The sequence below is a fragment of the Trematomus bernacchii genome, unplaced genomic scaffold (assembly GCF_902827165.1).
Source record: "Trematomus bernacchii unplaced genomic scaffold, fTreBer1.1, whole genome shotgun sequence".
Lineage (NCBI taxonomy): Eukaryota > Metazoa > Chordata > Actinopteri > Perciformes > Nototheniidae > Trematomus > Trematomus bernacchii.
The window spans coordinates 17,881,067-17,942,014 of NW_022987714.1; the positions used below are offsets into that span (position 1 = coordinate 17,881,067).

General features: G+C 39.6%; 1 protein-coding gene across 1 annotated transcript; it reads right to left on the reverse strand.

Moving 5' to 3' along the window:
- Positions 1 to 6,578: 6,578 nt before the first annotated feature.
- Positions 6,579 to 52,242, reverse strand: tead1a (TEA domain family member 1a). The gene is made up of 12 exons (XM_034141119.1): positions 52,118 to 52,242; positions 38,653 to 39,126; positions 32,032 to 32,096; positions 29,696 to 29,758; positions 16,720 to 16,851; positions 16,472 to 16,521; positions 15,941 to 16,002; positions 13,983 to 14,110; positions 11,684 to 11,857; positions 8,477 to 8,617; positions 7,850 to 8,002; positions 6,579 to 7,398 (listed from the first exon to the last, which is right to left on the reverse strand). Exons 2-12 carry the CDS (start codon positions 38,855 to 38,857, stop codon positions 7,285 to 7,287), a joined length of 1,287 nt encoding a protein of 428 aa, XP_033997010.1. The 5' UTR covers positions 38,858 to 39,126; positions 52,118 to 52,242; the 3' UTR covers positions 6,579 to 7,284.
- Positions 52,243 to 60,948: the final 8,706 nt, after the last annotated feature.

Below are 60,948 nucleotides of genomic sequence, written 5' to 3' on the forward strand. Positions count from 1 at the left end.
GGAGTTAGTCGGTTCCGTAAGAGCCAGCATGCGGGACCGGGATTCTGGGATTTGTAGTCTTTCTAGTTGCGTATTTTTCATAGTCTTGTATTTCAACAGTTTTACGACAAACTGTGACTTTTTTGACATGGAAATTATTATTTAAGATTGACAAACATCATATGTGTAATTCGTGGCACAATTCAAACGGGATCGAAAGATAATCTTTCTCTCTCCATTGACTTCAATACAAACTTTTTCCGAAATAAGGTCCCATGAGTCCCACCGGAAGGGGAGGGACTTCGCCTCTATCGGAACCATGGATAGCCTACAGCTATTTGTTTACATGTTTAAAAAAGCACCAGAAGCTTATATACACATCTAAGTTGTTCGTGCCCCACCACTTTTGTACATATAAAAATGCCACTGGTTGTTATACTGAGTGATATATATTATACCTGCTCTGCTTTCTGCACGGACCTCACAGCTGTTCTCACTGTAAACATGGCGTCGCGAATCACGATGAAAGCAGTTAATAAAATAATATCCAGGGGATGCATGCAGAGCTGTCATCGGCTGAGATAAGTCCGGCCGTGCGTCACGTTTCTTTTAAACATCACTGTTGCCGGAAATACATCCGCGGAAGATCCGCGGAGGACCCATCAGTGTATCCTCGATTATAGCTCCTCCAGAGAGCCTCCTCGATGCTCGATCCTCGGTCCTCGGTCCTCGAAGTGCATTTAGAGAAATTAGATGCCCTTCAACATGGCGCGCTGAAATCCATTTCCGGGTCACTACCAGAGGACCGAGGATTCGAGGAGGGGAAATTAGTGAAATGAGAAAAGCCCAGGGTATAGTAGCCTGTCGAACATTATGTCAAAAACAACATAGTCGAAAATATGAAAAAAATGACATATGAGGAAATATGGGACATATGTCCAACATGATTAAAAACGTCACAACTGTTGTGCCGAAATATGCACCCCCGCCGTGAAATGCACCCCCCTAAAAAATATGCTTTTATTAAGCACCCTCAAGCATTTTTGAGGGTATAGTTGTAGGACTAGTACCAATGAATGGAGCAAGTGTCATGTATGTGACCTAGGGCTGTCAAGTTAACGCGTTAATAACGCGTTTAAATAAAAAAAAAAATTAACGCCACTAATTATTTTAACGCGATTAACGCATGTGTATTTTTTGTCCTCGCCGCCCCGTAGTTTCAGAGCGCATCGAGTTTTAAAACACCATCTACAAGCTGATGCTGACAGCCCCGCTCCTGCTGCCCGCTTGTGGCAGACCACACTTCCACGCTCACCGGCAGCCCCGGACTGGCCATCGGGAGGACCGGGAGGGAGTGTGTATGTGTGGCGCGACTCGCGCGAGCGAGGCACACCTTACGTGTTGTTGTTGTTAGCATCTGGTGCTAGCTAGCTGCGCTAATGGATATAAGGAGCTGTTTCAAGGACATTTCGCCGACAACTGCGCCGAGCACTTGACTTTATGCAGGTAGCCAGACAGTGTGACATTGTACGAAAAGTCAGCTCACTCAGCACGGATAGTACGCGCTACATGATTGCAGCGTCCAGGCAGCACACGTTCGAGCATATATGCCTTGAGCGGCACATAGCTCCAAAACACACACACACACACACACACACACACACACACACACACACACACACACACACACACACACACACACACACACACACACACACACACACACACACACACACACACACACACACACACACACACACACACACACACACACACACACACACACACACACACACACACACAGTATTATTGTATGAGAGAGGTTCCAGGTTGAATTGAGGCGAATATTTGTAATGTTCAGGTTGTTGTGTTTAATATTCATGAGAATATTTGTCATTGTTCAAATGATAATAAACAAACATATAAAGCATATTTGTCCACTCATATGTTGATAAGAGTATTAAAAACTTGAAAAATATCCCTCTAAGGTACATTTAGAACAGATAAAAAATGTGCGATTAATTTGCGATTAATCGCGATTAACTATGGACAATCATGCGATTAATCGCGATTAAATATTTTAATCGACTGACAGCCCTAATGTGACCCTTTTATTTTGTAAGATAGCAAGGGGGTGCATATTGTGACAACCAGGCCTGCCGTAAAAAGCACCCCCCCCCAAAAGATGCTTCTATTAATCCCACCCTCAAGCATTTTTGAGGGTATAGTTGTAGGACTAGTACAAATAAATGGAGCAAGTTTCATGAATGTGACACTTTTATTATGTAAGATAGCAAGGGGTGCATAACGTGGCAAAAATATGCTGACAAAGACTATGTAACATTTGTAAACACATATTTTGATTATTATATGACAAATATGTAAAATTAAACAATACATTTTAAAGCATGTGTATACAGACAGGACGTCACAATTAAAAAAAAAACATATATTAAATTAAAAAATAACTGAGAAATATGTGACGAATGAATGCAACATCCAGGATTCGACAACACTACCATCAAGTACGTAGCGAAAAGTTTAACCACAAGAATCAAGACTATATGAGCTACCACTAAACGACGAATGAAAATTACCATTAACAAAACCCTGGACGTTTACTTTTCGTTTTAAGCATCGTTTTAAGGTCTAAACATTTCATTCGCGTTCCCGTGACACGGGGTGCATTTCACGGTGGGGGTGCATAATTTGACACAACACCGGAAACCCAGAGTTTTCCCTCGAGTTAGCTCGCTAAGCGAAAATCCGGCTTCATAGTACAGGCCTCAGGCATTGGTACTTTTGGCATTGTTGGCAGGTGCCAAGTCCTGCTGAAAAATGAAATCAGCATCTCCATGAAGATATATTTAAACTATACTATGTCTTTTTTTCATGTTTTCAACATTAGATAATATTTCGTTTAAAAAAAAGATATGACATAAAATATCAAAAGTCTCGAAATCGACTGTTTCTTTAACGTGTTTTTGGTGCCTGAAATAAGGTCTGTGGTTAACACAAACTAATACGACATAAAACAAATCAGTGAATGTCCAAATCTTCTGTGTGACTAAAGAGAATACTTAACGTCATCAAGTTGAATGTTAGCCGCCTTTAGCTGCAGCTGTCATGCAGTTCTAATAGCCCAAGCTAGCTTTTTACTTCTGGGAATTGAATTTACGCCTAAAAAATCATAAAAGTGGTTGATATGAGGAGATTACCATCCTGGAAAAAAGATGCAAGTAGAATCTTATGGAATAATCCCATTTATTTTGGTCAAAGGAGCTCTTGCAATGCTTATTTGCAAACAAAAATGCGTCATCAATTCTCTACTCTTTTGATTGATTGGACTTTGCTCTGTTGTCATGGAGACTAATCAGTTGTAATCATGTGACTTGTAAAACATTGGTCATATTTCATTTATAAAATAATAAATTATTTGAGTGGATTCAGTGTCTGGGCATTACTGTTGTTGTGGAATAATGATTCAAGACAAGACTCCAGGTCACAGTTTGGAACTGACCATTTATTAAACTGAATAGCATATGCGTACAAAGTCTCTACAAAGCTAGAAAATATCTAACATACTTTTAGCCATGACGGCGAAAAAAAAGTTACAAAGCAAAGATCAGACCCTGTGCAGTACCAATAGAAATACATTACTAGCTTTTGGATGTTCCTATATGTACTCTCTTCTTCGCAAAACGGGATAAACATTAGAATATCAAAGATATACACAACATCTGTAATAAACGTTATTGTCACCTTTATATAAAGCACCTTATCAAAAACCCTCAGTGCAAATACATGTGCTGCACATGCACCGGAGCGAAAAAGATTCAAGGCCATTTTGGAATTAATTACAGACAGGATTTCTGTGCCACATTGAAAAGAAGATAAATATCCAACTTGCACATACGAGACGACATTACCAACACATATGACTATGACTCAGAAACTCAGAAATACACTGCTTTTTTATGACGTAATTAGTGCTTTCACATCCTGTAGATGCTTAATATGATTGGACATTGAACAGAAAAGCCATACAATTGGGTTAACAGAGATTGGGGGCACTATTATTTTTAATAAATCAGTTTCCTGTGACCTTACTTATTCCGTCTGCTAACCAAGATGAAAAGAGGTGTCCATATTTAATCAAATTTAAAGTGTCTCTAAATACAAAAATGCCCTTTTCTGAACTAGGCTCAAAACACAAAAGGTTAATTAATCCTATTTTTTTTTTTCATTTCTTTGTTGTTTTACTAACATCTGTTTTACAGTGTAGCCCATGAGCTAAGGATGTTAAGTGTCCTTTTCTTTGAAACTATTTTTGGCAGAAGCTAGTGGTAAGTTACTTGAGAGTGTCATAAGTCCCTTATTCCTCTGTACTTTCTGTCACATGATGACTGTCTTTGGTAAGCAGGTGGTAGACAATGACCAAACAGAGGGTCATTATTGCAAAATCAGCCCCTCTGAGCATGTACGTGTTACGTGTTAGTACTCTGCTGTGAAGGTCTATAGTCTGCCTGCAAACAACAAACCACTGTAGTGAGGCAAAGCTCTGGGAAAGTTAAAGGCGGTGGTTTTTGAAAGGAGTTTTCCTGACAGAATGATTCACCAGTGAGTTGAAAGGGTTGCATTTAGTTGGACAGGTGTTTGTAACCCTAAAAGACACCCACAGCAATCTTGAGACAAGATAAAGCTGTTTTGGACGATGACAGACCCTAACATTCTTCAGCACAAATGTAGAAGACTGGTTCCAGACCAGTAAGATCTGACTCAGGTATGAGTCATTTTAAGACTGCCAACAGTTAGCCAATGTTGACCAAAGATGGCTCTTTTCAGGTCTAGTAAACTGGTAAAACTTAAGTGTTTTTTCTTCAAATATTCTAGACACCACTAAGCATCCCAGCGAGTACAGGAAACAGAACCATGTGATTCTTGACATAGTTTTAATCAGCATACTGTATTCTCCATGGTTGAACACAGCATGCATGGTTCTTCGGTATGTCGTAACCCCAACCCTAACCCTTCAGGACTTTTTAAATAACTTTACAGCAGCGATATAAAGACAAAAATAGAATTGGCATTCTCTCGTAGTAACAAGTCCAATTTGTATTTTATAAATGAGGCACCAGACAATGTGCAAGCTGTTTCAACATGAACCACCATGTAATACACAAATGCAAATACATGTAAATAGTGCCGTTAAAAGAAGCAAACAAGAACGTGTCTCATTAACATTTGGGAACAATTAAGATACTTTAGAAAGGCTCACTGTGAACAAATTACAACAAGAAACAGCCATTAAATATGGAATTTGGATATTTAGCCCTCAGACGCTGAAAGCTGGAGCATGATAAACGTAATTATGCATTTATATGAGCTCAAATGCCTTTCTATACACACATTTACGACACCAAATTATTTTCATGAAACAGATAAGAAATGTCTACTGCTGTTCCCAACCAAAGGCACTTCATGCTGCTGGGCATGACACAAACAAACCACTTCTCACCACCTGCTACAGTACACTTAATCAACAGTTTTTGGTTTTTGATTTATAAATGACTTTAATTCTGACATACTATCATAAAACTGGAAGAAACAAGTCCTGGACTGATTAAAGGGAAATGTGTCTTCAACCACTTTCTCTCAAAATGAAAAACCATGCCATGGCTTATAGTTTGCTATGCGCTCATTGGACGTGACAATGTTTGCTGTTAGCTAGCTAGCTAGCTAGCTGGCAAAGCTATCTTTTATGGTAGAAAATCCTTACACACTGGTCAATTGACCCTAAAATTAACAGAGGCTACTCTTGGACACTAGTAAAGTCGTATATTCATTAAATACCTGAAAAAACTAAGTTTAACTTTTATTTAGGGAACTGTGTCTTCAACCACTTTCCTAAAATGAAGCACGGCTTCTAGTCAGGGCAATTCAAATATGTAAGACGTAAGAACATTTCAGGTTTAAACACATCTGTCAGCTCAAGTTAGCTGGTGCAAGAATACTGAACTAAGCTTATTAAACTAAGATAAATTAACTAAGTGAAACCTGATTATAAAAAAAAGCATAGGTTATTTTTAACAGTTTGGAATGTTTCTTCCCTTGAACATTATGAAGGACGTTGTATAGTTTTAAAGAGTCACAGTGCTTCCCAATTGATTGACCACAACCTATTTAAAATGTAAAGTTATAATCCTTAAGATTGTACAGAAATCTGAGCCAGTTTGGTCTGCATTTGTTTTAACAATAACCATTCAATATATTCAAATGATCTTATTATTTGTAGCTGCCAAAAGAGCCAGGACTGAAAGCTTAAGGATTGTATCTTTAACATGTTTTTCTTCAATCTTAATGAAGAGTCGCTTGTTGCACAAACAGGTACCTGAATGATTAAATTTCATTTATACTTTCTTATTAACATACATTTTAGATAGTGTTCCTGGAATTAAAATATAGTCTATATGCTACTATCAATAAACAATTTCCCAAAGTTCAGAAGCTATTCTTTTTTTGTGTTTTTTTTTTAAGAAAACATACAAAAAGTTAAAAATGTTATTTTCTTTGGGAACAAACCTCTTTTATGTGCAAGAATCTAGCTCACACAATTTGCAGTGGATATATGTACAAAACCAACTCTATAGTGTACTATATGATGCATAATGCAATAGTTATTTTCTTTTCTTGTTATTGATGATACACAGGGTCTGACCTTCAGTGTCCGTCAGTATCTTGGCAGATAACACACACTCTTTTGTCACAGGGAGGAGGGAATTTAATTTATTTTCCCAGGGTGGAATTTCCCAAAAGCACTTGACAGAAATAACACTTTCATTTCCATCTACAGAACAGCAAAATACAAATTTATTGGGAGAAAAAAGGGAAGAAACCAATTAGAAGGAGACGTCTCTCGGTGATATCAGATTCAGAATGTTTTTGGGGAAACCACCCAGTTAGATTCTGATGTGATTCATTGTGCTTTTTTAATAATCAATGTATTTTTTTTACAGCTAATTACCATCTGATATAGAGGTTGGAGTGAATATTGTTGTGTTGAAATGGAGGATCCTGAAGCAAACTGCTTTATAGCTGATTTTAATAATACAAAAAATACCCAATTATTATTGTGATGTTTTGCAGTAAAAATGAAGCCATTTCCTTTCTCACTATGTCGAGTAGTTTGGCTGAAAGACACTTTTGTAGAATTCTGTTTTTTGACATTTTACCTCCAATGTCACCATTAATCACCAAGCAAAAGGCCTTATGTGTGTGTGTTTGATAAGTGTGTGTGTGTGTGTGTTAGTCCTTGACGAGTCGATAGATGTGGTGCTGAGCTCCGTGCTCACTGTTAGACACCTCAAACACACACGCCATACACAGCAAGGTCTCCTGAGTGTCTCTGTTGCTCACAACCTGGACACACAGACAAACAGAGAGGGGAAAGAATATTAAAAGTTTGGTTTTAAAATATGCATTTATAGGTTGCATACAGTAAAACAGCAACAACAACATACAAATATCGCTCAATATACTCAATATACGCCATATAACGTTCATAGACAGACATATGCTGTGTCCCTATTTTAAAGACTTCCCTTAATACATTGCATGTCTTACAGTGGTGTGTTTATTAAATAGGCTATGATAAGACCCACATGTATAACTTTGATTTTTATAATGCTGGTCGCGCAACTTCCGTTGTTAAGCTAATATGTAATCGTTGAGTATCATGAACTAAGGATACAGTGTTCCACGCGTACACTTCTAACAACAATATCCAGTTGCTCAGAGTGCATTGCATTTTGCCATACTTTGCATTAGGATGCACTTCAAATAGCAAATTGAGACTGACAGAAGTCCTCACCAGCAGAATAGTAAAGTTCTCCAGCACGCTGTTCATCATGTATTTCTCAGGAAGGTGTTTGAGCTTGTGGATGAAGTTGATCATGTATTCACACATCGGAGAGCGGCTGATTCTGTAAATGAAGCGGCCATTTTCAAACCGTGCGTACTCCGTCTAAGAGAGAAAGAAAGAAATTAGTTAGTTAAGAAGAAGTCCACCATTTTGTTTAAGTACACAAATGAATAGGTTTACTAGTTATTAGCCAATCCTGTAAGAAAATCAATTATAATGTCTCATGTGGCTGTGGAATACTGTGTCACCTCACAAAGTAATACTAATGATGTCATAAAGGTTTATTTAATGTCATTAGGATTTATCATTACAAATTTGAACTGAAAGCCTGTGGTACAAAGTTGTTAAATATTTTTAATTTACCAGGGAGAAAGTATCAAGTTGCTATTCGGGATCTTATAACGTTTTTGGAGTGCGTCATGCCATGATTTATCACAACTCTGTGCACCTGTTTCCTGAAATATCTCAATACCAAAAGGCATGTTGTTTATGCATCTGTAAGTCTGAAACAATCTCATACAGTATTTCTAAATACTTTTCACCCCTCTGACCACAATCATTTGAATTCCTCCTCACCTCAACCTTCTCGACCACCTGCTTGCCGAAGGAGCAGACCTTGGTGGAGCAGGTGATGGTCATGTTCTCCGAGCTCTCGTATTGGCTGGTGACTCCATAGAACGCTGCCGGGTCGTCCTGCACATTAGAACTTAGGTCCGCCTGACAACAACACAGAAATAAATGTTAAAAAGTACACCATTAACGACAGTGTAACATTTCAACGTTTATTACCAAACAGTCTAATCAATCCACAGAAACATGAGAGCAAAGTAGAACCAAAGTGCCCTCTGCTGGTCTGTTCTAAAACCTGGGCCCACACTCATATTTCTCATGATATACATATATTGTCATTGTCAATTTAAAATCAGATATAATATGCATTTGCTTTTTTTTAAAAACTATTTTCACCTGAAATATTTGAGATCAGATATGCATATATGATTTAATTTGTCCAGGTTCTGAGGGAGCTGATGTGATTTCTGCTTCCACCCCAGACTGCTTTTAAAAGGGTTTGAACAAAACTCGATTCCTATCTTTGTCACAAATCAAATCACAATTTAGAGCTGCTTTTAATGTGTAATTAATCATTTATTTATGAATTTGAAAAGGTATCTGTAATGCGTGTTTGAGTACCTTTAATGCGTTTTTGAGTACCTTTGAGGGAACTTTAGGATTTTTGCCATTTAAATGCAAAAACAACTATATTAATGACTGTTTGTAAATGCCATTTTATAATGTGTTTCTGCTGCACTATTTCTTAATGCCGTTAATGTTTTTCGTTTTTGTAAAGCACTTTGAATTGCCTTGTGTTGAAAGGTGCTGTATAAATAAACTTGCCTTGCTTATAAAACACTACAGGAAAGGGAAAACCACAAAATACAAAATAAGGCCCCCAATGGAACCTTTGCAATTATTCACAAATAGGGAGATACTGGAAGATACAACAGGGTAGAAATGGTTCCTGTTTAACTATGTGTCATTTAAAATGTTTAATCATTGAGAACATGTTGCACCTGGATTACAGGCTGAGAGACATGGAGAAGGGTTTGTACCGTTTGTAATGAGTTCTATAAGGAGCAACATGTGTCTCAGGGCTGAGAATAAACACACACTCCATATGCTAAGTCCATCCATTCACTCATACTCACACACACCAACATATATGCTCAATAAAGCAGCTGCAGATTATCAGAAAACATGCTCCATTGTGGTAGATCAGAGAGCTTTTTAATTAAATTCAGAGAGAAGGCTCTCTACATGAAACACACACACACACACACACACACACACACACACACACACACACACACACACACACACACACACACACACACACACACACTCTTTGTTTGTTGTCATGCTACAAGCACGTCTCATCTCTTCTTCATTGTATAGTGAACCCACTTCACTGGCCTGCAGGCTTCTGTCCTCCCCTGCATGGTTTTACTGCTGACAACCTCACAGCGTCATTCACACTGTCCAGCGCTCTGATAATTAACCCTTTGTTAAACCCCGCCCCCAAAAGGGATCGTCCAATAATAGGTTAGCAACCGTAACTAGCCACAGCAAGCCTGTCGAGCTTTGGATTTCTGCACGGTATGCATGGGGCTTTAGCAAAAGGTGATATCCTTCAAAGACTCGGTGGTGTCGTGTTATCTAAGCAAAAACACACGTGTAAAGGTGAAAGGAATTTGTTCAAACCATGCATTTGTCTGCTGTAACGTGAGCTACAAAAAGTGGTGCTGGGATGAGTCCTTGACCCTGAAAATGAGTCAGCATTTGATTAGTTCTGAGCTTTTTTTTCAACCCTTTTTTTATTAGTTTTTGGTTTGATGCCTGAAATAAGATCTGTGGTTAATAGAAGCTAAATAGATTTTCACATTTTGTTATACAAGAAAGGGATATGTCAGTAAAAAGCTAAATAAATACTATTACGAAGCGTCTATGTGTCTTTAAAAAGGCGGTTGCTAACAAGTGATTGAAGGAGACTACAGTATTGTCCCCAGTTAGCCCAATATTACGGAAATCTGTTTTCATGTAACGTAGAAGAAAGGGTAATAATTTCCGTTACATAAATGTATTTCATAATTAAATAAAGTCTTGTAATATGAGTGTTTTCAGTTCTCTTCTTTTTTCAAACAAATATACATTTAAAAAAAGTCATTTTTGGTAGTAGTAGTAGGCCTAGCTAAAGTACACTTAAATTAAATCTAAATATCCATTACTCTCTCTATGACCATATTTATGTCCTGCGCAAAAAAAGAATAATATCGCAGTTTCAAAAGATCTGGTAATAATTGGCATTAATAAAAAACCCTTGTCTCCAGCAGGATGAGTCCTCTGAAAAATATATTTTTGTCTGATACCAGGAAGCAGTTATTTAAAAATAACTGAATTTTATTTGTAAATCTACCACTACTTTCACTGTATAATCCAAAAGATCGCAAACATGGACGAAATGTGAGACATACAAAATAGTTCCTTGAGGTAGGAAGTCTCAGACCTACCAGACAGGCAGATCAGAATAAATTCTCTATTTTCACGTCAACCGTGAAAAAAGTTTACTCTGAAGTTTATGAATTGACAAACATGGAAGGAATTCTGTTGCAGGGATCTTTTCTAAAGTCCTTGACTCTTAAGTGAGAGACAGACACGCACGCACGCACGCACGCACGCACGCACGCACGCACGCACGCACGCACGCACGCACGCACGCACACACATACACACACACACACACACACACACACACACACACAGGTGGAGACAGAGAGCAACCTGTGAGTCAGGAGGTGAGCAGGTGTTCAAACAAAGCGACTGTGCTTTCATCAACCCACCACCTCCATATCCCAGGTGGAAAGACAGAACAAACACACACACACGGCACCCACAAATACAAACTACACACACACACACACACACACACACACACACACACACACACACACACACACACACACACACACACACACACACACACACACACACACACACACACACACACACACACACACACACACACACACACACACACACACACACACACACACACACACTGACAAAGACATGGCACTGGGTGAAAAACTCAAGGTATAAGGTGGAGCCAATAACAAAATAAAAAAGTCTCTGCCAATGTCTCAATTATGTCAAATGAATATAAAATGGGTTTGAAATGAAAGAAAATTCTTGCATAAACAGGAAGTAGGTAAGTGTTTGTCTGCTCACCCAGAACTTGATCAGGTAGAAAGCGTTTTGCGGGCCCTTGGCGAACAGCTCTTTCAGGCCCCCTTTCTTCTCGGGGAACTTGTCGTAGATCTGTCTGATGTCCACACACTCCAGCATGGGGTCGCTGTAACTCGGGTTGTTCTGGCTGATGTTCACAAACAGGTGCTTGTTATACTGGGGGGAGGAAAACTTTGAATTAGCCAAGGATTGAGGCGGAAAATGGGTTGATAAAAAACAGCTGATCTCAATATGGGACAGAAAACCGCAAAAGAAAGACAGAAACAACACAGTATTTTGTGTAGAATGGGCTTCATTTGGATAAATGGGTCAACCAATTTTATTTGAACAAAAAACCCTTAATTCATGAGATTTGACAGTCTTAAACAGATATTTCCCATGCATAATGGGGAAGATACACCTCTAAATCCATATCATCTTAATTTTGGGATTAGACTCTAATTATGTATGCAGACACGCTATTCAAATTGCATTGTATACTGTGCGCCTCACGATATTACAGAAAAAAAAAAATATGTATATATATTTTTAAAAGATTATTGAGAAACTGATGTCCATTTTGTCATAGGAGAGATGATCTACTCCTGCTAGATTTGTTTGTGTGTGGGTGTCTGTTTTATTTCTGTTTTTTTAATAGGTTTTGTCTTAAATGTAGGACTGTGTTGTATCGTCTTATGATTGTTGAGAAAAAAAAAGTTAAACATAACAACCCAACAGGGAAAGAAACATGAGTCAACGGGAGACAGGTCGTGAGCTGTCCCCACATCTCACAAATGAAAGGTGTCCCATGGAGCTTTGACAATCACAAGCATACATGGCGAAACTGAAACAGATTCCTGCATACAAAAAGTAGTAATGCACCAAGATAGCAAGGAAGAAGACAGCTAATTTGCAAACATTGATGTAAGCAATGTAAATCAAAAATATGATATATAATATAATAATGTGAGAAACAGTGAATGTTTCCATAACTGTAGGTTTACAAGAAACCTCTACAAAGAAACTTAAACTAGGGAGCAAAATGTAGACTATAGATCCAGGTTTAAAGCACACCTATGTATTACTTTCATGATAGAAATACAATTTAAAATAGTTCCATTTTAAACAGCAAGAGGCCACTGTTCAAACTTGGATGACTAGACGTTTAAAGTCAAATAAAATCGTAATCGTTATGTTCTTACAAGCAACAAGTTACTTCTTTATACCACTGCCAAAGAGGCTGTTTGGCACAGTTTGTTTGTGAGTCAGCAGGAATAGTGAAAAACTATTGGCTGTTTTAATATTAAATGTTGAAGGGTCTAGCACATACCAAGGAAGGACCTATTCAATTTAGAAGCGGATCCTAAAAATGTTGTGAATACACAAGTTATGTTTCACTGACAATAATATTAGGAGATTCATGGGGACCAAGTGACTGTCACTGTATCCTAGCGCCGCCATATTTGTGTCAGTCGCAGCTTGTAATAACATCAGCAAAGACGGAGGAAGATCCAAGAAAAGTTCAATACAATCGGTAAATGTTCATTAAAATAATCACAGGATATTAGGGAGTTATCGCTGAACGAATGGTTGGACATTTGTGCTGCATTCATGTGGTGTAGGATTAATAACTGAATGGTCGTTCCTGACCAAGAAAATGCACGTAAACTCAATAAACAATAAATTCAGAAAACAGCAAGTTAACGCCTTAACACTCTAGTGTGGTTTTGAACTAGAATGTTATGTGTTTCGTCCATGTACGACATTATGATTTAAAGCTCTTAAACACTTAAGAAGAACAACTTCCCAACTCTGGAAATTGGGCCATCCGAGGACCATTTGAAGGCATCATTGGCCTTTGTGGAGGTCTGTGCTCTCTGTGCTCATCTTTGTCTTTGTGTATCATAAATGCTATGATACATTTTATTGCCAAATGCCTCTTTATTTACAATGTAAAATATCCATGAAACATGACCCCTATTGGCAACAGAGTCTATTTTTAAAGTCAACATAGAACCGTTTGAGGTTTGTAACTGTCCAAACAGTTGTAACAAGATGAATGCCAGCTGTCTGTGAGCCCAAGGTAGAATAATGACAGCGAGTCCACAGTGTGACAGGATGACGGATAGAGTGAGCAGACACAGAGATAGAGCTTTACAAAGGTTATTCATACTAGGATACACACAAAGGGCTTTAACGCGGTTCTCTGCTGTGGGGTTATCTGTCATCTCTGTTTATGGGACAATAGGGAGAGCTTATTGCAGACCGTGGGTGTGTGTGCATGTGTGTGTGTTGTACTCACTGCCTCCTGGTCCCTCTGTGTCTCCAGGAAAGATGAAAACTCTACCAGTCGTAGTTTGGTGGTGCCGATGGAGCGACCATGCCATGCTGGCTCTCTGTGTGTTTGGGCTGCAGCAGGAGGCTCGTAGCCTAGACAACACACACACACACACACACACACACACACACACACACACACACACACACACACACACACACACACACACACACACACACACACACACACACACACACACACACACACACACACACACACACACACACACACACACACACACACACACACACACACACACACACACAACACACAGTCTGGTTAAAAGCACTTCATCACCACCATCATGTATAATCATGCTATTTAACAGGGTTATTCAAGCATTATTATTTGGTCCAATCGTGTAAAATGTAAGCCTGACTGAGGTGAAGGACTGAAAGGCAGTTACCAAAAGTAGATGTAAAAGGTAAGGTGACCAGATTTTAAAAAGCCTCTCGCTTTTGACGGCTGCCATCATTTTGAGTAAAATGTACTCTGTGACCTCAATGAGTTGTTAAAAATGTTTGGGGAAATATCAGCAATTAAGGGGAGTCAAGTAAAATGTTGCTCTAATATGTAGATTTTGCTGAACCACAGTGTAGTTTGTCACATGGCTGGATTAGCCTTAGGGGGAAAAAGGGGCAGTTTGCGCAATATGAGCCAATCTAAACTCCCTGAAAAAGCCCTAAACTAAACAAAATCAAACTTAAAATGTAATTCTCCTCACTTTTGTTTGAGATTTTTTAACTGCTTCGATACTAAAGCTGTTTTTTTGTTTTTTTTTAAAACACTAACCCAAAAGCTAGGGGGATACAGTTTGTAGGGAGTGGTTAACTTGCTTTCAGACACAATCTGACCCTCTCTGGTGTTATACTGGCTGTAAAACTGTTCAGCCTTTGAATTTCTTTTATATAAGACATTTTTGTACTTCCCAGAGAGCACCGGCTATTAACTTAAAACTGTAAGCAGTTTGTCTATGAAAAACATTCATCATCACTGTTATTAGTTGAGGCTACAAAGGTATGCTAACAATATTCATTGCGTAGTGTAAAAGCTAGTTAGCCTAGCCTGTTATTTTCCCACTAGAATAGCTAGCTAGTTTAGCCTGCAAACATGTTCCCACTACAATTAGCTTACTATTTCAGACTAGTCTGCACACATCTTCTTGCTAGAATCAGCCAACTGATTTAGACTAGCCTGCTAAAGTTTTCTTCTAGAAATAGCTAACTTTTTCCTACTAGGTGTTAAATGTTTTTTTATCTTATATCAACACACACTGAGTCATCAGCAGCTCCTGCACAATGGTCCTCCTAAATAACAGAAGTAAGGGGGATATTCTCCCTAAAGGGTCAAGTTGTAGTCAATTCTAGCACTCCGTATATCACTAGGTAATTTATGGAGTCATGGTACGAAGTTCTTAATTATATATGGGAAAAAATCAATACCTATCCCAGTGCTTGTTGCCTGTGTTGCATTGTAGTGAAATTATAGGCATATAATCAAATGACAGCATATTAAAGTACCACCATTTCAAACTAAACCAACATTTCACAATAATGTCGGGGTGCTTTAACAAAAACAGAAACACATTTTTCTTCTTTAAACAATTGTAAAAGTAAAACCAAGGATATACAGTATATGTTTATTCCTTAGGAAAAAGGAATGTTAATTTTAAGTCACAATCTCTGTAACATACAGTACATTTTGACAACACCTATAACTATAATCAGCAATTGCAGGAAGGTTTCTGGATCTCAATTCCCCGAAAAGTAAGATTGACACCTTTTTTTCGTTTGACCTCTTTACAAGACAAAACCAAAAAGAGACAAAAACACCCTGTAGAGAGCCAGGGCCCTAAATGGAGGGACGCAGGACCACCTGTTTGCTTTACAGAAAGGATATAATTGCACAGTGGTTTCTCTCACCTGAGATTGTGGTGATCCCCGCTGTCTGCACAGAGTAGGCTTGCTGAGAGAATGGTTTAATACTGAGAGAGTCACAGACAGACATGAGAAAGAAGAAGAGACAGCATATAGGTCATTCACATTGTATCTAGATTATACAGCAAGGAATTCTGTAGCAGGAGCACAGAAGTCAAGAGTGTCTCTTGGTTCAGTAAAAGCTATACAAGCCCCATTTACTACCATTATCATCATCATCATCACCACCACATGGTTATTTAATGGCAGCTGGCAATGAAAGGAAAAGGGTTTGAACTTCTATCACAATGGTCCCCACTAGTCACTAGCCGTGTGAACATACACTAATGTAAGAAATATGAAAAGCAGTATGGATGCAAAGAGACAGCCTAGTGGTGTACATTGTATAATATGTATGAATGAGTAACTAAAGGAGGAGAATGATAAAGGAGATATTTTTCAGAAAAATACATCCATATCAAAGCTTAAAATGTATAACTACGTTAGATATGAGTGTACCAGTTGAGTTTGACTTACTCTTCAGTGGCGGCGCTAGATTGTCCTCCAGGAATCATCCCCTGCCACAGCTAAGAAAAACAACACACATGAATACACACGACCAAGGCAGCAAACCTGGACAATGTTTGTTTGTTTGTTGTTAGATTTGCACCGGGACTTCAAACAGAGCATATGTGGCTATGCACAAAAAAATGGCTTTACAGTTATTGATGTCCTTGTGTTTTCTGTATCTATTGAAGAGAATAAATACAGTGTGTGTGTGTTACCTGTGCATTGCTGGGGAAGCTGGCCCGTACGATCCCAGGCAGGAGCTTGCTGTGTATGGCGGTGGCTGAGACGATCTGAGCCGAAGACATGGAGGAGATGCTCTGCAGCGCCTTCTCCTTGGCATTCTGGTCCTGCGTGGTGATTGACATAATCCGCATCAATATTATCATCATTATCATCATCATGAACATAGTTTACATTCGGCCCCACACACTCCACACCCAACCACAACAACTTCTGTCAACCAGTGCAACAGTATGTCTCATTTATATATTTGTAATACCTTTTGGACAACAGTGGAATATCTTTGGTTTCGGAAATATGTGTTGGACAAAATCAGCAACTTTAAAATCTAAGCTATAGCCCTGGGAATTATTGCATATATAATATATATATATATATATATATATATATATATATTTCACATGTTTCTTTTTGTATTAATTTATGGTCCAATATTAAAGTGTTAAAGGGGCCCTATAATTATGCTCATTTTCAGGTTCATATTTGTATGTAGTGTCTCTTCTGTGACATGTCTCCATGCTTAAATGTTTAAAAAGGTCTTTATTTTTCTCATACTGCTGCAGCACCTCTTTTCACGCTCTGTCTGAAACCAGAGCCCAGTCTGCTCTGATTGGTTAGCTGGCCGGCTCTGTTGTGATATGGCGTTCCACTAAACTTGAAGAATCTCGTTTAATTTGGCATATTACTCTCAATGATTATAAAAAAGCACTGCGTAAAGCGAGAGCAGCTTACTACTCTTCATTAATAGATGAGAATAAGAATAATGCAAGATTTCTTTTCAGCACTGTAGCCAGGCTGACAGAGAGCCACAGCTCTATTGAGCCTTCTATTCCCATAGCACTCAGTAGTAATGATTTTATGTGCTTTTTTAATGATAAAATTGTTACTCTTAGAAACAAAATTAATGACCTCTTGCCTTTGACCAGTATAGTGTTATCAACAGCTCCCGGAACAACACACTCTCACTCCAGGAGCGACGCTTGGTCAGGGTCCCGTGGCGTGCAGTTGGGACGCGCCGAGGCTCCTTCAGCTTCATAAATGGGCGCAAAGAGCTTTCAACTGATTGCAATGTATTCCCATCGGCGGCGGTATTTGACGCTCATGGAAGCACCGCATCCGTTTATGTCGGCGGCTGTTTAAAGGCAATGTGAGCGTCCATTCCCATTGGATAACGGAGGATTTTACACCCGGAAGTAACTATTCTCCTTACTGTCGATTGATTTTACAGTGATATCTGCACTACTCATCAACTCAAAAACACCAGATTATCCTTGTTAATTACACAACATTGATTGGTTTAAATTGTGTGCAATGCTTTTGTATTTTTCCCCTTCGATTCGGAGAAACAAATATTTTTTCGGAGTTTAGGATGGCAGAAGACACTACACTACCCAGAATCCTCAGCTATCATTTAGGACTACACCATGTGCTTTGTTTGGCAAACCCTGTGATTAGTTCTCAAGCTCTGTGATTGGTTGACCTCCAACTGCATTCCATATGAAAAAAAACGTTTCGTAAAAGATCAAATCATACTTTATTCAGCAGTGCTTGCTTTACTCTTTGAAAGTCATCACATGAATGCATTGTAATGAATGGTTTGGCTGCATTAAACATTACACATCTGTCGTAGTTCTTTATTTATCTACAGAGATCGGGCCTCAGAATAGACCGGAAACTATTCTTTTACCGTTCTGTTTTAATTTCACAATAAAGTTAGTAGGAATATTTTGTTTTGATATTATTGTTTTTTATTAACTACTAGACCGCTGGGTCATGTTAAGACCATCTTTTCTGTGTTGCTGTGGGTTTTTTACATCGCTTTTGTGTTACAAATATCAAAACAATAACAAAATATATCCGTCGTAAACTAAACCAGAAACAGCAGTATATTTTATTTTGTTAACACTGTAAACTTGACAGCTTTTTAACCCAAACCACCTACTGGTTAAAGCACGTTATTACACATTTAGAGTAATTGCAATGCAGGTAGATTGTGTTGCTTTTTAATGACTGTTTAAAATGCCTTTTTCTTAATGTCTTTCATTTTTGTAAAGCACTTTTGAATGTGTTATATTTTATGAAAACATTTCAATATTAAGAGTATATACAAAATAGGAGGAAAGTAGAAGGTCAATGATAGAAATATAGAATAGAAAATATCAAGAAGATACTGTAAATGGTATCTAGAATAAAACAGTTTAGTGCCGGATGTACAAAGATATTAATAGGAGGATGTGCAAAACAGACAAACTAATTAGGCTTTATTTAAACATTAAATAATACTTTAGGTTAAGGTCTTCTTTTAAATACATGTAAGCAAAAAGCTTTGGGGGTATCTATATTAAGCCTGACAAAGTACTTAACGTTTAATATATTGCATGGTTTGTTTTGGGACTTGACAATCAACTTTTCTGCAATGTTAACTATGTTGAAGCACTTATTTTAACCGATATTATACATATTTATTATACTCTTATAAGATGTATGTAGATAGAATAAGAAATGTGCAGAATATGACAGTTTAATGGTGGAGGTACACACATATTGATAGATCTCTTGTTGAGGAACCTATGACCCAAGTTTGTCATCATTGCATAACTACACCGTAGTTGTGTATATGATATTTCAATAAACCTTTGAAAATCTTGAAATCTCGAAAGGGATGTGCAAAATAGCCATTATATATAGTTTTTGATGAACAATTAGAGAATAACGAGTAATGAATATGCTTTATAGGGATCTGCAGATACATTTTGTGTCTTCTCAAGCACCAACTATCAAATATCTCGACTGATTGTTTGCACTTGACAATCACCTTCACTGAATTTTACTCAGGTGTAACTAAAGTCTGATTTAAGGGTTATATTTCACATCATTAATCCAAATCTGTAAAGTAACTCAAATAAATGTAGTAAACATACCAGGTTAACCTTAAAGAAAGCCCTCAGGATTATAAAAGAACCCCATCACCCCAGCCACAAACTGTTCTGTCTGCTGCCGTCTGGCAGGCGGTACTGCAGCATCCGGACTAAAACCACCAGACTCAGGGACAGCTTCATCCCACAGGCCAGAAGACTATTAACCTGTTAAGCCCTGAGCCTGTTTTTCAGGTCTCAGGCTCGAAAATGACATTCCCAGAACAAATGACCATATCTTCCCTTCTAAAAGGGTTAAATTAATAATCTTTTTTCTCAAAGTAATGATAAACCTGTGAGTTGGATGTAGAAAAGGCAGAATCAATATAGATGTTTTTTATTTTAAAGAAAATTCAGATTTTACATAGTAAAAAACTGTAAATTATAGTGTCCGTCCAAAAATCTTTTTTTACTTATAGTGGAAGCTACCCTTGGATGATGGGTTAGTAGACTAAAAGCTTTAGGAATCCAAAGTACAACATATAATAAGTACCCTGTATCAAGATTGATGCAAAACAAGTGACATTTGACCTTTTTAGAGAGATTTAGCAAAAAGAAACCACTTCTGGGGTCATTTGGGTGGATTTTCCATATCTCTGGCCCCCTTTGCTCGATTTTGATGGTTGACACCTCTTTCTGACCGTTAGAGCCAATAGAATCGAAGGGGGAGTCCCCCACACACACTCATTGTGAAAAGAAAAGGTGGGGGCTTCGCACATGCAGTTTTGCATCAGAGCGAACCTATCTTTAGCTTTGACATCTGGAAACGGAAAAGCAGTTTCATTGCTTATGGATTATCAGAAATCATTTCAAAGACCACTTTGGAGAGACTACAGAGCCAAGGTAAAAATGTTAGCATTTTTAGCAACCTAGCGTCACCTGTTTTTGATGTCCGTTTTTCAAAGTGCTGTTTGACGCGGTGTAAACTTTGCGCACTGCCACTCCAACATCCAATCACAGAGCTTGAGAACTAATCACGGGGTTTGTCAAACAAAGCACATGGTGTAGTCCCAAACGATAGCTGAGGATTCTGGGTAGTGTAGTGTCTTCTGCCATCCTAAACTCCGAAAAAATATTTGTTTCTCCGAATCGAAGGGGAAAAATACAAAAGCATTGCACACAATTTAAACCAATCAATGTTGTGTAATTAACAAGGATAATCTGGTGTTTTTGAGTTGATGAGTAGTGCAGATATCACTGTAAAATCAATCGACAGTAAGGAGAATAGTTACTTCCGGGTGTAAAATCCTCCGTTATCCAATGGGAATGGACGCTCACATTGCCTTTAAACAGCCGCCGACATAAACGGATGCGGTGCTTCCATGAGCGTCAAATACCGCCGCCGATGGGAATACATTGCAATCAGTTGAAAGCTATTTGCGTCCGTTTATGAAGCTGAAGGAGCCTCGGCGCGTCCCAACTGCACGCCACGGGACCCTGACCAAGCGTCGCTCCTGGACGTTTAGGGAGTGAGAGTGTGTTGCCCGGAAACGTAAGTTCTAATATTACACTAGATAGTAAATTAGAATGCTTTTCACCCATAAACCTTGAACAATTGAATTCAATGATTCTTTCTTCTAAACCATCAACGTGTATCTTAGACCCGATTCCAACTAAACTGTTAAAGGAAGTTTTTCCATTAATTAACACTTCGTTATTAAAGGTGGGGTAGGTAATTTTGGAGAAACCAACTCGAGTGCGCTAAAATTTGAAAATACACAGTCGGAAAAAATCTGCCACTTCCTTACAGAGCCCCTCCTCCAACACACACGAACGCGCACATGACCAATGAGGGCACGAGATAAGTATGTGCACAGATGGAAGGCTGACAGGCAGATAGGCCATCCAGTTATTTTAGCCGGCCCGGCTAAAATGATTGGTCGTGCTTTTTACAGTACTACGGCTTCCACAGATGACATTTTTTTATGGATTTTTTGTCAAAGCACTTAAGATATTCATTGCTATCGGGATGTTAAGAGCATTCCATGGAATATAACAAAAAGTGTATCTCGAGCCGGTTTCTCAAACTTACCTACCCCACCTTTAAATATTATGAATATGTCTTTATTATCAGGCTATGTTCCACAATCATTCAAAGTAGCAGTGATAAAACCGCTTCTTAAAAAGCACAACCTCGATCCAGAGGTTTTAGCCAACTATAGACTTATTTCTAATCTTCCGTTCCTCTCAAAAATGATTGAGAAAGCAGTCGCAAAATATTACATTATGCATTTAGCTGACGCTTTTATCCAAAGCGACTTACAATAAGTGCATTCGACCAAGAAGATACAAACTTGAAGAAACACCTCCTGCCCTGCCGTGGTGCCCTTGAGCAAGGCACCGGACATCCCCCTTCCCCCCCTCACTCCCATTGCTCCCCGGGCGCTGTACAATAGCTGCCCACTGCTCCTAGTACTAGACTCCTGGTACTAGGATGGGTTAAAAGCAGAGAACAAATTTCACTGTGTGTGTGCTGTGTGCTCTGCATGTGTGACCATTAAAGAGGGTTTCATCCCTCCCAATTCTAATTCTAAAACAGAATCATATAAGTACATCAGGTTTCATAGAGCCAAAACATTTCAAGTGCTACTCAACTGGCTTTAGATAAGCCAGTCCTTTATTAGTATATAAGTGCTTTGTTATTAATTATATTGCTCGAAGTGGAGTCGAAAGAGATGAGTTTTCAGTCTGCGCCAGAAGATGTGTAGGCTTTCTGCTGTCCTGATGTCAATGGGGAGCTCATTCCACCATTTTGGAGCCAGGATAGCAAACCGACGTGTTTTTGCTGATGGGAACTTGGGTCCCCCTCGCAGTGCGGGTGCAGCGAGCCGTTTGGCTGATGCAGAGCGGAGTGCACGTGCTGGGGTGTATGGTTTAACCATGTCCTGGATGTAGGAAGGGCCAGATCCATTCACAGCATGGTACGCAAGTACCAATGTCTTGAAGTGGATTCTAGCAGTTACTGGAAGCCAGTGAAGGGAGCAGAGGAGCGGTGTGGTGTGGGAACATTTTGGAAGGTTGAAGACCAGACGAGCCGCTGCATTCTGGATGAGCTGCAGAGGTCGGATGGCACATGCAGGTAGACCAGCCAAGAGGGAGTTGCAGTAGTCAAGGCGTGAGATGACGAGAGCCTGGACCAGAAGTTGCGCCGCTTTCTGGGTCAGGAGGGGACGTATCCTCCTGATGTTGTAAAGAGTGTACCTGCAGAAGCGGGTTGTAGCAGCGATGTTGTGTGATCACAGTTGTGCGATTACTTAAAAAACAATGATTTATTTGAAGATTTTCAGTCTGGCTTTAGAACATTTCATAGCACAGAGACAGCTCTTGTTAAAGTCACAAATGACCTTCTAATAGCCTCAGACAAAGGACTTGTCTCTATTCTTGTCTTGCTCGATCTGAGTGCTGCATTTGATACTATCGACCATGATATTGCAAAGACTAGAGCACTTAGTTGGCATAAAGGGAACTGCATTAGGCTGGTTTAGGTCCTATCTATCTGAACGCTCTCAGTTTGTGTGTGTCAACGATGAATCTTCCATTCAAACCAAAGTGAGCCATGGAGTGCCACAGGGCTCAGTGCTTGGACCTATTTTGTTCACATTATATATGCTTCCAAATTTCCATTGTTATGCGGATGATACTCAACTATATTTATCAATCAAGCCTGATGAATCCAATCACCTAAATAAAATTCAAGACTGCCTCAAGGACTTAAAAACGTGGATGACCTTACATTTCTTTATGTTAAACACGGCCAAAACTGAAGTTATTGTACTCGGCCCAAATAATCTACGAAACAAACTATCTAAAGATATATTAACTATGGATGGCATTCATTTGGCCTCCAGTGAGACTGTAGAGAATCTTGGTGTTATATTTGATCAGGATTTATCCTTTAACGCCCACATAAAATCAATCTCAAGGACCGCCTTCTTTCATCTACGTAACATTGCAAAAATCAGGCATATCTTGCCTCAAAACAATGTAGAGAAACTAGTCCATGCATTTGTTACTTCAAGGCTGGATTATTGTAACTCTTATCAGGGTGTACCAAGAAGTCAGTTAAGTTGCTTCAGCTGATTCAAAATGCTGCAGCACGTGTACTAACCAGAGTTAGGAAAAGGGACCACATTACTCCTGTTCTGGCTGCCTTACACTGGCTCCCTATAGAACACAGGACAGAATTTAAAATTCTTCTTCTCGCCTACAAAGCCCTTAATGGGCAAGCGCCATCTTACCTTAAAGAACTCATTATACCCTACTGTCCTACTAGGGCATTGCGTTCCAAGAATGCAGGGTTGTTGGTTGTTCCTAGAGTCTCTAATGCCGCATTTCCACTACACGGTCGGCCTCGGCCACACTCGGTACGGCTCGGTACGGCTTGGCCGCGTTGGGCCTTAACAGGGCCGACTCACTTCATGCTGCGCTTCCATTACAGTTTAGGAACTGGGGTAGTTACTATAGTAACGCAGTGTAGGCGGAGCCGTGACGTCATCTTCAATGAGAAATCCAGAAACACAACACAGCCGTTAGCTGTTAGCACTCAGAGCTCACAGCTCCTTATATATGTTCAGAAACTCGACAAAAGTTAAACAAGTACACACCACAGACTGCCTGTGTCATGGTGAATACAGTCGCTGCTTTATTTATGTCTGTATAGGCCGTTGTTGTGAGTGTGGACGGTCGGGGCATATACTGCGTTAGCTTAGCCAATCTCCATCTAGAAAAACACGAATTTTAAAAGGTTTTTCGCCTGCCGTCTGTCTGCAGACTTGACAAAGCATTAATTCATGGTTTTTACTAACCGGTATCAGTATGTTGTTACTTCGGCATCATTTTGAAACGTGTATTACAATTAAATCACGGTCAAATATGTCCATCTTGTTGTAGTTCTAGCCCTCTTGCCAGCGCTCCTCTCTCTAGTTTAGCATACTCAGCCCGACTCAGCCCTGTTTGTTGGCCCCGATAGAACCACAATTTTCTAGGGCCAGAAAAGAGGTGAAAAAGTGGCCCCGCGCCGTGCCGCGCCGCAACTAGGCCTAGTGGAAGCACAACCAAAAAAGGGGACGGCACGACACGGCACGCTTAAAGCGAGCTCCGCGCTGCAGTGGAACTGCGCCATAAAAGTACAATGGGAGCCAGAGCCTTTTCTTATCAAGCTCCACTTTTGTGGAATCAGCTTCCAGTTTGTGTTCGGGCGGCCGACACCCTATCCGTTTTTAAGAGTGCGCTTAAGACCTTCTTTTTTGATAAAGCGTATAGTTAGGGCTGATTAGATTCAGCCCCTAGTTTTGCTGCTATAGGCTTAGACTGTCGGGGGGGACCTTACTTCTTCCTTCTCTCTGTCTGTACCTGTGTACTCTCATGTTCCGAATAACCCAATTTCCCCCAAATGTCTTTTTGGTGTCTATCTACGCCGGGATCCTGAGTCGTGGCTGATCCTGAGTCCTGGATCCTGAGTCCTGCATCCTGAGTCCTGGATTTCGAGTCGTGGCTGAACCTGTCTCTGCGGTCCTGCCTGACTCTCATCATACTACTTCCCTGATGGCTCCCACAGGATTGTTGACATCCTCGTGGATTCATCTTCTTATTATAGACACATGCATTCCAAACATTTGGTCTACCTATGTTGTAAATGTATTATCTTTTCAATTTACACACGGCATCTATTGCACGTCTGTCCGTCCTGGGAGAGGGATCCCTCCTCTGTTGCTCTCCCAGAGGTTTCTCCCATTTTTCCCCATTAAAACTGTGGGGTTTCTTTGGAAATGTTTCCTTGTACAATGAGAGGGTCCAAGGACAGAGGGTGTCGTATTGTCATACTGATATTCTGTGAAGTCCACTGAGACAAATGTAACATTTGTAATATTGGGCTATATAAATAAACATTGATTGATTGATTGATTGATTGATTGATTGATTGATTGATTGATTGGTCAAACGCTTAGAGCTGTCCCGCCCCTTAGCTAACAAGTACAATGTGTTGGAGTGCTACCCAATTTAGGATTTTAGCCTTCACTGACCATTGAATTGCACAAAAACCTATATAACACATTACAGTAAAGGGGAAACCCCAAAAAGCTAAATGGGGCCTCTTCAATGTAATTCAAACACAATAAGGTTGTAATCCCTATTTTATCTTTTGTCCTGCATTACAACTGTGTTATAACCTTCATCACCGTCATCATGAACACACTTACAAGTGAATCGTAAATTATTACATTTAAAAGCTAGAGAAACAAAGGCCTGGGGGGTAAAATAATGATTGTCATATTCCTCCTAGTTGACATTATCTGAATGGTTGGTATCAGATTGGCGCCTCCTGCATCTTTTGATTATGCAAATTGTCTAACTGAAATGTGAGTAAACTGGCTGCCAAAAATGGAGCGGTACCATAGCACAACACTGGGAAAAGTAGCATGGGCACCTAGAGATTTGTCACTTTGGACATTTAAATGGAACTCAAGATCTAAAAACTGCTTTTCAGACAATAAACAACTGCTAAAAAAAGAGGAAATCTCAATAAATACTATTACTATTTACAAGGTCCTATAACCTGTTTGTCATTATGTATAATTTAAGCCTTTCAGACACCAAGAGGCTCTACTGGAAGTGGCTCACACAGGGTTAAAGAGTTTGACCTTGTTTTGCTTTTCTAACAACCGCAAAATCCAACACTAATAAGTGTCCAACCATGTGTATCCATGTCTAAAGCCCATGTTTTGCTTTAAACAGTCTCCCAGTGATGAAGCAGGGGATTGATGTCGTATACCTTCCTCTATGCGTGTGTGTTTGGGTGTGGTGGTCTGGCTTGTGGCCAGGGAAGGAAGTCATAGCAACAACAGTGTAGAGCGGTGAGAAAAAGAAGAATGGGGGGGGGGCTGCTGCCTTAGGGCAAAAAGCTCCACACCGAACATTTACACTAAGTCCTCATGTGTGTGATCCACCAGCGCGCAACAAAATGCTATCATTGTGCCACCGGAACGCACCGAAATGACGACCCAGGACTTTATATTCTGCAGAAAAATAATATGTTTAGGTTGCATAAAAAATGAAAAATAATTGTTGATGTCGATGTATACTTGATGTCGTTGTACACTTGCCTATCGTTCAGGAAGCGTTGCAGCTGTTCCCAGCGTATAAAGAACTTTTACATTTGCAGCAGAGCAGAACAATCTCCACAAAGAGATGAAGATTTAACACCCAGAAGTGACTGTAATATCGATACAAATGAAAATAATTACATTATTTGCTGAAAAAGTTTGAATATATATCTCCATGGCAATATTTTTTGTCTAAAATTGTATGTTTTCTTCAATAGGTTCACATAGTTTAGGTTTACAACAGCGGTTGAACTGCACACTTTGGTAAGTTGCTACAATAGGCCCTGGTTACCGGCCTAGTGACCGGACATCTCCTTCACCAAAGCAAAGGAATATGAAGTAAAAACATTTGATGTGTGTACTGTGTTGTTATAATGAAGCACCCTGCTGTCATTTTTAGCAGATTTATGAAACTAAGGCTAAGCATTGCCTGAACAGCACTGCGCTCTGAACGCTGGCTCTGCACATCTTAGAGTGGAGGAGCTTTTTGTAGTAAAAAGCAGCTGTGGGCAGCAGATACTGTAAGAATCACCCACCCTCATTAATAGATCACTGCAGACCTGTTAACAGACTTTCCTATTCTGGCTGGAGACCCTGCAAAACGAGCCGCAAATGTGCGTGTGTATGCATAGGTGCACTCCGGTACATACAGCACACCACCCACTGTGGTAATGTATGATTTAAATAAAAACTAGGTCACATGCATTAATGATGTTTTTCTTTATAAAACATTTTTTATCAATTATTTACAAGCTTAATAATGAACAAAGATAATATTGAACATTTGTCCACTAAATTGAAATCGTCCAGGTCAGGTTGACTGGCACGTAACACTGGTGTCCTCTTTGCAACATCTGAACTCTTTGCAACATGGAGCTCTTTGCAACATGGAGCTCTTTGCAACATGGAGCTCTTTGCAACATGGAGCTCTGAGCAGAAAACAGCTGAATGAAATGGAATTAGAGGCGCCGCAATAGCTGAAGAATCACTAATTGGCAGCTTCACTCAAGTTAATTGGCACTGAGAGAAATCTCTCTTGCTAGGGGAGGTAATAACATTATAGGAGGTACTGAGATGGGAATCATGCTGGATTTTCATATTAAATACAGCAACCATATGGGTTTGATAACATCTTTGACCTGGACTCGTTTCTTTTAAACCACCAACCCATGTGTTTTGGCTTTAATGGGAAATCTAACAGCGGGGAAGGCTCTTCCATCAGGTTCAAACCATCATACAGCATCTTTCATTATACAGTACACTGTATAGTGCATTCCATTTCTATCAATCTCGTAAGTTATATACCAAAATAATTGATTGGTGTTAGTCTATATTCTCCCTATTGCCAAAAAAGACCAAAAGCAAAAATGTGTTAGCAATTCTCTCAGTTTTTCTCTCAGCTCTCAACCAAAACGTTTGTATTTTGAGACGTGGATGAATACACTTTGATGCTCTATTTAGTATTTGGGGCAGTATTTGTGTGAATCAGTCAAAATAAACTACAATGTGTGGCTCATTTATATATTTCTAATCATTTTTGGATTAAATTGGAGCTCTAAGACCGAGAAATACGACATTTCAGACTGTGATATATTCACAATACCTGTTGCTAGGATCAATTAATCGTTGGTTTTGGTCGTGTCATTGGATTGGCTGACAACATGAAATGTCATCTTTTAACAAAAATGCCAAATGTTTCCTGACGATGCCTCTTTAATGGTAAGAATTACATTTCTCTCCATTTTATATCGTCAAAAATGGAATTTGGACAATGTGTTGGACAAAACTAGCGATTTTAAATCCAAGCCCTTGCTCTGGGAAATGATTATATAAAAAAATCCACTGATGATTGGTAGTGGAAATATTAATTAGCAGCAAGTATAATGATATATCTATAATTAAAAAATATGTGATTAGCATTGAGTGCCTAGAAGCATATCCCTCACATCAGCCAACATACTTCAAACCCATTTAACAATGTGATCCCTATTTGATCAAATGTTGTATTTTGAATACAACAACAAGCTAGCTCATACATTTGTTATATACTGTAAATAAACAGTAGTGTATAAAGACACATTTTTATTCTGCTAGATTGCACTTTTTAGCTGCCAATTCAAATGTTCTATACCATAACGTATTTATGTAAACACTTCAGTAAGTTAGAATTATATTGATTTTAATAACCCATTTTAATTCAGCATCTCTTGTTTATTTTGTGACCGCAAACATCAATTCAGCTCTCATTTTGATTCCATTTGGAGTTCTTACCGCTTTTCTACGGAAAACAAGCGCTTCTTTGTTGCTTTACACAAAGTTAATTACAACCATCAGCGAGCAAGAAAAATAAAGAAGGGAGAGAGGGAAGAGGAGACACAAGGGGTGAGGGATTAATAGACTGAAAGGAAGGAGGAGGAAGGGGGAGGGAAGAGGAGAGGAACAGATGAATGAATGTATGGATATAGGAGAATGACAGGAAGAAGAGGAGGAGGAGACAACATTAAGGGCCTAATGAGATACCTAGGATACCAGAGTCACTGTGAGAGCAAGCATCCAGCCACAGCAAATATGTTAACAAGCAGGGGACACACACTGAATCCAGATTCATAATGAGTCCTATTTGCTCTATACGCTCCAGGAAAGCTTACATGTTTTAATTTCTCTGTAATTCTATAATTTAAACACTAATGCAGCGTTTTTGAACTGCATTTCCCAGCAACCACTTGTTCAAAACTGGTCAAACTTCGGTTTCTGATACAGCAGTTTCATTTCTGTAGGTGCTGCTTGGTAATCCGTAATGGTCATTAGTGCTATTACTCACTAATCAGGTACATATATTAAAGGGTGAAACAAATACACATCACTTCCTGTGCACCAGAGGATTCTTCACAACCAAACTGAGTGTAGACGTGATGCATTTCTTCCCCACTTACCTTTAGTTTGGATTGAAACTCCCTGGATTTTCTTCTGGCTAAAACCTGGATGTGACTGGATACCTGAAGAGGAGAGGAGAGGACAGAGGACAGAGGAGAGGAGAGGAGAGGAGAGGAGAGGAGAGGAGAGGAGAGGAGAGGAGAGGAGAGGAAAGGAGAGGAGAGGAGAGGAGAGGAAAGGAAAGGAAAGGAAAGGAAAGGAGAGGAGAGGAGAGGTTAAAAGGAAAGGGGGGTTGGAGGGTAGAAAAGAGAGGAGGAAGGACCAAACAGTGAGTTGCCATGGTTATGAAAGGACTATTGCCACACTAGAAAGGTACATACACACATGCACACACACACACACACACACACACACACACACACACACACACACACACACACACACACACACACACACACACACACACACACACACACACACACACACACACACACACACACACACACACACACACACACACACACACACACACACACACACCCTACTCCCCTGACAACAGTGAATAGACCAATCTATGCACATCTTTTGAGAGCAAAAAGACACCTGGGAACACAACACTAAGATATTACACTACATGCAGATGTTCCCCTTTATGGTCGGTCAAGAAACTGTAAACAAATGTTTATCAGAGTCTAAAATGTACTCTTTTAATGAAATATACTATTGAAAAGCACAGAGGCCCTCCAAATGACATCTGTTGTTATAGTTACACATGACCATAGGAATGAACTAGTCCAAAGAAAGAAAGAAAAACATAATGTCAACATATACATGGTGGCTGTTGGCTAAGGCTCCAACACCAGATCCACTCAGTGAAAGTGCCTCTTCTTAGACTTCTTATGTAATAATATGTAATTTGCTGTGCTTATATTGCTGCTTACGTTGCATTACTATATCTATAAAATGAAACATTCACACGCATTACTGTTGATATGTATATATTAACTGTTTATTTTCTATTTTATTTTACATTTAACTGCATGTAAACAGGGCATTGCACATGAAAACAACATTGTCCAAATTGGGATCTATGTAGTAAATCTAATCCAATGTCATGGTTGACAATGATATATTTTGTTCACTGTTTTTACCATGCTTATAAAACTCAATGGGAACTGTAGTTTTTTTGTACACTAAGTCATCATTGTTCAAGTCGTCATGTTTCTTAAAATCAGAAACACTTTTGGTTTGTAATGAAATGTAAGAATATCTTAGAATGTAGAAGTATGTAGTAAATTGTAGAAAGTGAGACAATTCCTTTGCCTAACTATCCGGTCTCAGTTTGTGTCTCTGTCCATGTTTACTCTCCATGCCTTTATAAATATGTAAAATAAAAGCAGGTTCTGTAAATTAATTATTTAAAATATTTGAAAGAATAATTGGCAATGAAATGCTATTATTGTTTATATTATTCAAGTCTTATTACAAGTAAAGATGGATTATGGAGGGACATTTAACCCTTAGATGCATAAGTGGGTATTTTTTGACCCGGTGAGGTGGTTTGTCTTTGTAATTACATTTTTTTATCATTTCATATTCCAGCTATTCCTCAAAAAACATGTTTTGGATATCATGCCATTCAAATGTTAAATTTACATTTTAAGAAATTGTAGTTTTTGTATTACTACCCCAAGCTTCCATAAGTGGGTCAAAAATGACCCGCATGCATTTTCTATGGAATTTTTTTTTTTTTTCAAAATGTAAAAGAAATGTCTAAAATTATAAATAGTGAAATATTAAATATAAAATATTTCTAGTGTGAACCAAAATATAATGCTAAATATTATACAAGTGATTTTTCTTAACCAAAATGACAAAAATGGCATAAAAACACATATTATTCTAATACGGGTCCTTTTTGACCCACTTAGGGAAGAGTGTAGGGTCCAGTCACTCGTGCATCTAAGGGTTAACAACAATATCCATCAAAATGACAAAAAATTAGAAGTCTAATGCTACCACTGAATGTTGAAAATCTTCTTATTTGCAAGAGTTATTTTTCACAAAAGAATGATTTGTCTTTTGAAAGAATGTGTTATTAAAGACAGTTTCATAAATGTGTTTGAGTGAATTAGCTAGAGTGTAAGGGCTGAATGAAAGAAAGAAATACATTTGATCTTATTATATTAATTTGTTTATCTGGCGCAAAAGGGGAATAAATAAATGACGAAAATAAAGGGTAAAATATCGTCAACTCCTCAATAGAAAGACACTGTTTCACTTTTTATCCATGCCTGTTTTATTTTGGCAATTCAGCACCATGTCACTGGTTATAATGTGATACACTGATACATACAGTAGACAGCATGAATTTAGTGTTGACTCCCATCTTTACCTGTTTCCTCGTCCGCGTCTTGCCCGTTCGGAGCTTGATGTATCTGGCTATCAGCTCATTTCGACCTGGAGGGAAAGAACATACTGGTGAAACATTGACAAAAAAACAAACACACACACACACACACATTTAACCCTGTTTGAACTTTCTTTCACACAAACAACCACAAGCAGATATCATATGACCCTGAAAGACAACTTTGTGCCTGATTTAGCAATGTTGACCCGGCGACCCCTTGACGTGCAGTTTCCCATAGTAGCTCTATAATCACCGACACCCCTGTTGAGCTCTCCACACACACACACACACACACACACACACACACACACACACACACACACACACACACACACACACACACACACACACACACACACACACACACACACACACACACACACACACACACACACACACACACACACACACACACACACACACACACACACAAAATCCCACACGCCAAAGCCCTGAATACACATGACCCAACAATACAGGTATTCATGCAGACCGGCCGTCCCCTGATTAAAGGAAACAGCAGGCCAGCTGTACCCAAGCAGATGTGTACGCGCACACACGCAGACACTCACACACACACACACGCTTACAATGCTGAATAATTCAACCTTTTCAATAGGGAGCACAGCAGACTCAGCATGACCTGGCTAGTATAGATTAGTGAGGGAAAAGGAGACAGAGAGAGAGAAGGAGCAGAAAACCACATAGAGAAAAGAACCTGTGGCAGACAGGTGTGTGTGTGTGTGTGTGTGTGTGTGTGTGTGTGTGTGTGTGTGTGTGTGTGTGTGTGTGTGTGTGTGTGTGTGTGTGTGTGTGTGTGTGTGTGTGTGTGTGTGTGTGTGTGTGTGTGTGTGTGTGTTGGTTCATAACACTTATTAGTTAATATTGTTGTACATAAGAGGCATCCAAAGTGTGACCAGGCTGCGACTTTAAAATGCTCAATATTCTAACACGAAAAGAAATAAAAGAGAAAAGAAATATCAACAAGATGTTTTTTACTTAAATGTATTATGTAAGACAACAGAACAATGTGACCTTATAAAAGAAGAAACCAAGTCCATGCATTGAACGACCAACCGTTTCCTATCATTGCCCGTTTTGAACAGCACTATACTCTGGCATAAGCTGTTTTTCTGTTTTCTTCTTTTTATACCGATTAGTTCAACTTCTGTACAAACTGCAAATCAAACTAGCCCCAGCACAGAGCTGGACCGGAACTCATTTCAGTGGAAAAAGGGGTATCTGTCTCTCCAATAAAAGCACAAGTGGCCCAAAAAGAAATCTTAAAAACATACATTTTTTTATGAAAGTATCTAACTTGACTGTTATTTTATTTGTTAACATGCTTGTTTGGAGCTCCGAGGCTCAGTTTGGTTTGCCTCCCGTTGTGTTTTCTGTTCCGACCAAGTGGAAAACCAAAGTCAGGCCAGCTGGCCAACTGATGGTCAAGATCAGCACAAAGCCAAACCTCTCTACACACTAACCAAATGGCTCGCAACAATAGCCCTAACTAACTAGCAGATGGTGTGTGTGCATGTGTATTTGTGCGTGTGTGCATCTGATTTGTGGTGTGTGTGTGCGTGTGTATGTGTGTTCTGACCAATCCTATTCTCACTGAGATAGGGAGCTTAGACTGATAACATCTACAGCTCCCCATGCAGGTGTTTTCCTTCTAGCGGTCAATAGCTGCGTCTGACGACAGCACACACGCAAAACACACACATACATGTATATACATGCATGCGTGCCAACACACACACACACACACACACACACACACACACACACACACACACACACACACACACACACACACACACACACACACACACACACACACACACACACACACACACACACACACACACACACACACACACACCAACAGCCCTGGCTGCTAAGGCTGACATCTGACTCCAGAGGGGCCAGCTGGTCTTTCTAGGAGGCTTAACGGTGAATTATCATCCTTCACTAACCCTGCGGCGCACATCCCTCGCCCTCCCTCTTTTCTCAAAAACTCTCCAGCACACACACACACACACACACACACACCACACACACACACACACACACACACACACACACACACACACACACACACACACACACACACACACACACACACACACACACACACACACACACACACACACACACACACACACACACACACACACACACACACACACACACACACACACACACACACACACACACACTGTCCATCTAGCCGTCCTCGGTTCTGGCTGCTCCCTTTCTCCCCTCCTCTGTCCCTCTCGTAGTGAATGGGCTTCCCTTCTGCTCCCTCCCTCTTCCTCTCTCCCTCTCTCCCTCTCTCTTTCTCTCTCTACATGCCCAGTGAAAGACTTCAAGGCCAAAGTCAGATGGTCATTAACCGTGACGAACTGAAGCAACCCCCGTCTCTGTCTCCGGGCTGAAGCCACTCTGTGCAAGCAGATATTGAGGGAGAAGCGCAAATTGTAAAACACAGTTTGCGCTGTTTGTTATCTCATTTTAGATCATTAGGTTGAGGTTTTTAATCAAAATGAAAATAAAAAAACTAGACGCAGACTTGTGATAATATGATACAATCAAAAATACCTAATCTACTAAATGTAAAGTCTAATGAGGTTATGAGAGGAAGTGATGGTAATGTTATACTCCAACAACCATGTAAACACCCCACTAGAAAAACAATATCAACTGGTTTTTCACTTAGAAATGCACAACTTAGAAATCAATGCTATCTGTGAGAATCTGAAAATCTCTGCATTATCATACATCTTTTTGGACTTTGAATTTGTTCTCTTTACAAGTCAACCCAAAAAAAGCTTTACTTAAGTAGTTTACAATGTTAAGACCTTTTCAACTAGGCAGTTTGAGGGCTGGTACGATGCCACTGAGTTATTACAGTTCTTCCTGTTTTGACAGCCAAAGAAACAAATGAAAAGCTTGTTTCAGATTGGCACCAGCAATTTGCTGGTCTAAAACACGGCTATGGTCCTTGACAGAAAATCAAAAGGAGCTTGAAGAACGAAACTACTAGTAATCGAAAAAACAATACAGCATGAAACAGAAATGTTGAATAACTAGACACAACACTCATGGATGATACGGTGTTGCAAAGTATCACTGATCCTGGTAAGTTTTACTTTATAAATGTGGTGTTTGATACCGCAATTTGTTGGACTTGGTGTGTTTCTTTTCCAAAAAAAGGCCATATTTGAGAGGTGTTTTGATTAGCAGTGACCTGGGTTTGCATCGTAACATATTATTCAGGACCAAAGGAGGCACAGTTCCGACTTTGAGATTGAGAATAAGTACTTTGGGAGAAAAATTCATTGTCATACTAGGCCTATTTCGAACTGCCAGGTTTTGCACAGGCACTGCACTTGTTGGACTTAATACGACTAACTAAATCTATCAAATGAAAGCTATTTGTGCTGGATCTGTAGTCTATATAGGCAACAGTTTTAGCCCTAATAAAGCTATTCTTAGTGCATTACTGCATTTTAATGCGAAACATAGCAAAATGCACAATAAGTTCAAAACTTTGTCAAAAAGTTTGAGTCCGTAACGCAGGACAATTCTCACACTCAACAATCTCAAACTTGGCTAAGTAACGGAAGTTATGCGCCATTGTGGCTGCTGCAGTGAACACAGCACAATAAAAAACAAAAGTTAAAAATGTTTTTTTCTGTATTTAATAAACGTACCACTGTACTGGTATCAAAAAGAAGCCACCGTTAGCAAGTTAGCTAGTTGGCAATTGTCACTTCCTGTGAGTTGTTAGCTAGCTAGTTAAAAAAGCTAGCTAGCTAACTAACAGCGGTAATGTTTTTTTCAGTATTTGATAAGTGTACCACTATACTGGTGTTGAAAAGAATCCACCATTAGCTAGCTAGCTGATAGGTGATTGTCACTTCCGGTGAGGGCAGACCACAACACTACCTGTTCTAAATTCACACACTGCGCAAGTCTTACCAGTGTACGAGAGGCAGTGTACTAAGGGAAGTGTCTGGATTGGGACAACATACAATTTGGTTTTAAATGAAAAAGAATATAGTCACGTTTTTGTATATTGTATACAACACTGTATACAATATTTAAAGTTGTTTGTGAGATATATATATCATGTTTCACTGCTGCAGACTACACTTCCCACATTGCCATTTATAGTAGCCTCTTAAATACATGTGTTTTGAACATTTCCCTGATCAATGGCTAAAGAGAGAGAGAAGATTCGATACGAATTAATTATATTCACTTCCATCCAGTAGATCCATATGATGTGTCTGTAGGGTACAAAGCCACTGCCCGTTTACTGTACCTTTGCCAAAGATAAAAGCACCATTATTCACCTTTGTATTCACTCTCCCATTTATACACATCCATTCATGATTTCCCAACCCTTCTCTTATTTTCTCTCACTGCCTTCTTCTTTTCTATTTCAGCCCATTTCCCTGCAGGGTATTCTAAGACCCAAATAGGCCCCCTACCAGATATTAAGTCTTTCCTTTCAGAAGAAATACTCACCTGCCACTCATTTTACTCTTAATATAATGTTCTAAAAACCACAGAACAATGATGAACACCACTAGGTTTTTCTCGACAGGTCAAGACATTGTTACTATGTTTTAAAGTGACCCCAAGGTTAGGCAAATTTAGTATGATGCAGAATTTAACTTTTTTTGTAGCTAAGGAAACTCATTAAGGCCTCCATGTTTCTCCAAAGTCAAATAAAACAACATGCATGAACACAAATGTGAGCCTGAATTATTCTGTGTGCATCATGAGCCAAAAGAAGAACAAGCTAGACACTGTCTCATAATTCTGGTTGGCACAGATGTTCTAATAACAGTTTAACCCCCTGGTCTCTGTGCCAAACGCTGCTCATCATCTCCTTTCCCTCTGCCTCTGAAAACAGAAACTGTCTAACTCACTTAGGCTACAATGATAACCGTGTCAACAATTTAGACACAAAGTCAACAAGGTGAACAAATAACGCTGAACATGCCAGTGAGGCAGAGAGAAGAGTTAGATGGATTGATTGGTGGCCAATCAATAACATGAAAAATAAATGATTTGCTATTATTTTGACTAAAATTACGATATGATAAACGATATAAATGAAAAATTAAATACATTATCATTGAAAAAACATGCTTAAATTATCATGGTGGGATTTTTTTAACAGGACTGTTCTACTAGTTGAAGATCATTTAATTTAATTTTAGTCAATCGCATAACATAATTAGATCAAAAATCACAATACATCGCAGTAACGCTTCGTAAACCTTGAATCAATTTAATGTCTCCAGATTTTTACATACAAGGCCCTAATTAGTAAATGTTTTACTTTATCTCTCAGCTGTTTATTTCTTGAATTGTGGTCTACAGTGGATTCTTTTTTGTTCTTTTTCGGCAACCAAAGCTTTGAAGAAAATGATGAGTGTGGCGAGTAAACCAAAACAGTGAAGTTACAGGCTGTAAAATCCAAACAGTGCGCTTAAAGTTAAGTTGGTTGATATTTTTGGGTGGATTTATTCCTTTCACATAGTCATTTTTGCTATCGTTAATATGAAAAGTTATAAATGTTCAAATGAATGCAGTTTGTGTGCAATTATAAAGGAAGTGTTTTCCAAATGTAATAATGCAACTTGGGCTGAATGGGAAATGCTCTACAAGTGTCCACATTGGGGGAAAAGTATAAAATATCTCAGATTACTTAGTAGTCTAAAGTTCAAGTAGAATCATAAAGAAATCACTAAAGTGCACTCTGCATACAGATGGAGGGAGAGAGGGAGAAACGGCAGTGAAAGAGAGAGGGAGGGAGGCGCAGCTGGTGGCAGCCAGAGGACCATCTGTTCATCACTCTATTAGTCCACACACACTCACAAGCGCGCACACACACATCTTTTCCTATGCTCACACTTATTCTTAGACGCGCACACATACAGACGATGCACCTATAGCACGCCTCTTTTTCCGCTCCTTTACAGTTTTTCTTTCTATCCTGTGTTTCTGACACCAGAGACCCTCTGAGACAGCGCTCACACACAGCTTACACACCCCCACCAACAGCTCGCCCAATCTCTTCATGTGTTCATAACACTGTTCATAGATGTCACATTCTACGACAAAACTGTGAAGTCTTTTTGAAAATATCCACACATTCTTAAAATATTCTCTTTATTCCATAACTTTTGTTGTTCTGTATGGAAGATTAGCAACCAGCGATGTATAAACACATAAGCACATCACATTTTGCTGAAACAGCCAGTCCTTTAGTTGATTTATGGATCTATAGAAATTAATCAACATCAATTTTGCTATTAATTGTTGAAGTTTTTCGAAAGGAAACAAACTAAATATGTCCTTCTTTTAGATTAATAGTTCCAAGAATTTGCTTAAAAAAAAAGAAGTAAGAAGAAATATATCAAATATCGAGCATGGGCATTTTGCATTTAGTTGTACAACATTTGAAAAATGAAGTTGCCATCATGGCCTTTCCCTCTATTTTCTGGTAGCACAAAAAAATAATTATATTTCAGTTATCCACAGCAGTTTACACCCAAAGTCTTCCCATTTCCCATTACATACCGTACATCTTTCCTTCATCCGACAGTATAATCTTCCTCCGTCCACAGGGCGGGTAGATTGCCAGGGCCTCCTGAAAGCTCTGCTCGATATCGGGGCTCCAGACCCCCTCAGGGTCCCCATCCATTGTTTTATCCCCTCCAGAGTCACTTAGTCTTTCCATGTCGTCCCCCGGACTCTCACTGCCGCTCCAGCTACTGCGATCCATATTGGCAGCTAATGCTAACCAGCTGACGTGTACTCAGCTAATGCTATTGGTAAGGTGATAGTTATCGCTGACGTTATTGCTAATGGCAATAATTACCTCCAAGCGGAGACAGCCAGCTACGAACAACTAGGGACAGAATGCTAATGCTAGCTGCTGATTCGAGAACGGTAATCCCAATTTTTGACTACCAATAATAGTATCAAAAGTGGCTGGTACAGGGGAGACAACTCAGCAAGCTGGTCCAAATCCCTCTTCAGAAAGCAGGAACCCTAAATGAAAAAAAACAGAAACAAAAAGTATCGGGTGAGCTACAAGAAGTATGTCAGTAGCAGAGAGGTTAGCACATTCCACATTACCGCAACGTCCTGCGTTTACTTTATGCATGTGATACTCCTCTCTTCCCCTTAAAAATGTAAATATTGTAAATTTCTAAAAGGCAACTTTACATTTGTCGCTCCTATATTAGCTAGATGTTAAATAGTTCCAGCAACTAAATTATGTGTGTTTTTGGGTAGCCATGATTCTTTAGCCGTAAAATATGTCAAAGCGACATTTCTCCCATGGCTAAGCTACATGCTAACGCCTTGTTTTGAATTTCAAATGGGTTGAGTTTTCAGCCACAAATATAGCATATATTTTAACCAAATCTATATTTTCATCAGGTCTACCTAACAGCAAGAGTCTGCAGTTTGAAGGTAATGTCCTTCAATACCCTAAGGCAGCAGTTACCAACCTTTTTCAACTCAGGGCCCACTTAAGAATATAAAAGATGTTCGCGGCCCACATTCAACCATAAACAATACGGAGGATAAATAAGTTCTGATTGGTCAATTCAGAACATGTGACACGTTGTTAATCCAGTAATACAGACCACTGTCAAGGACTGTAATGATCGTTGTTTAGGAGGATCAAGAAAGAGAAAGGAAAAGAGTTTAAATAAAAAAATAATCTTAATAATGAAATGTTTCCACACATATCATAATGTTTTGCAAATTATTTGGCGGCCCACTTGCAATGCGTTCACGGACCACTAGGGGGCCGCGGCCCACAGGTTGGGAACCACTGCCCTAAGGAACAGATCTAATGTTGAATGATTTCTCTGTATGGAGTGCTGCTCATTGCTGTTCAGGATTCCACTTTTAAATTGTGATTTTCCCCTACCCATTCAAACGCATGATCGCTAAAACCCAACATTTCAGAAAAAAGGGCAAATCGAAAGAATATAGGTTGGTCTATGGAGCTCTGGAACCCAGATTCACGCTGATATTAAGTCTGTGTTTTTAACAGGAGCAGTGCAGCTTGAAGTTCTGAACATATTGTAGTCCTGCATCCAAGCTGCTAGGGGAACATTATTGCTTCTTTTCATGTAGGAAATTGCCTATTTTGTTAAACCGCTGTGGTAGCCCAACATTAAATCCACATGCACATAAGTGGAGCAAGTGGACAGACAAATAGACCAGTACGATACACAGCTACTAGCAGATTAAGGGAGGGAAACAAAAAAAAACTGAAGGGGCTTGCCAGCGGCCTACAATTCTTCTAAAATCCCCATCAGTAAACAGCAGGCTTGGCGAAGTACACAACACAATCACACACCAACATATGCACACACACACACAATTTTGGTGCCAGCTCCTTGGGCGAACACATGTCATTTTGTCTGGTCTTTTACTGTTCACACTTCCCATACACTGTCACTTGCCACAGCCTGCAGAAGCCCGAAGTGTGTTTCAGTCCATGTGTGTGTGCCTGGCTTATTTTAGCACAATTACATTTGACAGCACACACACATGCAACTTAAGCCTGTAAATCAGCGGGCAACCTTTTGGACACATTTTAATAAGAGCCCAGTTCAATGTTTTATCACACCTGGGGCAAAATGTTGCTATGCCGCAAGAAAACTTCCTTTGGCTTAGACTCGCAGCCATGTGTAATCTGCTGGATTTGCTTGAGTTTGTCCTCTGGTTCTCTCTTCATGCTTATTCTATTCACCCTCATTTCCGTTTCCTCTCCAACTTCCTACCCTTGCTTTCTTCCCCTCTTCCCTCCTGCCCTCCCCCAACAGTTTTCCATTCAAAGGACTCATTCATACAACCTATGGTTGAGCACCAGCAGAAACAAGATTTGTTTCCTCTTCACAGAGTGTGACACTGTGTGCGCAAAAGTTAAGTATCCCTTTTCAAAAGTAACAGAGGCTGTGATCATCATAACTCACCATAACTCCACTGATGACACGTTTTAATGGCGGATATAAAGGATCGAAACCTCAGTAGAAGTAGACTGCAGAACTGCACTTCTGCAGTGTAATCCTATTAGAATTCTTAGCATGTTCTCGTCAATCAACATTTCACCAAAGTCTAAACTAATAAACTACTTCGATTTGTCTAGCAAATGGAAACTGTTTCAGCAAGAACGCTCTGATAAACACACATTAAACTACCTGGCCAGCACCTGTTAGACAAAGTTTGAGACAAGCTGATAATGTAGTCCAGAATTAAGCAGAGGCAGAATTTCCTCAGATATGGAGAAGACCAAAACAGAGCTAAAAGAAGCAATTATTGAAGTTATGTTAATTCGCTAGACAAAAACATGCCTCCACGTCAGTGCTAATTATGCCCCATGTCGGCTTGACATGTAAATAAGCAATGTCATGTTAAGGAGTCGGCAACAAAAGCTTAAGGGAAGTCGGTGGTATGTTTTCAGATTCAACTGCCAAAAAGTGCTCCAAATATTATTTAATGAATCATAACATCAATTTGGTAACATTGTCCTTGCAAATAAAATACAACTGAGACTTCATGTGCGTAAGGGTCATAATGGTTTGTTGTGCCAGTTATTGTCCATGAATCACTAAAAAGTCATCTTCACAACAACAACAAAATATTACTTTAAGCACAAAAGTAGAACTGAACAATCACACTACTTTTGATGAATTCCTAAAAAAAAAAACTCACAACTTTGACAAGACATGTCAGTTGAGAGGGCAGTCCTTGCGGTCAAGGGTCCACATGCGTACACAAAGTGACCACCTGACGTTTGGTCTGAATAATCGTGTCTCAATGTCACTTGTGTGCATTCACATCTGTACCTAGAGCTGTCTATTTGTGATTAGGTCACAAAAGAAGCATCTTTTTACCAGGTCTGAACAAGACCATATCGACAGTCAATTTCACACCTAACAGCAATTAAGATTGACCAATTAACCTTATTAACCTAGCATGCATGTTTTAGGACTTTGGAGGAACCCCAGAGAAAAACCATGAAAAAGGACTGCTGAATATTTTGTCTGTGAGGCAACAGTGCTAACCACCAGCAAGGCACAAAGCAAATGTTATTATAAATCCCATTGTAGTTTAAGGCTGCTTTTATGTGAGGTTTACAAATTATTTAGTTAGGTCAATTCTCAACAATGCAGAGAGCTGAGATCATATTACAAAATAAACTGGAGCCTCTTGCACTGATCCATGTCGGTTCAAAGCTTTATCTTTTAGCTCAGGTTTTGGTCTCTATCAACTATGGACAAAATGTAAGAGCAGTGAGAGTGAGGCAAAAACTGAAAAGAAATCAGGGATCAGAAGGTATTAGAATAAAACAGAAAACAGGAGAAGGCTTCATGGAGGAGAGACACATCTAAGAAATACTAATTAATAATGTATGTATCTGTAATGACTTTGAAGATGCTTATGATTGTGAAAATCAGGGATCAGTAGGTATTAGACAAGAGACAAGAAGACACGTAACGTTACGATACAAGAGAAAGGGAGGGCAGAAAGGGAAGAGAAGGGAAGGCTTTATGGTTAACAGGCAAATCCAACAAATACTGTTTATTAATGAATGTATCTGTAATGATATTAAAGATGCTTTTAATGAGAACAATCAGAAATCAGTAGGTTTTAGAGAAAAGCCGAGATAAGAAGAGGAGAAGGGTTCATGGGTAACAGTAGAATCCCTACTGAGGCTCAGGAGATGTGAGCATGAGAGGGGCCCAGCAGCAGATGGAGGCTGGAGAGAGACATTAGTCACACAACAATCAACTGTGACTGGGCGACTCCTGTGCCCCCTTGCTGCCCCTCCTCTGTGTCCCTGTCACCAGGCAGGCCCAGGCCACTGCAGCCAGGACAGCAGGCTCCATGGTGTCAGTGCCAGCCCTCAGGAGAACACACACAGGGCGCACAGCCACAGCCCTGCAGCTGCCTTGGACTCTCATGCTCTCCCTCTGTGTCGCCTTTCTTCCTCTTTTCACTTACTGGCTTCCACCACATGCCAACTCGATGTATGTGTGCAATGTGCATGGCTCTCAGCCTCCGTATTACGAGCGAGGTTGTAATGATATGTAATGCAAGCGATGTGCCTGCATTACAAGAGGGTCTTAGGTGTGTGTTTGTGTGTGTGTGTGTCAGCAGGGGGTCCTGTTGGTAGACAACTTGAATGTGTTATCACAGGCTAGTCAGTTCCTTTCACTCATTCTTCTATTGGAACACTGAACGGCATCTGTTTTAACTGCTTCCAATGTGCGCGCGCACGCGCACACACACACACACACACACACACACACACACACACACACACACACACACACACACACACACGCTTTATACAACAGGATTTTCTCATAATCCTCAAAGCAAACATTGTTCCACTTTATAATGTTCTGCCATGTTTTAATGGTCCCTTACACCCTAAATATAATTATTCAGAGGTGATATTTTATGCTTTTGCTTTTATGAGCCAGTTTTAAGTTGTTGTTTTTTCATCAAGGACTATCCAGGCCCATCACTCGCCTCCACAGTGGACACATCATTTGCACCTCATGTTATTCAAAGAGTCAGAATGTATTTAAGTTTATGATTTCAGATTCAGAAAATGTCTGTCCTTGAGCTCCACAATGGTAACTTCGCTTGGAATAATTCAAAAGGGTTCCTGCTGCGTAAGAGCTTTAAAGCATTACTGTACAGTTATGAATGGGGTTATTCAGATTGTAAAAGAGGTTAGTTGGGCAACTTAAGTGCAGTTTTTAAACTATTTTCATCTTAAAAATGCAATGAATAATAGTAGTATTGTCTAAATTGCATAATTCTATTTTTATACTCAAAATGGTCCTGTTTAATGTATATTGTGGTGTCAATTCTTTAAATAGACAACCTAAATGTAACTTATCTGGGTCAAGATTGTTGTTTGTGTTATGGGTTATGACATAAATGTTATTGTTGGCCGATAAAACTCACAATTATTAAGATAAGTATAGTCTTTTAAAAATGTTGCTTAACTTTGGAGGGTTCAAATAAAGTCAACACCGCTTTAATGATATTTGAGGCAGAACTACAATTGCAGAAGTAAAAAGCTACCGCTGGATCCTCAACGAAGTACATCATGGTTGCATGGCTGCGCATTAACACTGCTAAGCTTAAGGCGGCTTATGTTCGGTGTGATGATGTTTAGTCGTCTCATTAGGCCACTTGTGAGCAACCACTGTTTTTAAGAAAAGTAGACGCTTCGGACATTGATGAGTGGGGTATTTACTGACATATTTGATGTTGTAGAACCTACCGTGAATATATCTTAAGATTGTGTTAACCACAGACCTTATTTCAGGCATCTGAACAAAAACAAGTTCAAAGTTTATTCTCTTGCCATAGGATACTTCTACATGTGGACTGGAGGAGTCGAAGAACCTTCTACTAACCTCCCGTTATGTGGACGACCATTCTACCTTCTGAGTCACAAATAATTTCCAAACCAAACCAATCTCTTGTGCCTCCCTTTCTACTGCCGACTTTAATCAGTTCTGTCCTCCATTAGTCGTGATTTTGTCTTGGTGCTGACGCACAACTCTGCATTCAGTCTTTAAGGTTCAGATGGTCACGATTTCAATTAATCCATTACTGATAAATTCATCTGGTACAATGCCCTGGAAAAATGATCACCTCAATGAAAGAGTTGGTTTGATTATTTCTGACCCGATTTCATGTTTAAAAAACAAAGACAGATATTCATCGGGCGAAATGAAAAAGCAGCATCAGTGAAACCAAACCAGAAAAGCTCCTTTCATTCTTCCTCGGCGCTAGTACACACTTGAGAAAGACAGAGAAAGTGGGAAAGAGACTTGCTTTATGAGTGGTGAAGAGGCAGTGGTTCACAGCATGCACTCCTCATTATTTCACCATCTCCTTTCACAGAAGCATTACCATTTATGCACACACAGTAATTGGTCGCAGATTGCACACTGATACAGTGAAGTGCTTATTTCCTCCTGGAAATGTGATGGTAAAAGGTTTAGCTAGCAGCCCTACTCTCTGTTCTCCATCCTTTTACTGTTTGTCTTCTTCCACCAGTTTTTGCTGAGTCACAGCGAGCTATTATGTGGCCTCTTCCTGGAGGGGGGTGGGGTGGGGTGGGGGTCACTGTCACACACGGAAGACAATATCCTCCACCGGTAGAAAAAGAGGCCTGGGGAGGCTACAGCAATACCAACACCATTTAATAAGTGTGAACTCAGGAGCATTGTGCCGGGACAGAAACCAAACGTGTGTGTGTATGTCTGTGTGCATTTATGTTTGAGACCTAGTAAATGGACACTGCATGGTTGCATGAATGTGAAGAGAGTACAGTGAACTCTATCTGTGCAGCTCCACAATTACATCCTCAACAGCTAAAATATACTCTGCTCAACACAAACACAAAATGAATTAGCCCCTGAACTGGGTTTCCATCTGTGGTCCATTAAAACGTTGCTATTGCGTTATTTAGACCGATGCAGGTTAGGAGGCAGAGTGTGGTAGCTGTGCCTCTAATGCGGATGTGTAGTAGGTTATTTTAGGTATAATTGGCTTTAAAATATATACATTTCAAGATTTTGGGCATACTTTGAATCATATATGGTAATTGTAGATAGCTAGGTAGTCATCAGGCTTGTCGGATCATCTAAACCTCTCTATTTTTAGGTAAAAATCCAAACTAAGGCACATTGAGTTGATTTCAGATAGACAGCCTTTTCTGTCTTTCATATGAATGTGATAAACCAAGATGTTTAAAGGTATCTGTCCTCTTGCCATTTAAGTAATATTTTCAGCAATCTTGCCATGTTCCTAGATGTTAGCTTTATGAGTATTTTCTTTCTGATGTTGCCAATAAAAAACACGACTGGGTTACAGGGATTAAAGCCTTGATAATATTTGAGTAAAGACACAGGTTGCTGCAGACTTTCACACAAAATGTACAGTTTCCACATGAACAAACCCCAGAGATTAGTTTAACACTGAAAATCGATTTTCACACTGATAAAAAAAACATACACAACATACACGCAGATTAGTTTGCACTCAAATCTATACTTCAAATGACACAATGTCAGTTCAGCTACTTGGCAGCAAACATTTTTGTAAATGGTAGTACATAGTATAAATGGTGAATAAGTAAAGTGCAGTTGTTAAGACAGCAAACTGTCAGACGTTAGCTAAGAATAAGCTAACTAGCTAGCTGCTACAGTTCATACATAGGCTAAAATGTCTACTGCCGCCCTTCACAGGTACTAAAAGCATTTGAAGAAAGAAAGGCAAATCGGTGTCAGAAAAATACCAAGAAATGTTGAAGTAAATTGTAAATGTTTTCATTCTGTGAAAATATTTCAGTTGCAACGTAGCCATTATTCAGCCATTTCTCAATAATAACTATCTTCACTGAGTCTCTCTCGAGACTTTAAACTACAGAACAAAAAAGTGTCACTTTAAAAAAGAAAATCACTGTCAACCTGCTGAAGACAAAAACTGAGGTTGTAAGAACAACAGCAGGTAAACAGTTCCCCTGTGAGAGTATCAGGAGCAGACTAAGCTGTTGTCCCACTCTGCAAAGTGTTATTCGTGTCAATCCCTCCAACCGGGAAAGTAAACAGCAGTAGTAGAAATGTAGACTTCCAGCTCGCTTCCTGCTGAGGACAGGAAGAGGGAGGCTGACTCAGACTTCCCACGGTGGGTAAGCTGCTCCCTTCCATTTTTCTGCTTGGTGCTGAAACCATGTTTATGCTAATGCTAAAGCTAATGCAGATAACAAGAATACGGTCTTAATGTTTTTTCTGTCCTATCAAAATCAAGGGAACGGTTCCTGAGGTGGAAATGATTCTCTCCTTTCCATACTACTACAGTTTAGTCATCTTAACACACCACATATGTATATATACTGTACATAGATATAAGCGAATAAATTGCTGTATGTGTGCCTCTGCAATGAACACTGTTGAACTTCAGCTTTTATAAAACTGTGTGTAACAATCTGTATATGCAGATAATAAGTGCAACATATAATGAGATCCTGCTGCTTTGCAGATGTGGATTTAGTCCCATCAGGGTTATTATTTTCAATCCATTTACACAACTCATAATGTCCTCTCATCATAGATTAATATCTCACAACATTGTTGTAGCAGAATCGCATGTACGGTATTACCAACATATGCTGACAGCAACATATTCTGCCATATCTAGCATCTAAAAATGATATATTGTATACACCCAGCATATCAAAAAAACATATATATTTTACAATGCCTGTCTAATGTAGTAAATATGCTCTACAACAGAGTCTGTTTATCCCAACTTATTTTCCGTTGAATAATGAAAGACTAGGAAAAAGCACTTTACAACGGGTAAAAAAGCTAAATTGTAAAAGCTTTATTATGTCAATATCTTATCTTTACTAAGTATTTATATGTTCCTGTCTTTCTAAAAAGGTTCAGTTTAAAGCGATCTCGAGCTGGTTTCTCCAAAATTACCTACCCCACGGTAGGTAATTTTGGAGAAACCAGCTCGAGATCGCTAGAATTTGAAAATACACAGCCGGAAAAAATCTGCCACTTCCTTACAGAGCCCCTCCTCCAACACACACGAACGCGCACACGACCAATGAGGGCACGAGATAAGTTTGTGCACAGATGGAAGGCTGACAGGCAGGTAGGCCATCCAGTTATTTTAGCCGGGCCGGCTCAGATGATTGGTCGTAGTTTTTACAGTACTACGGCTTCCACAGATGATATTTTTTAATGTATTTATTGTCAAAGCATTTAAGATATTCATTGCTATCGGGATGTTAAGAGCATTCCATGGAATATAACAAAAAGTGTATCTGAAATAAATTACATACCCCACCTTTAACAGTTTGTATACAAATATGTCAAAGCTTGAATACACTAAATAGCGGGGGTCATCTTAACAAGTTACTCCACTGGGAAATGCATTAAATGTGAAAAAATGTGTTCCCCTTTTATGTGTTTAATATGACATATTTTAAACGTTAAGACGGATGATATTTTAAGACAATTTGGGGTTGTATAAGTTTAAGGGTATTTGGTTAGTGTTAGGAGTTTTTTTGGCTTGCAATGTTTCCCTATACGCACTCTCCAGCTGTAGATGTGTTAGTAATATTTAATGTAAATACTTATTTTAGTTATGGGCCCCTATTCTAAAGCTTAGGATAATGTATTGGGGTGTTCTATTTCACATAATGTCCATTATTCACTTTTTAACTGTCACTGAATAAAATGAATTTAATATATGAGAAAAAAACATTTATACAAGTATTTGAGGGCGTTAGAGAGAGACAGACGAGGAGGAGAGCCGGGGAGCCCGGGCAGACAAGCCAGCACAGGCTCCTGCAGCCAGAAAGCTGCCCCCCCCCTGCACACCAACTCCCCCGCACCCCCACCCAGGAGGTTGCCCATTGTTCCCACATCTCCTAAACAAAGCATGCCCCCCCACCGCAACCAGCACCCCTTTCCCCACCTACCCCCATTGCACCCCGCCCCACCCTCCTCCTCCTTCTCTATCACTATCAGCATTGAGGCTCTAATAAGAAAAAAGTGACGAGATGTATCCCTATTGATATTGCTACATGCCTGACCTGAACACAACACGCATACAATTACATTATAAGGATACAATGCAAAATAATTATAGAAAATAGTAAGAATGCATTGAAAAAAAGAGTGTAGGGACCCTGTACGTTTAATAAGCTTTAAAACAAAATTTTATTTAAAAATAAATATATCAAATTGTCCAATTGACACCTTCGTAACGGCAAAAACACGGTCTTCACGGTCAGGAGCATCACGTAAATTCCCTGAATCACCTGTTGATTCATCCAACTGTCAAACTGACAATTCACACTTTTAACTGCTAAAGAAAAAGAAAAAATCGCATAAAAAATAAATGTGACAACATCTGAGCATCACAAGACAGCATGTCATTCCAAGAAGATTAATCCTCTTAATCTGGGTTCCATACAAATCTGTGTGTCGGATTTCGTCTAGAAATATGACGACAGATAAAACAATGCGGCGGACGGCTCCACCATATTGTGCCAGCATTGGTGAAGTGTGTGAACACACACTCAGACATGTGCACGTACACAGCGGTGGAGGCTAAAGCACACAGAGGCCATATGGTGCGTCCTCATCCACCGACGCCTGTTGCTGCTGCAACAATAGGCCTGCCTGGCCTGGACAGCAAGAGGCAAACACACACACAAATGTGCACACATACACACACCAAATGGTCGTTAGTCAGCCGGTCTGCGTTGCTTAGGCCCAGAACAAACGCCTGGATTTGCATTCTGTGCCTCCATTCGCCTCCTCCTCCTCCTTTCTCTCTCTCACACACACACACACACACACACACACACACACACACACACACACACACACACCACACACACACACACACACACACACACACACACACACACACACACACACACACACACACACACACACACACCACACACACACACACACACACACACACACACACACACACACACACACACACACACACACACACACTTCGCTGGTCTCTACAGGTGCACGGAGCACTCAAAACAGATGTCAACGGACTGGAGAGGGAGGGGGGGGAAAGTGGAGGGGGCTATTTGCCCAGGGTGACTGATAAAGCTTTGTACACTTGCAGGCCTAGACACAGCAAAGACAATGACACACACACGCATACACACACACACAAATGCATCCCCTTCCTCTGTTACTATTTCCAGACTGCCTGATTTATCCTTTAGAAACACTCCATAAGACTACAAAGGAAAACAAAATGTGTAATGTGCCCAAAAGTCAAGATTTTAAGAAGGTTTTTTAAATCCCAAATGGATTTTTCTCACTTTTCAATGAGAAATGACATCATATTATTGGTGGTATAAATCATCTCACAATACATTCATTTATTTATTTTATCTGCCACAGGTGAAGCAAAACGTACTCTACACACTATATAAACATGCATATGTCTTTATGAGCATGTTTTTTTCTATGCGGATTAATAAAGATTTATCTTATCTTAAATGTAATAAAAACCCTAAATATGTTAGGTCTAAAAACAGAAAGATTTTCTTTTTTTTGGGATATTTGTAACTCTGTTAAAGGTCTTTTTTGTCTCAAATGCAGTTTTTCTTGTATAATGGAATCATGTTTGAATAATATTTAAGGACATTGCTTTGAATAATAAGGCGATAATAGACAGATAACAAATTTAAAACAATGTGTCATTAGGAAAGTAATCTGAATATAACATTGACGACAAACTTACATTCATTTGAATTTAATCATTGAACTTGATCTACATCATCTCATTAATAAAACAAATCATTTATCCCCATTTTACAATCTTATTCATCCATACGTTCTCTATTAAAAGGAGACAAAACTACTCTTAATTGAAATCCTTTCATCCAGCGCACCCCTCCCCTCGTCTGACAGATTGATTACTGTTACAGAAGTAAAGCAGCGAGTGTGTTTCATCCTACAGGCTGTCATCTTCTCTGATAATTACATCGTGGTTTGGCCTGCATCACCATGCATCTCTGGCAAGAGCAGTGCTTTAATCAATATTTAAAAGGAAATACACAACATAAGTCCATATGGGGTTATTATAAGATACTGCGGGGGGTTTAAAAGCTGTAACATTTACCAGACACTTAAAACATATAGGATGTTACCTGGAATCTATAGAAATAAGCTAAATAAGAAATATGAATCATGTTAGAGGCTACTGTTGAGGGATTTAAAAAGCTCTCTTTCAAAATTCACCAAACACATAAAGCCTATGCGATGTAACCTGGAATCAATAGAATATATATATATATATATATATATTTAAATAATAGGCTACTGTGGGGGATTTAAACATCTTTGAGGTCTCTTAAAAATGTCATCAGACACCTTAATAATAGAAGATGTTATCTGGTTTAGGAATTAAAAAGGAAACAAAACATATCAATCATTCTATAGGCTACTACTGGGGATTGTAAGAACTTTAGGGTCCCTGCTAAATCACCTGCAGCAACTGACATCTAAAACATATAACCTGTAATCAATAGAAATAAAATATATGTTTATCAAAATCTATAGGCTACTGCTGGGGCATTTGAAGAACTTTAAGGTATTTATAAAAAATAAAAAAAAAGGATGCCACCGCAGACAGACACCGAAAACATATGACATGTAATCAGGTGTAGAATGAAAGTAAATAAGAAATCTGAATTATATTTCAGAATGACCCAAATAGCTGAGTCTACAAACTGTAGGCTACATGTTATGAATACGCATTAAAGATGAAAAAGGTGGGAACAAACTCAAATGAGTCTTATAAAATGACTTCTATACCCTTCATATTTTGTCTTTAAGATGGAGAGGTCAGTCAGGGAGTAATTTGTGAGCAGATCCAGCAGCATCCTGTCTGATCTGCTCTCATTGAGCATAATGTGCTCTGTCCTTTTGGTAAACACTGGCTGTGTGCAGTTCTCAGCCTGTGGCCTGTTCCTGTGACTGGGGCCTGGGCTGGAGAGGAGAAAAACCCCGCCGATGCAACAAGTCTCCCATTCACTCAGCTTTGTTAAGCTTCCTCCCTGCGCTGCAGCGAACATGTTTTCATCTTTTTCCCGTTACGTGTCGGTCAAACCAGTAACCTAACTGATGGAGAAATACCCCCCGGCATGCATTTAGGAGAAGAATAAGGTTTTTGGTGTCGGGAAAATAGGATAAACTGGAGAGAAAGCGATAATCCTCGCTCTGAAGCTCACACGGTAACGCATTAATAAGCATGTTAGACTTGTTTAACATCTATTGGAAGGTAAAGCGTGTCGATTTCGCTTAAATTATTTGAATTTCAGCTTCAGTGATCACTTCAGGGTTTCAGAAACAAGCGAAACGTCCGAGGGCTCTCAGACCGACGCGCAGGCTGACGGGGGGACTCCTCCTGGGGAACTTACCTCGATTCATACGCCGCTTTATGGATTAATTCCCACACTTTTCCACGGATTGGAGTCGCAAGAGCATCGGGAAGCACTCCGCCAACTCCAGAGTGTCCTCACGGTTTTGGTTTGATGGATAATCGGACGCGCTGAGTGCGTAAAATGCGCAGCGTCTCTCCAAGGATGCGAAATATGCGCGGAATGGGAGCAGGAATGAAATGAACGCAGTGGACTGAGTTGAACGGGGCGGGGTGAGAGGGGCTGGCGTCACCCTCCCTGGATGGATGAAATAGAGTGAGTGAGAGATGGGAGGATGGGTGGAGAGGAAAAAAAAGAAAAAGAAAGATAGCGGGGGGGGGGAAGGGGCCGGACTGTATGGGTGCGTTCAACAACAAAAGAAAAGAGTGGAGCGCCCAAACTCTATTCACAGGAGGAGGAGAATGGGTCGAGATAAAAAACCACGGTCTGCTGTGCATGGCCGAGCAGCTGACAGCGAATCAAACAGGCTGTACTGAAACATAGTCACCACATCTCTGTGTGAGTTACATTACAAACTTTTTTTGCAACATAGACTACAATTCAAGACTAAGTAAGAATTATGCAAAACAAAACAAAAATAGTTATTTTTTATGTAAAACATTATTTTAAACAAATAAGCAAGACTGTGTTTTTGTTCTCAAGATTAAAGGTTTAATTAATAAGAAATAAAATGGACACTTGATCAATTCCATTAGCCTAACTTGGTATGAACAGCAGCTAATGGTCATTTAATTTATGTTTTCAATGAGACGTAAAGTACACAATTATTTGTATCAATGAAAACACCATTTAACCACGTAAGCAAGACTCTTTTTAAAAAACATTTTCGTAAGATTTAAGGTTGTATTAATAAGCAAAACAACTGACACTTGTTCTCATTTGCCTTACTTGGTATGACCAGAAGCTTATGGTAGTTTAATAGCGACAAAGTTAGTCCTAAAAATGTCCCATAACTAAAAGAAAGTGTTTTATTATTAAGTAGAACATCATTATAAACATGTATGTAAGACCATATGACTATTTACAGAAGAAAAACACATGTTCTCTTTAAGATTAAAGGGTTACTTCATTACACAGCAGCTAATGGCTGATAAGCTAAGCGACTGATGTTAGCTAACTTGAGATAGATATTGTTGCGTAACTGACAAATTGATAAGGTTTCTCGATTTAGTGACTATTTTCATCTGCCACTGTCACAACAGCTTGGTCAAAGCCGCTGCTGTTCAGCCAAATTAAATGGTCTTAGTTTAAACACAACATTTTGCTCAATTGAGACGTTACTCGTTTGCATTTGTATATTTCTAAAAGAAAAGCCCCCTTTAACCCACAATTGAAAATAGTAAGAGTAAAGTTATTGAAAGGAAATAACGTATTTAGGATTAAAATTTACCGGGAGCATCTCAAAAAACACATTTAAGCTACGTTAGCATATCAATAGCTAATTGTTGTTTTTAGTTAGCAAATTTTTTTGGTAGCAGTAGGAATACACGCAACAATAATATAATCCTCCTTGCTTACTCATTGCGTTAATATTATACCTCTAGCTAAACCCTAACTGTCCTAACTTTAAATGAACAAGCAGTGGAATTAAACTTATTCTCTGAGGCCCCCTGGACCGCCTTGAAGGACCCCAGGGGCTTATGAGGACCCCACTTTTAAAAGCCACTGCCCTAACCAGAACATCTTTGTCTCCCTCTCAGATCTCTGAATGCAGCAGGCAGCCGCCTCCGCCTCATAAAGGAGTTGTTGTTTACTACTAAGCTCTGCCTTTCTCAGGTTACACCCCCCAGGCACTGCCTGACTGTCATCTCCCTAGAGGGAGGGGCTGTGACATAAAACAAACACAGATATGCCAGTGTCACAGCCTGGAACACCTACTGCAACCAGACACTACAGCCAGGCGAGCTAACAGACTAGCATTCCACATGGCAGCGTGTCATGTGTTTGTGTGTGTGAGTCAAATTCTCACTGATGCATACAAACACACCCTCACACAGCTGACTCACATGTGGACTGGACAGAGTGTGTTTCATCTTTGTGGAGGCATGTGTGTTTCATTCTCAGACTCAGTGCAAACACAGAGCAGGCTAGTCAAAGATTTAGCAGTGACCTTAAGGTCAACAGTCTGACTTTAATCTGACATCACCTGGTTTACTGATGTTTTATTAATGTTGTCCATGTCTGGGATTCTATATCTCCTCTATGGAGGGCCAAGCAATTAAATAGAAGGGAGAAAAATACATTTATTATTTAGAAATGTATGAAGTCAACATTAGCTAGCTGAGATTTATGCACCCTTGGTTTGTGGGTCATAAAAAACATCAAAATCACTACTTGTCAGAGTACTGCAGCCATATAACTAAAATAGATTTGACTGTGTATCCTGAGAAACTCTTTGAGTGCTAAAAATACTTTTTTAGAGGGACACATTTGTCGAGTAAGCTGTACTTGGGGCAATGCTGCTTTAGAACCTTCTAATCTGTGCATTGATCTTAATCTGTGTATACTATATTATTTTGGTCTCCTTGCTGCTTGAAATGAAAGACAGGAAAGTTAAGATGGGGTGTATCAGAGATGAAAAATGTCAACAAGAGCCCTCTTGTGGTCTGTGGGTAGGATTCTGAACAATAAGGGTGTGGAGACTGGACCAGATTCATAATCATTGAGTTCATGACATATAGGCAGAGGTTGAAATAAAGAGCGTACTCAATCCCAATAAATAACACTGTTCACAGAACCCTTGAGCATGACACCACACTTTGCGACTTTATTCAATGCGTGGTGAATTCGCAAAAGGATTGTATAGCTTTTGCAATCGGTTAAACCTACAGAAAAAAGAAAGAAACGGATTGATTCTCAAATCTCTCGAAATGGTTAAAATACAACCATGACTACAATGCAAAGCCTATTTACAAATACTTAAATTAGGTTAAATGCATAAACTGCGCAAAATTGGGCCATCTATTCAAATTAGCCAGTCCAATTCACAAAAGTGCTAAAAACCAAAGTGCATAAATATTACATTTATTAGCGTCTTCAGAGACTGCTGATTAAGCACATTTATCCTTTTGACAGATTGAGATAATACATTTTAATTTCAGCTTTGCTCTGTCACAATTAAATTACTTTTCTGAGGTTTTGAGGAACGCATCTGCAGCTTGTTAGCAAAGACCTGACGCTCACAGTCCAAACATTTCTATTTTTATTTTCTCGCTGCCATGGACTAACAAATGCATTAAAAAACAAGTAAAATGAACTACAATAGGTTTTTTTAAGTCTGATGACACACCAAACACTAACTGTATGAGAACGAGGATATTGCCTAGAAAGTCTGCGTTAACCATTGTTTTAGTACCCGACCCGTTATCTCTGATTATGGTTTAAGGCTTTAACAAGCCAGGTATGTCGAAAGAAAACCTGGCTTTGTCAAAAATCACTTACTTCTGTGCTTACATGTGCTGTTTTAAAATGCAGAGCCCTTTGAGTACCTTGGCATAGGCGGATTTTGCGGGGGGTCAGGGGGGGCATTGCCCCCCCTAGTGGCTGAAATATGTTACAGCATTACTACGTTGAAAACTGTTCCAATACAAATATTTCATATATCAATATTTTAATAAGGTAGGACACTGGTTAATAATATTGTAGCGTGTTCAAGTAACCAAGGGATATAGTAGTTATCAAATAAGTATAAGATGTGCACAGTTATGATACGTTTTACAGTTATGTAATGCACTGTTGTTGGGGGGGAGACCGCCCCTTCCATATGAGTGTGTGTGTACGGCGGGCATGGAAAAGTCATACTCAGTGCGGTGAGCGCTGGCTTTATTGCTACTGTATCCGTAGCACCCCACGCAATAGTTGGGACTGCGTACTGACGTCAGTAAAAAAGGTTTGCCCCACCAAGCGCAAATGTCAAACTCCGCCTATGTACCTTGGTGCACTCTTAACGGTTCAAAAGTTAAGTTTGGAGCGCTGGACACTTCCAACTCCCAATGGTCACTATCTTGGCAACGTAACAGAACCATGTGACCAGTAGGGATTGTGGTTGGTCTAGTGAACAAAACACTATTAAAAAAAAAAGGTACACATTTATTATAAGTGATGTACCACTATACTATTTTTGAAAAGAAGTCACTTTTAATTTTATAGGATTAATTAAGCCATCTGTAAAGATTTGGTAGCGATATATTTCTAGCTACCTAGCTAGCTAACAGCGACCATCGTAATTTCCTGTTAAGGCACAGCAGCCGTGTGGGATTTGAGACAACTTTACCTGGTCAAAATTCAAACACTGCGCAAGTGTTCAAGCTGCACGACTTGCAGTGTACTAAGAAAAGTAGCCGAATTGAGGAACAGCACCTGCCTCTGTCGAACTTGCCAAATATTGCAACATTAAATATGATCAATAAATGTTGCAGAACTATCCATAACAATCTTTTATGTTTTAAAAGACTCTTATAGGTCAATAAACATTCCTTTTTTCGTACTATAACGAATGTATAATTACATCAATTTCTAAAAGGAACACCAAGGAGGACCAGATCTATGATATGCTGAAGAATCAGAATGTTGGTCTTGACGACACAATTTTTACTGTAGTATAGATTCAAAAACTGTGCCGCATTTTTGAGAAAGACGACTGCTGACCCTTGACTACGTAGGATTCTCTGGGAGGGGGTTGGGGTTTTGGGATGGGGGGGTTGTTAATCCTCTTTGCATGTATGTTGCAGATCTGGAACTAGCCCATGAATGTATATGTGCCCTGACATATCCTGTGGGATGTACAGAGGTTGCCAAGACGTAGCCATGTTCACCGTACACTCGGATGAAATGCCTCCTTTGCAGTCTTTGCATTACATCTGGTTAAAAGCAGTCCTCGACAATGATGCACCTTGTGAATTCTGCTCTTTGTGGCTTTTATATATATATCATAATATATCATATATATATATATCATATATATTTATATATATATCAAGAAGAGATACACAATTGTGGAAGCACAAGTGTGTCAATTATACAAGATAAAATATTTAAATGCACTCAACCTTATCCTCGACCCTGCAGAGAACCACACTGAATGGAATTGAAATATAATGGTTAATCTAAGTAATAATTGAGATAATAAATGAATTCAAACTTTTGCATGATATAAGATGAACCCAGGAAAATAAGTCTGAAGTACATCATTCAGCGCTACAGGAATGTATTCTCGCACTTCAATGAGACCTTGGGCTTTGTGACTATCTCTCCCCGCTGCCATCCCATATCCTCATATTCTGGAGGGTTTGTTTGTGTAGGTTCAAATGTAACCTTCAGTAAAGTATGTTTACACATATGCTATGCTTTGTTCAAACACTCTTTTTACAAGAATCAGGGTAAGTGCACCCAGAGTATGGAGACCCCAAGGCTTTCAGCAGTTCTACATTCTAGGCCATGGTTTCCTGTCCCTTTCTGCTAATTTCTGTTAATGTAGATGAAATATTAGGTTTTCTATCAAAATGACAATACCAGTGAGTTAGAAAAGGAGGTATTGAGATGTAAACATGTTATACCACATATCATCTTATCTCAACAAGGAAAATCAGCCTAATCAGACCAGCAGTAGTAACAAAATAAAGACCTTTGAAATGACAAGCTCGCCTGCTGATTGCCTCCTTAAGGACTCTTCAGTTTCCCAACAAGGTGCACACATCAGATACACGTGCTGCAATGCTATCCAATAAGCCTGAAGCTCAGAGCTCATTCTCATCTGCAGCAGACAGGAAACATTGTAAAAATGTGCCAAACCAATTGTAACTGTTCCTTTTAGATCTATGAAGTGTTTTATTTTCTTTCAGTTTCAGTCTTGTTGTGACTTTACTGTTTCGGTTCACTCTCACTGCTCTTATCTATGTTATTTCCAGCTGTGATTTAAAATAAATAGCAGCTCAGGGCTTATTCTCAGATTCAGCTAACAGAAAACATTGTTAAACTTCGCAAAACCTTGCAAATACTCTCAGATCTATGAAGCGTTTTGTCTTTTAGTATTTTAGTATCCTCCTTTTGGTTTATTCTCACCACCTTTATTTCTTGTTGCTTCCTGTCAACAGAATAGCTTTGACATGCCAATGGCTACCTGCCCATCACTAAATAGCTAGCAATCTATTTGCTAAACAGGGCAGAGGGGGCAATCGCTAAAAAACATAACAATGCAACATGTTTCAAAGCCAAAAAATACATTTAATCATCAGTGCACTTACATAGGAATGTAGCACTATCAGCGACGAGATATATTTTGAATCTACATATCTCCATTTCTATCTCTCGTTGACTTCCTTTTGTCTGTAAACTGCTACAATGGGAAACTGGAATTTGGGCGAAAAAACTTTTATTTAAAACCACAAAAATGTGTAAACCAAACTAAGTGATGTCACTACACATGACAACCGTGGCACCAGGCTCGATGGCTGGATGGGCAATATTGGTATATAAAAACTGGTTAGTGTCAGTGTTAAAAAAAATCTGAATCACGATCTGAACCAGTCACATGGTATCGAAGAGCAGCATGGCTTTGCATATTATCAATGACGTGATTTGCGGAAAAATTATACAAGCCTTAATACGCGATTAACGAAAACCTCCTGGACATTTTGACCACTGCTCAAAAGCATCTGTACATCACTACTTACTCAGATTCCTGTACTCTTCCCATTTCACAACTTGCAATCTGAAGTCTTGAAGTTGTTCTGATTTGCACACTCCAACCACACTTATGACCAATGACGAGGTCGAAAGATTCAAGATTTCTCACCAGGATCCATCTCCAATGACTCTGGTCCTTAAAGGTGGGGTATGTAATTTATTTCAGAAACACTTTTTGTTATATTCCATGGAATGCTCTTAACATCCCGATAGCAATGAATATATTAAATGCTTTGACAATAAATACATTAAAAAAAGTAATCTGTGGAAGCCGTAGCACTGTAAAAAGCACGACCAATCATTTTAGCCGGGCCGGCTACAATGATTGGATGGCCTACCTGCCTGTCAACCTTCCATCGCGTGCACAAACTTATCTCGTGCCCTCATTGGTCATGTGCGCGTTCGTGTGTGTTGGAGGAGGGGCTCTATGAAGAAGTCTGAAGGAAGGCAGATCTTTTTCGGCTGCGTACTTTCAAATTCTAGCGCACTCGAGCTGGTTTCTCCAAAATTACATACCCCACCTTTAAACAATTTTTACAAGGGTTAGCTTTTCTACGTTTTTGTGTTCAACCAAGGGTAGAATTGATAATAAAATAACCAATTAAAGGGGAATCATTCAATGCAAATTTCGAATTTAAACAGTTTTTCGGAACATACAGGTTGTGAACAAGATTGTAAAACACATTGCTGTGAGATCATTGTATTCAGGGAGCCTGCCTGGAACACTGCCCCACTTTTACTCGAACAAAATAATATTCACAATTCCTCTTCAATATCTTACACTACAGTAGAAAAAGTGGCAGATGATGTGTGCCACTAGAACACAGGGCCTCAGGTACACCGAGGCTCCTCTCCTTTTGTGTTCTAAAACGCTCCCTTTTATAGAACGGGGGAGCCGACCAGCCTCCTGTTGAATTTTTTGACATTTATTTGATGCATGGACAGAGAGAGCCATGCAGACATGAAAGAAAGCAGTTACTGAACTGAGGTTTCAGGGCTCAATTTCCATGATCGACATTGATCACGCTGCTCAGAGATGGAGAAAGAATGAATGAAGTAGTCAAAAGGGGTCACAAGCGCCTTCACTCTTCTGCTACCTCTAAGAATAGTACTGATCTTATCACTTTTACCTTTTATGTCATTATGTACATTATAAGTGATGGAAAAGACTACACTTTTCTGCAACAAAAATGGGACGACATACAGTATGTTCAAGGAATGAAGTACAAATCATACACAAGATACTAAGAATTTGTTTTTCATAGTACATGTTTCCTATATACACACACCCGTTCTGGTATCTCGTCCATCCTGACCTCACTGACCAGATGAAATTCAGGGCAAAAAACCCATTCACGGCATCCTAGACTTGAGTTCCTGCGGAAAATAATTTAAAGGTCCCATGTCATGCTTTTCTAGTTATTACCCGTCCACTTGTGTGTTATGTAGCTTTTTCTGCATGTAAATGGTCTGCAAAGTCACAAACCCTCAAAGTACACCCTGTAGCGAGTAAAACTCTAACACAGAAAAGACCTGTCTATGCTGCCCCAGAACGCCTCGTTGGAGATTTTTATTTTTCCATTTGTTTTCGTTTGACGTTGGTCCAAATGGACCAATCCGTGGAGCTCCTCACACATACACACTCTCAGCGAAACTGTGACGCGCTGGGGGGGGGGGGGGGGGTGCTAGTGGAGCCTCGCAGCGGCAAAACTGTGGCGCACTTACACTGTAGGTGCGCCGCGTTTGGGGGTGCGGGGGGTGCGGGTGCTAGTGGAGCCTCGCAGATGGGGGTGCTGCAGCCCCCTCAGCACCCCCCCTTCCCACGTCCATGGTGCTCAGGCTGAGTTCAGGCTGAGTTTCGCGATGTCTCGCTATCTCGCAGACCCCACGCAGCAACCAGGAAACGACACCAGTAATCCAGCTCACACTGTCCGCTCCTCGAGCCCCACAGGGCGGAGCAGCGAGCCGCTCAATGTCCCGCCAACACGGCACCCAGACCCCACGCAGCATTCTCATCTGTATGTCATTACTGGTGTCATTTTCTGGTTGCTAACAAACACCATTGTAACACATAATCACTGATGTTCCGCTGTAACGTTGGTGGACTCATCAGAACAGAGTGGGCG

Coding starts and splice junctions, on each gene's coding strand:
- tead1a (XM_034141119.1), bottom strand. CDS start 38,857: ATGGATCGCAGTAGCTGGAGCGGCAGTGAGAGTCCGGGGGACGACATG. Junction 29,759..32,031: donor AGACGCGGACGAGGAAACAG/GTAAAGATGGGA, acceptor TCTCCTCTTCAG/GTATCCAGTCACATCCAGGT. Junction 16,003..16,471: donor TCTAGCGCCGCCACTGAAGA/GTAAGTCAAACT, acceptor TGACTCTCTCAG/TATTAAACCATTCTCTCAGC.